Source organism: Heptranchias perlo, chromosome 9 (assembly GCF_035084215.1).
Source record: "Heptranchias perlo isolate sHepPer1 chromosome 9, sHepPer1.hap1, whole genome shotgun sequence".
Lineage (NCBI taxonomy): Eukaryota > Metazoa > Chordata > Chondrichthyes > Hexanchiformes > Hexanchidae > Heptranchias > Heptranchias perlo.
The window spans coordinates 22099701-22171789 of NC_090333.1; the positions used below are offsets into that span (position 1 = coordinate 22099701).

Here is a 72089-nt window from a genome sequence, read left to right on the forward strand (position 1 = left end):
CATCTCATTCTGAAGATCGCACCTCTGACAATGCAGAACTCCCTGAGCACCATACTTAAATGTCAGTATTGATTACGCGCTAAAGTCTCTGGAATGAGGCACGCATTCCACCAACAGCAAAGCTGGCAATATGCAAATCACATGGAAATTAGGTTGGAGGAACTTGATTTTCTTGTTTCTTTTTTTAAACACAAAAGTCTTGAAATTATATACTGGGATATTAGTATACAGGGGTCAGTATTAGGACCACTGCTCTTTTTGATATATATTAATGACCTGGACTTGGGTATGGAGGGTATAATTTCAAAGTTTGCAGATGACTCGAAACTCGGAAATGTAATAAACAATGTGAAGGATAGTAACAGACTTCAGGAGGACATAGACAGACTGGTGAAATGGGCAGACACATGGCAGATGAAATTTAACTCAGAGAAGTGTGAAGTGGTACATTTTGGTAGGAAGAATGAGGAGAGGCAATATTAACTAAATGGTACAATTTTAAAGGGGGGTGCAGGAATAGAGAGACCTGGGGGTGTACATGCACAAATCTTAGAAGGTGACAGGACAAGTTGAGAAAACTATTAAAAAAGCATATGGGATTCTGATATTAAGAGAGGCATAGAGTACAAAAGCAAGGAAGTAATGCTAAACCTTTATGAAAAACTGGTTAGGCCTCAGCTGGAGTATTGTGTTCACCCTGAGCCCACACTTTAGGAAGGATGTCAAGGTCATACAAAGGGTGCGGAAGAGATTTACTAGAATGGTTCCAGGGATGAAGGACTTCAGTTATGTGGAGAGACTGGAGAAGCTGGGGTTGTTTTTCTTTTTTTATTCGTTCATGGGATGTGGGCGTCGCTGACGAGGCCAGCATTTATTGCCCATCCCTAATTGCCCTTGAGAAGGTGGTGGTGAGCCGCCTTCTTGAACCGCTGCAGTCCGTGTGGTGACGGTTCTCCCACAGTGCTGTTAGGAAGGGAGTTCCAGGAGTTTGACCCAGTGACGATGAAGGAACGGTGATATATTTCCAAGTCGGGATGGTGTGTGACTTGGAGGGGAACGTGCAGGTGGTGTTGTTCCCATGCGCCTGCTGCTCTTGTCCTTCTAGGTGGTAGAGGTCGCGGGTTTGGGAGGTGCTGTCGAAGAAGCCTTGGCGAGTTGCTGCAGTGCATCCTGTGGATGGTGCACACTGCAGCCACAGTGCGCCGGTGGTGAAGGGAGTGAATGTTTAGGGTGGTGGATGGGGTGCCAATCAAGCGGGCTGCTTTATCTTGGATGGTGTCGAGCTTCTTGAGTGTTGTTGGAGCTGCACTCATCCAGGCAAGTGGAGAGTATTCCATCACACTCCTGACTTGTGCCTTGTAGATGGTGGAAAGGCTTTGGGGAGTCAGGAGGTGAGTCACTCGCCGCAGAATACCCAGCCTCTGACCTGCTCTCGTAGCCACAGTATTTATATGGCTGGTCCAGTTCAGTTTCTGGTCAATGGTGACCCCCAGGATGTTGATGGTGGGGGATTCGGCGATGGTAATGCCGTTGAATGTCAAGGGGAGGTGGTTAGACTCTCTCTTGTTGGAGATGGTCATTGCCTGGCACTTATCTGGCGCGAATGTTACTTGCCACTTATGAGCCCAAGCCTGGATGTTGTCCAGGTCTTGCTGCATGCGGGCTCGGACTGCTTCATTATCTGAGGGGTTGCGAATGGAACTGAACACTGTGCAGTCATCAGCGAACATCCCCATTTCTGACCTTATGATGGAGGGAAGGTCATTGATGAAGCAGCTGAAGATGGTTGGGCCTAGGACACTGCCCTGAGGAACTCCTGCAGCAATGCCCTGGGGCTGAGATGATTGGCCTCCAACAACCACTACCATCTTCCTTTGTGCTAGGTATGACTCCAGCCACTGGAGAGTTTTCCCCCTGATTCCCATGGACTTCAATTTTACTAGGGCTCCTTGGTGCCACACTCGGTCAAATGCTGCCTTGATGTCAAGGGCAGTCACTCTCACCTCACCTCTGGAATTCAGCTCTTTTGTCCATGTTTGGACCAAGGCTGTAATGAGGTCTGGAGCCGAGTGGTCCTGGCGGAACCCAAACTGAGCAGGTTATTGGTGAGTAAGTGCCGCTTGATAGCACTGTCGACAACACCTTCCATCACTTTGCTGATGATTGAGAGTAGACTGATGGGGCGGTAATTGGCCGGATTGGATTTGTCCTGCTTTTTGTGGACAGGACATACCTGGGCAATTTTCTACATTGTCGGGTAGATGCCAGTGTTGTAGCTGTACTGAAACAGCTTGGCTAGAGGCGCAGCTCGTTCTGGAGCACAAGTCTTCAGCACTACAGCTGGGATGTTGTCGGTGCCCATAGCCTTTGCTGTATCCAGTTGTCCTTAGAACAGAGAAGATTAAGGGGAGAATTGATAGAGGTGTTCAAGATCATGAATGCTTTTGACAGAGTAAATAAGGAGAAACTGTTTCCAGTGGCAGAAGGGTTGGTAACCAGAGGACACAGATTTAAGGTGATCAGGATAAGAGCCAGAGGTGACTGAAGAAACATTTTTTTTACTCAGCAAGTTGTTATGATCTGGAATGCACTGCCTGAAAGGGTGGTGGAAGCAGATTCAATGGTAACTTTCAAAAGGGAATTGGATAAATACTAGAAGGGAAAAAATTTACAGGTCTATGGGGAAAGAGCAGGGAAATGGGACTAATTGGAAAAGCTCTTTCAAAGAGCCGACACAGGCATGATGGGCTGAATGTCCTCCTCCTGTGTTGTACCTACTATGATACTATAAATGTACAAATCCTTATTGTATTATTCTGAAATTCCTACTACTATTGTTTTATTTTAAATGGGTTTATGCCTCTGCTAAAAGAGCAAGGAGAAGAATTTCAGATGATGAAGATAAGCATTTGTATGCTAATATTCCATGGTGTAATTTCAGAACCAATGAAAGCTAAGAGGAAAGCTTTTGAATTTTCTGAGTGGTACAATGAAGAAACTCTGCTGAGTTATTGCTTTATCATGATGACATGACACCAGCTGCTAGGTAATTAGGATGTCAATTCTATTTACCACACCCTTGGGTGCACCCAATTTGAGTAGGATTATTTTCTCCCTCCTCAATCCAGTATAATTAGCTAAAAATTGGATCATATTAACTTTAAATAAAGGAATGCTGATGTGTTAATTAGGTACAATTTTTATTATTACTGTTTTTCACAGTTTTACATTGATTTGATCAAGGCTTTCAATTAAATAACTAATTCCCAATTACACAGCCAATGTTAAAAATCGGCAGAAAAAATATATTCCATTTTCTATCAATAGGCAGAAAGCACAGCAAATGAAATAACACTCTATAAGCAAGCAAAACATTCCAACCATCCACAGAAAAAGAGCAAAAATCGTTACCTAAATTAGATGTAAAAACACCTCACTTTGAATCAAGCGCCGGTAGTTAATGTGAATTAATGCATTTTATCCTATTGAGCTAATTTAAAATACAGAGCTCTCATGTCATTTGCTCTGTCCTCTATTCTAACACAAAATCTATTGGATCATTCACCATAAACTCAGAAATGTAAGCGAAAAGTTCAAATAACATTATACACCATAGGACACTGTCATTAATTTTCACACCATACTGGGTAGTTTTTTTTTAAATTTGGGGAATTATCACTGACTCACGTAAACTTGTCCAATTCCTTGTGCGGGGAAGTTATGTCAATGGGTGCAGATTACAAACATTGTGACGAATAATTGAGTCTGTCGATCGTCAGATTACTGTTTTAATTCCTAGTACTAAAAAGTAGGAAATTGCGGCAAGAATGTTTTTGCTCATTTATCATAACAGGTCTTCGTCATCGATATAATGGGCGGAGCTTTCTGCTGGAGTATCATGACTCTGACACACCTTATAGTCTCTCATTAGTGCTGCTGCTGTTCCATGGTAAGGTAAGTTGCGTACTTTTAAATCAAATGAACTTCTAATATGAGAGGGAAGGAAACTTTTAATGCAGTGAACCATATGCAGTTCTTCATCCCTGCAGTAAATCTGGTTGTAGGTTGAGTGCAAGCCGTACCCCAGATCCACACTATTTCCAATGTCAGTAGTAATTGTGTATTAATGATGTAGCAATGTTTAATGTGGAGTGACTTTTATGTTCCTGATCCAGGGATCTTATTCAATTTCCCACCTGGAGGTTTTATTCGTATTGTTTACTCCAGATAGTCTATTGGAACACTTATGTTCTAGGTAACAGTTATGAATGAAAGATAAAAGCTGGAGATGTTTGAGAGATTCCCTGCAATATCTGGAATCATTCTCCAGTACAGACGTGTCTGGAGAGTCCTGAATCCTCATTCTCGCCCACGTCTGGCGGAGAGCACTGGCCGTGTCATTGATGTCCCTTTAGAAACAAAATTGACCAATTGCTCAATTAACACACGGGTTGCCAAAGCTCCGGGAATGGAGCGTGGATCTCCTGAGCGCTGCTGATTAAATTTCCCGCTGCAGAGGGAGCCCCCGAGACCCGGGACCCGGGACCCGGGACTGGCTGGTACACCGGGAACAATCGGGTCAGGGTGAGGGAGGGAGGGAGGGAGGGAGGGGGGGACTCGGGAATCGGGAATGGAGGTCGAGCTATTTGGGCATCTAGTGGAGGGGGACGAGTGGAAGACTGCGGAATTCGGTGGGGCCCAGCCTTTCCTGCAGAGCTAGGAGTAGAAGCAGCAGTAATGTTGGTGAGTGAGAGGGGCGCCGAGAGGGGATCAGCCAGTGAAGGGGTGAGTGAAACCTGGGGACTTTACTGTGGTCAAAGAGTGAAAGGTTATTTTCACTCGTGGCCAAGGGACAGAGACTGAGGATTCTCACTGGAAGAACCATGATTTTGGGGGGAGAGAAGGAAGGAAGGTCCGTTCTTCAACTGAGGGCTATTAGACCATGGGATGCTTCACCACAAGTGGCTGTTGAAGCAGACATTAGAACTTCGTTTAAAAGGAAATGGGATAAATATTTGAATAGGAGGAATATAAAAGGACCTGGGGAAAGAGTGCTGGTACTGGGACTGAATCCTCCTCCTGTGCTGTGATTTCTATCATTCTATGAAATTCCTTTATTGAATCATCGACAGCTACAGGTGAGGTGCCTGAAGATTGGAGGGTAGCAAATGTTGTGCCTTTGTTTAAGAAGGGCGGCAGGGAAAAGCCTGGGAACTACAGACCGGTGAGCCTGACATCTGTAGTGGGTAAGTTGTTAGAGGGTATTCTGAGAGACAGGATCTACAGGCATTTAGAGAGGCAGGGACTGATTAGGAACAGTCAGCATGGTTTTGTGAGAGGAAAATCATGTCTCACGAATTTGATTGAGTTTTTTGAAGGGGTAACCAAGAAGATAGATGAGGGCTGTGCATGGTCTACATGGACTTTAGCAAAGCCTTTGACAAGGTACCGCATGGTAGGTTGTTACATAAGGTTAGATCTCACGGGATCCAAGGTGAGGTAGCAAATTGGATTGACGACAGAAGACAGAGGGTGGTTGTAGAGAGTTGTTTTTCAAACTGGAGGCCTGTGCCCAGCGGTGTGCCTCAGGGATCGGTGCTGGGTCCGCTGTTATGTTATTTATATTAATGATTTGGATGAGAATTTAGGAGGCATGGTTAGTAAGTTTGCAGATGACACCAAGATTGGTGGCATTGTGGACAGTGAAGAAGGTTACCTAGGATTGCAATGGGATCTTGATAGATTGGGCCAGTGGGCCGATGAATGGCAGATGGAGTTTAATTTAGATAAATGTGAGGTGATGCATTTTGGTAGATCGAATCGGGCCAGGACCTACTCCGTTAATGGTAGGGCCTTGGGGAGAGTTATAGAACAAAGAGATCTAGGAGTACAGGTTCATAGCTCCTTGAAAGTGGAGTCACAGGTGGATAGGGTGGTGAAGAAGGCATTCAGCATGCTTGGTTTCATTGGTTAGAACATTGAATACAGGAGTTGGGATGTCTTGAAGTTGTACAAGACATTAGTAAGGCCACACTTGGAATACTGTGTACAGTTCTGGTCACCCTATTATAGAAAGGATATTATTAAACTAGAAAGAGTGCAGAAAAGATTTACTAGGATGCTACTGGGACTTGATGGTTTGACTTATAGGGAGAGGTTGGATAGACTGAGACTTTTTTCCCTGGAGAGTAGGAGGTTTAGGGGTGATCTTATAGAAGTCTATAAAATAATGAGGGGCGTAGATAGTCAAAATCTTTTCCAAAAGGTAGGGGAGTCTATAACGAGGGGACATAGATTTAAGGTGAGAGGGGAGAGATACAAAAGGGTCCAGAGGGGCAATTTTTTCACTCAAAGGGTGGTGAGTGTGTGGAACGAGCTGCCAGAGGCAGTAGTAGAGTCGGGTACAATTTTGTCTTTTAAAAAGCATTTGGACAGTTACATGGGTAAGATGGGTATAGAGGGATATGGGCCAAGTGCAGGCAACTGGGACTAGCTTAGTGGTATAAACTGGGCGACATGGACATGTTGGGCCGAAGGGCCTGTTTCCATGTTGTAAACTTCTGAGTTGGAACCCAGGGAGTTGTTTAGAAATGTTGGTGCTGAGCTGAGTTTAGGATGATGTGCCCTGTGAGAAGTGTCCCAAACCTGCTGCCTCTCTGCATAATCTCTCGGTTTGGTTCAGGTTGGACAAACAGTTTTAACGTATCAAGTACAGATTGGCTCTGACTGAGGCTCCTGGTTTAAAATTGTCATCCTCACACCTAATTATCGTTGGTTATGAGGGGCATCTATTAGTTTTTGGTGCAATTTCAGTGAGTTACTATTAAGCTACTGTGGAATCATATTTTCTCCCACCTCTAGTTTTCACCCTGCAACTCCTTCCTCCACCTTCAGTTTCACTTTGCCTGCTGGCAGGTGGCCTTCTAGTTCTTGGAACTTCTCACACAACAACTGCTGGCACAAAACCACAAGTAAAGATACTCTTTTTTTAATAAGGTAAATGCAACATTTGCAGTATTTGGTCCATTGTGTCTGTCAAGACTTTGCTATAGCAAACTCCAAAGTTAATCCCTCTTTCCTGATCCTGTTACCTCCCTCTGCTTCAAAGAGCTTCCAGAGTTAGCACCCAAGCCAATAATCTACTGGCAAAGCAGAAAATCTATTGGCAAATATCTGCCAGCATAACTTTGCAGTTTTTCAAAGGTTCTATCGTCAACAAGCTACAAACAACTTTTAGAAATAATCAGATTTTGAACAAAATCTGAAATTTGTCAATTGTAAATTAATAGCCTTTTTTTAATCAACAACAAAAGTATTTTGTGCAAATAGGTGTGGCTTGTTTAATGAAAAACATGGTAGCTTGTGAAATACCCAACTGTTAAACAAACCACTACAGACAGGATCATTCTGTCAGTGTCTTGTATGTTGTGCTCTTTCTCTTAATGCTGGAGGCTCTTTTAAATGATAATTAATGTACTCCTGTCCAGGGTGTCCATATCATTTTCTGTAACATTGGCCCACAATTTCCTGCAGACTTTTGCCATTAGAATGGCGCATCAAGGGCATTGGGTTTGTTTTACACTGTAAAAGTCCCTGAAAATTAAGTGCAAGTGAGTTCTGCTATTATAGAGTCATAGAGTCATACAGCACGGATAGAGGCCCTTCGGCCCATCGTGTCCGCGCCGGCCATCAGCCCTGTCTACTCTAATCCCATATTCCAGCATTTGGTCCGTAGCCTTGTATGCTATGGCATTTCAAGTGCTCATCCAAATGCTTCTTGAATGTTGTGAGGGTTCCTGCCTCCACAACCCTTTCAGGCAGTGAGTTCCAGACTCCAACCACCCTCTGGGTGAAAAAGTTCTTTCTCAAATCCCCTCTAAACCTCCCGCCTTTTACCTTGAATCTATGTCCCCTTGTTATAGAACCCTCAACGAAGGGAAAAAGCTCCTTAGTATCCATCCTATCTGTGCCCCTCATAATTTTGTACACCTCAATCATGTCCCCCCTCAGCCTCCTCTGCTCCAAGGAAAACAAACCCAATCTTCTCAGTCTCTCTTCATAGCTGAAGCGCTCCAGCCCTGGTAACATCCTGGTGAATCTCCTCTGCACCCTCTCCAAAGCGATCACATCCTTCCTGTAGTGTGGCGACCAGAACTGCACACAGTACTCCAGCTGTGGCCTAACCAGTGTTTTATACAGCTCCATCATAACCTCCTTGCTCTTATAGTCTATGCCTCGGCTAATAAAGGCAAGTATCCCATATGCCTTCTTTACCACCTTATCTACCTGTTCCGCCGCCTTCAGGGATCTGTGAACTTGCACACCAAGATCCCTCTGACCCTCTGTCTTGCCTAGGGTCCTCCCATTCATTGTGTATTCCCTTGCCTTGTTAGTCCCTCCAAAGTGCATCACCTCGCACTTTTCCGGGTTAAATTCCATTTGCCACTGTTCCGCCCATCTGACCAACCCATCTATATCGTCCTGCAGACTGAGGCTATCCTCCTCGCTATTTACCACCCTACCAATTTTTGTATCATCAGCGAACTTACTGATCATACAAATCATATTATTTATGTTGTGCCATAAATTCCTTGGATTGTTGCTCCACTCTTGTTGAAACTGTGCACAATTGATTATCATAGCTCTGTACCCCAGCTTACCTCCCTCGTGTGCTAGTCTGTCACTTTAGCTGTTGTGGAAAACATATATCGTGAGAGTTTGGTGAAGAGTTCTTCCTTTATGCCTTTGTTGCTGTGTAGATCTGTATTCTTCAAAACCTCACTAGAAAATGGCAGTATCAGATCAGTTGAATTTCCTGGATTATTCATTTCCTTTATTTTGTTTATCGACTGACATTTTCTTTAAATGACGACTTTCTGACATATGTTCCACAAATTCAGTCACGTAATCTATTTGCCAGAGGCGGTAAATGCTAAAACATTGCTGCTGCTGAGATCTGTTGAGATATGGAAAATGTCACTGACTTAGGTGTTCTCTGATTTAGTGATGAGATACTGATGTCACATGAACCCAACCAGCATTTAATTGTGTGGAACCATAGACATTTTACAACAGAGAAGGCAGTATTTGGTCCATTGTATCTGTCAAGGCTTTGCTAGAGCAAACTCCAAAGTTAATCCCTCTTTCCTGATCCTGTTACCTCCCTCTGCTTCAAATATTTACCCACTCTTCCCTTAGAGGTGCAGTGGTCTCTTCCTCAACTATTCCCTATGGCAAAAGCATTCTATGCTCCCAACAGTTCTCAGGGTAAAGAAATTACGTGTGTTAGTGGATTAGTTAATGGTTGAAGTATATGAAAGTATTAATGACTTATCTGAAATCACTGTACAGCGTTCCATGCCAGCTTATTATGATGTAAAATACAACAGCAAAAACATTTACGATGATCTGTAAACAAGCTGTGTTGTATCAGCCAGATTCCCATCCCAGCCATTAAGTGGTGACTTTTTTTAAAAGAGACATTAGTCCTGAAAAAGCCCCCATCGAAACATGAACTACTGAAAATAGCCATTTCTGTGGGTGGTTCTGCCAGAATTTATAGCGGGAGACCAACAGAATTGCAACGGAATTTCAGGACCATTGCCACCTTACAAAATGTAGGCAGTCTAGTTACTACTTGCACTGCTGGGAATACTCAGACATGCTCCATATTTTATATCTTCAGTGAACTGTTACTGGGCAATTAAACTGCTTTAATGACTGGAGAGCTTGCAGTTAGACTTTGATATATTACTTGTATTAATTTAGCACCTTTTTTAAAACACTTTTATATTAAAAAAAAAAATTACTTTTAAAGCGCAGTGACTGGTTTTATGTAGGCAAATGGAGCAAACATTCTGCCCCAGAAACTGCCATTAGATGAATGACTAATCAATCTGTTTTTAAGTGGCATTGATTGCAAGAAGGAACATTGACCAATATGCAATTCTGACTCCCTGTTCCACTTCAAATAGTGCCGTAGGATCCTTAACATCCACTGGAACAGGCAAGTAGATCTCAGCTTAAGTCTTATTGAAAGGATGGCACCTTCAACAGTGTAGCGCTCTCTCTTTGCTGCACTGGAGTGTCGGCCTAGATTATGCGCTCAAGCCCTTTTTATACTAGGCAACCGTCTTAATTTCTTTATGCTCTCCCAGTTGGACTTCCAGGCTGCATGCTACATATAAACTCCAACTCATTCAAATTGCTGCCACTCATATACAAAGTCCTGCACACCTATACCCCTTATCCTTGTCGACTTCCACGCTGTTCCATGGTGCGTAGCAGGGAGAGCTCTCAGTATCCTGGCCAACAATCCTCTCAACTGACACCACCAAAAATAGATTAACTGGTAATTCATCCAGTTGCTGCTTGTGGGACCTTGCTGTGTAAATTGGCTGCCACTTTAGCCTACTTAACACTCACTCCACTTCTGAAAGCCTTCCACTCCAGACTGGTCAAAGAGTTTTATAGTTTATTCTATTGTGTAATTTTTTTTATTGGGCTTTCTTTAATTGGGTGGAGGAGAGACTTCCATTGGCCAGATTGCCTTACCATAAGTACATTTTCTGTCACATGGTCCCAGAGTGGCTGAGGTCACAGAAACCCATGGGCTGGTACGCTCTGCATTTCAAAGATGCATGGAGAATTTGAACTTCAGAGAACTAATAGGAGAAAATATAATCACTGTAGCAAATGAAAGATGGGTTATTTGATGGGTATTTTATCTTTTCAGATGAGGAGACATACTTGTTTTGTGCTGGTCTTTATTACTGCCACCTTCCCGGTGTATGTTTTGGGATATCCTAATGGACAAGTTAGTTCTGCCTGTGCTGATATGATGCCCAGGCATGGGGCCAATGCACAAACATCAGCTGCACCATATACTATCACTGCAAGTAACAGTACCTTTAACCCAGGGGACACAATCTCAGGTACTATATTAGTGAATCTATTAAAACTGCTGCTGGAACTCCTTTTGCAACCAAAGTCTGTCCATAGCATGTCTAATAAGAATACAGATACCGTAAAGCACCATTTTTATTATGTAAATGATACAAAACCTTTTGCTTTTTTTCCTTTTTTGGAACACAATTTAACCTGAATGCTTTTCTGTGATTGGACAAAATGACCATTCCGGATGTGGTGCTTCATTTGATAGGAGCACGGATTGGAGGAATGTATGGCAATTAGCTTTGTCACCTCGGCTATAGCCACAGATGTTAGCCCTTCAGCCAACCACTTGTCACAAAGAGGTTAAAAACTTAAAAGGGACTGACCAAACTGCAGCACACGGCCCAGAGGAATCCTCTACACCTCTGATGCTGCCTTTTTTTATAAAAAGGGACAAGCAGATCTTAACCCAAAGTTGCATCAATTCAGGTTTTACATGAATGAGCTTGAACCAGATTTGTGGTTGTGTTTCATTCCAACCTGCGATGCTCAGTATCTGTCAATGGTGCTGTCTGCTGTCTCCCTACTTGAGACTGTATTTGTACATGACTTTTTCAGATGAAAACTAGTAACTATCCTAAATGTTGCAGGCATGTTATTAAAAAATAAAAACACTTTTTCTTGAATCTGCATATTTTGTTTTAAGTGACACTGAAAAGCCAGTCAGGAGTCAACTTCAAAGGATTTTTGCTGGAAACTCGAGCTGCTGGATCCTCACCCGCCGTGCCACTTGGCACCTTCAATACAATAAATTCACAAGCTCAGCTCCTCAACTGCAATATTGATGGGAGTGCCCATGTGGTAAGCTGTTAGAGATCACCTGTTGGGATGGTGGCAAAATTCTGAATTGTGTTCTCCAGTCGTGAATAACAGCCAGATTTATTTCTAACAGTGTTGTGCACACTAATGTGTATTGCTCAGGTAAAGCATAATTCAACACAGTTGAGTTATAAGGTGATAATAGCCGACATGTTTAACAAGTGCCTGTGATATACCTCTTATTGCCTCTGTTAAAATAGTGGGTAGAGGAATATTAAATGAACATTTAATACATCTGCTATTATCGCAAACCGTAATTTCTGGGCTAAAGGTTGTGTTTGGTAGTTCAGTAGTGCAGCACTTTGCTGTACCGATGTATTGTTGCTCAGATGGTTAGGACATGGACTCTTCCTCCATGATTCCCTGCTCCAGCAGTTTCTGATCTTGGCCCAGACCATCACCAGGCAGTTCTGAACAGTAATTGAGTGCTGCCCATTACGAGGAAGAGAAAATCCAAAGTCAAGTACTCCGATTATGCTCTTGTCCCCTCTCGGTGGCTAGCTCAAGAAAAGCACCCTCTCAATCAAAAAATGGGCCAGTCACATTTGTAGGATGGATCTCTGTCTGCTGTTTTAGCGCCTACATTAAAATAGCAGACAGAGGAATTTAATACGAATTAAATAAGCGTTCATTCACTAATATTACAAACAGTAATTTCTAGGCTTGTGTGTGAAGTTGACATGTCTTCATCTTGGATGCCACTACTTTAGCTCAGGTGATACTGCTCACTCTTGGGTCAAGCTGTCCTGTCTCGCTATAGTACAAGAAATGTGAAAATGACTCTTTCTATTTTGAAGAGTTTTGTTGCATCACAGTTGTAGATATTTATTGAGTCCAGGTGCTAAATGTCAGTTGAATCTACGCAGAGATTTGAAATGATGCAATTCAATACAGTCTTGTAATCTATGATCTCACGATTGACTATTTACAGGTCTGCCTTAAAAGGCAGTTTTCACCTTTTGCTAAATGTTTTCAATTTGGCATAATTACTGAAATGGATTCTTGTATTTTTGTTATTGAGATTAATTTTAAAAATGTAAATCTTGAAGCTGTAGCAATTATAAGGTTATTTCAAGGCATAAGTGACAATACCGAAGAACTTGGTTTACATCATTTATCTCTTGGTTGGCATTAATGGGTTCATGTACAAACCTTTCTCCACAGAACTCTGCTGTAAGTCATAACTCAGCAACTGAGAAAACAGAGATTACAGTCACTTGGATTGCACCGGACACAGACAACATTGAATTCAGGTAGATTTTTAAATATTTTATTGTTTTCTTTTATGTTTCCTATCTCTTTCTCTGCCCCCCCCCCCCCCCAAAACCATTGTGACTTATTTTTGCCCCTCACTGACCCAGACAGTTGCCTGAGAGGCATTTGGTTCCCAGCTTATGACGATGTCACTCATGAACTGGAGGTAAACACGAGCACAGCAGGTTCTCCCACCCCTGAATTTTTCCTGTCCTTTCTTGAATGAGTGTCCCATTGGTGTCTATCTTCAAATGACAGACTCATCATTTGAGGTCAGAGCCTGGATTACAAGCACCACTTTGATGTAACATTCAGCCAGTGTGTTCTTGTGTACAGGTCTGAAGGCTGATCTCTCTACTGTGTAGTGTATTAGGCTGGGTAATCCATTCTCTGAACTTAAAAATGGCAGCTCCAGTTGGGAGCCCAGCTGCAGCCCTTTTTTAAAAAAAATCAAAACTTAACCCTTTTTAAAAAGGGAACACCAAGGATAAGTCCATTTATGAAGTCTTATTCTGGAGTACTCCTTTTAACTGGCAGCTTAGAACTTTATAACACAAACAAAATTATATCACAATAACAATACCCTTCTAATTATACATAGCATTTTTTTTTTAGAGCCACTGTTGTGCAAAATTTCGGAACGTTTTGGACTGAGGTCAAATCGCGGACCATCCAAAGAAATGTCACTAGTGTGTCTCCTACCACAGCCACAACCTTGAGTACTGCCACTCAACAGGGGATCAGCTCAACCTCAAGCTCCGATACAGTAAGTTGAGATTTCGTATACTTGAACTGTAGTCTTCTCCATAATCACCACTGAAATGACTTAACAATTCTAATAAATGTGCAGCAATGAGAGGAACAAGGCTATTGAACTATAAGATCTGATTCATAAAAGAAAGCCATTTGGTCCATGTCTCTGCTGGTGTTGGCTCCTTAACTGTAATCCTATTTCCCTGCCCTTTCCACATATGCTTTTACATACTTGCTTTTCAAATCCAAATCCCTTTTTAAATGATAGTCTCTGTCTCAATAGCCATATGTTCTAATGGCGCTTTGTGTGAAAAAATGTCTCCTAACTTCCCCTTTTGTTCTGGTGATAATCCTGAGTCTGTAACATCCCCCTCCCCTTGCTCCGTATTGATTTTTGCCAACCAATGGAAACAATCTTTCATTATGTACCCTCACAACCACCAATGATTTTGAAAACCTGTATTAGATCCCCAACCTTTGTTCTAGTTGTGGGGGCAGGGGAGCAAAGAAACAATTTTTTTGAGCCTTTTCTCATAACTATAATCGCTCATTCCAATCCTGGAGTCTTCACTTTTCATAGATCTTATAACATTCCTACAAGAGGGTGTCCAAAATTGCACATGATATTCCAAACATGATCTAAACAAAGTCTCGTACAAATTCAATATCACTTCCTGTCATTTTGTATTCAGTGGCCCTGTATATAAACACAATCTCATTTGCCTTTTATGTAGCCTTTTCTACCTACAATCCAACATTTTTAAAGTTTTATGTTTTTATAGGCCTAGATTTCTCTGTGCTTCCACTCCTGTATTATGAATATTGTCATTTAGCGCATGTACTACTTACGTTTTTTTACATTGGAACTGCATCTGCTACCTATCCGCCCACTCTGCGAATCTGTCTTTGTCCTCCTGCAGAATTAACATGCATGCTAATTTTGATGTCATTACAAACTTCAGTATTACTTGTTCCTATGACACACAAAAATAAGAGGTCAGAGTAGATCACACACACACACACACACACACACACACACACACACACACACACACACGCAGCTTCACTGCAAACAACTATTTTAAAACCAGAGAATGAAGCTAATTTTAAGCACCATGACATTTACCACCATCTTCTGTTCAGACCCAGTTCTCTAGTGATGGATGTGGGATCAGAAAGTTTTGCTTCAGTAACCCCGCAGAGTGCAATCCAGCCAGGGATCCGAACTGTTTCTTTATGTCTTCCGTCTCAGTGGGTAACCAAGGCCTGCGATTTGAAATGAGTGGAAAGGCAAATGGCTACATCTCGCTTGGCTTTTCAGATGACAAAATAATGGTAAGGAATCTTGGAAGATGATATGTATAAGATGTAAGTTTAGGAAGTAGTCTAAATGTTGGTCAAAATGAATGCCGTTCCTGGTTGGTAGAGCTGGATCTCCTCTATATACATTGTAGTTAGTCGGACTGAAGTACTTGGTATGGATGGCTCGCAATTGACATTCCAAATGGCAAAGAATGTTGATCTGTGATTTGCAGTGAAGACACTTTTTTATTCATTCATGGGATGTGGGCATCGCTGGCGAGGCCAGCATTTATTGCCCATTCCTAATTGCCCTTGAGAAGGTGGTGATGAGCCACCGCCTTGAAACACTGCAGTCCGTGTGGTGAAGGTTCTCCCACAGTGCTAATGGCACCATAGCAGAAGGCCACTCAGCTGACCATCAGGTAAGAGTCAAACGCCAAAATAGGTCTTCCTGAAGAGGCGAAATACCAGTGAAAGTACATATAGTCTCCAACAAAGTTAATTTTTTTTTCTTTTCAGCTCACTTAGATTGGGAGAGGGGAACAAAGTTTCTTAACATTAAAAGTAATCCTGCAACTAATGCTTAATGTCCACAGAATACTACACTGGTTTCAGCAAGAATGAGTTATGGGCTATTCACTTAACTCTGGATTGCTTGGCTATTATAAACTAATGTTTGAAATTCTCAATGGTACAAATACATCCAACAGCAAGAAAATGTGTGAATGGCTTAAATTGCCCTACCTGACACATTTCTTTTTTTTGAGGCATCCTGTCATTGACTGGTTCCATTTTATATCTAGGGCAATGATGATATCTACATTTGTGTTTTGGACTCCGCTGGAAAAATACAAGTTCAACGTGCCTATTCCACAGGAAGATCACGTCCTCTCACTGAGCCGCTGGTAAAATCTTCAACTTGTACACAAATAGACTGTATAAAAAGCATCACCGTGCCCTATATTTCATTAAAAAAATACAATCGAGCCTGATGAAAAGGTTCAACTGATATACTCAAACCTCCAGGTTAGAAGTCTGTGGGTTCGAGCCCCATTTCGAGGGACTGGGCTCATATTCTAAACTTGGACTCTAGTGCACAACCGAAGCCTGGATTAATGCATAGCATGCAGTGCAAATGCTAATAAGATAGCCCATAGAATACAGAAGCACACTATGAATTTGTGTCCTCGATTGCAGTCTGCGGTCCTTATTAATTCCTAGTAGAAGCTTCAAAAGCTTCCCTGAAACATGATGTAAAAGGCATAACAATGATTATTCATACACAGGGTGAAGTAGACAGTATAACTGTTGCAAATAAAAATGGGGTTATTCAATGCTCATTCGTCACAAGAAACAACATTTCAACAGCACAAAGAGCGGCCAACAACATGTACTACTTATTCTTCGCGTATGGGCCTGCTTTTAATGGTAAGTGATACTGTGAGATTAAGAACATAAGAACATAAGAAATAGGAGCAGGAATAGGCTAATCGGCCCCTCGAGCCTGCTCCGCCATTCAATAAGATCATGGCTGATCTGATCCCAACCACAAATCTAAAGAACACAAGAAGTAGGAGCAGGACCCGGCCACTCAGCCCCTGGGCCCTCTCCGCCACCCACAGGGCATTGACCGATCCGAACTCAGCTTCATGTCCAATTTCCTGCCCGCTCCCCATAACCCCTAATTCCCTTTACTTCTAGAAAACTGTCTATTTCTGTTTTAAATTTATCTAGTGATGTAGCTTCCTGGGGCAGCAAATTCCACAGACCTACTACCCTCTGAGTGAAGAAGTTTCTCCTCATCTCAGTTTTGAAAGAGCAGCCCCTTATTCTAAGATTATGCCCCCTACTTCTAGTTTCACCCATCCTTGAACATCCTTACCGCATCCACCCGATCAAGCCCCTTCACAATCTTATATGTTTCAATAAGATCGCCTCTCATTCTTCTGAACTCCAATGAGTAGAGTCCCAATCTACTCAACCTCTCCTCATATGTCCACCCCCTTATCCCTGCGATTAACCGAGTGAACCTTCTTTGTACTGCATTGAGAGCCAGTATGTCTTTTCTTAAGTGTGGACACCAAAACTGTATGCAATATTCCAGGTGCGGTCTCACCAATACCTTATATAACTGTAGCAATACCTCCCTGTTTTTATATTCTATCCCCCTAGCAATAAAAGCCAACATTCCGTTGGCTTTCTTGATCACCTGCTGCACCTGCAAACCAACTTTTTGATTTTCTTGCACTAGGACCCCCAGATCCCTTTGTATTGCAGTACTTTCCAGTCTCTCGCCATTAAGAAAATAACTTGCTCTCTGATTTTTCCTGCCAAAGTGCATAACCTCACATTTTCCAATATTATATTGCATCTGCCAAATCTCCGCCCACTCACCCAGCCTGTCTATATCCCCTTGCAGGTTTTTATGTCCTCCTCACTCTCTACTTTCCCTCCCATCTTTGTATCATCTGCAAATTTTGATATGTTGCACTCTGTCCCCTCCTCCAAATCGTTAATATAGATTGTAAAGAGTTGGGGACCCAGCACCGACCCCTGTGGAACACCGCTGGTTACTGGTTGCCAGTCTGAGAATGAACCATTTATCCCAACTCTCTGCCTCCTGTTCGATAACCAATCCTCCACCCATGCCAGAATATTACCCCCAATCCAGTGATTTTTTATCTTAAGTAATAATCTTTTATGTGGCACCTTGTCGAATGCCTTCTGGAAGTCTAAATACACTACGTCCACTGGTTCCCCTTTATCCACCCTGTACGTTATATCCTCAAAGAACTCAAGCAAATTTGTCAGACATGACTTCCCCTTCATAAAGCCATGCTGACTTTGTCCTATTAAATTATGCTTATCTAAATGTTCCGTTACTGTCTCCTTAATAATAGACTCCAAAATTTTACCCACCACAGATGTTAGGCTAACTGGCCTATAATTTCCAGCCTTCTGCCTACTACCCTTTTTAAATAACGGTGTTACATTAGCAGTTTTCCAATCTGCCGGGTCCTCTCCTGAGTCCAGGGAATTTTCGGACAAACTATTGTGTTCATGTCTTCTGAGTTCAATGCAGCATCCAAATACATTGTGTTTCTTATCTAATCTTTATACAATTAATATAGAAGACTGCTCCACACGCCTCTTAAAGCACTCCTCGTCATCTTGTCATGCACAACTTTAGTTATGTAGTTTTGAGCTTTTCCTCAGTGATAGAATGAAGCTATTAATGTTTCAGTGCTCAATCAATACTCTACCTACTATACATTTGTAAGTGTGGAAAAACCATTTAAAATACTTTAAACGTTATTTGGTATTTATAGTATATTAATGTGCAAGGTTCTAGAGTGTTGCAGAGTTGTCTGGTTTCTGCTTTTGTGATGTTTTTTGCTGAAGGATACTTAGCTTGGTAAGGGGGGCAGGACATGATGAACACAGTGTGGGCTAGTGAAGATTTTCACCTCAATTTACAACTCAGTTGATAAAAATATCATTGCTACAAGATGAAACGTCACTGGTTAATGTTTCCCAGCCAGTAACTGCAAATGTGGTGTATATATAACCTATAACATGCATTTATATGGTGTCTTAAACACAATAAACATCCCAAGGTGCTCCATAGTTAGAAATGAATGCTGAACAGTAGTAGAGGAATTAGGAAACATTGTAAAAGGTTGTGTTAAGGAACCTTTCATGCTTGAAAGTGTAGGTTTTGAACAGTCTTTAAAGGCAGAGAAAGTAATAACAAGACAAAGGGACAGGTAACCCAGATGGGGAGAGGTGCACAGGAAGTTAAGGTCAAAGAGTACAACGTGGGATATAAAATTGGAGGTGGCTTCTGAGGTTAGGAGTAGCAAGGCTGTGGAAGGATTTGTAAATGCATACAATGATTTTGAATTCAATGTGTTGGGGGTGGGGCGGGGGGACTGGGACATAATGGATGTCAGAAGATCAGGGTGATGGGCAGGCAGAAACATAGTGTAGAACTAGATCGGAGCAGCAGAGCTTTGGACCAGTTGGAGTTGGTGTAGAATGGAACAGGGGAAGCCAGTGAAGAGGGTGTTGGAGAAGGTAAAGTCTGGAGACAAAGATAAGGTTCCATATCTGGAGTATAAGATAAAGGCTGGCAATATTACACGGGTGGAAGTAGAGTCTTGGTGATGGATAGAATATAGTTGAAGCTCAGCTCAAGATCAAATGAGACACTGAAGTTGTGTGCTGCCTGAGCAAGCACCTGGGGAGAAGCATGGAGTCAGGAACAAGGCTATGGAATTTTTTGGTGGGACCTGATCTGGAAGAATTCAGTCTTGCCGATGCACAATTGGAGAAAATTGTGGCTCATCCATAGTTTTATTTTGTACAATCTACTTGACAACACCTATGATGGCAGTGGTGGAGAAGTAGAGTTCAATGTTATCAGCATTCGTGTGGAAACTTACCCCTTCCAAAAAATAATATAAATGGTGCCAAGGATGGAAATTTGGAGTACTTTTGAGGTGACTGTGAAGGAGCAAGAGGTCGAAGCCATTGTTGGAAATGTGTTGGTTATGGTGGAACAAAGTAAGGGTAGTCCCAAGGAGGTGGACTATGGAAGAGAGGTGGTGGGGGAAGGTGGAATGGTTGACCATGTCAAATGACTAGGAGAAATAATGTGCCATGGTTGCAGTTGCAAAAGATGTTGGTAAATAGTTTTTTAATGGTCTATTGCTACCATACATTTAACCATGTTCTATATATATATATATGTATATCAGGAGAAATAAGGAAGCATCAAGTGACCCCATTCATCTCGACAGAGAAATTGGATGTTTCAGTTATACAGTCAGCAGGAGGGAGCAACAACAAACCCATTATCATCAAGACTCATGGTAAGGGATGTGAAAGCAGTTCCTAACTGATAGTACTGTTCTACAACTAAGTAAATGCAATTATCAATGTTGAATCAAAAATTAGCTTCTATTTATTGCAAATCATAAAGCTATCCACTGTGTACTTTATATACGAATTTTTTTTCAACATGACACATTTTACAATTTAGCTCTCCAGCACAGAGTTTCATGCAATGGGAACCTCAAATTGGGAATTCAGGCACAGAGGTGTAATGCTCTTGCTTTGCAGTCTATGCAGTTTTCCGTCCATTGGTTTTAAAGAATGGAAAATCATGTGGGCTACAGATCTGGCACCCTGACCTTTGCACTTGAATTTCTAATGTGCTCTTATGTGAAGTCCTGAATTGTATAACTTACCAGATACCACAAATAATTAGTGCCACCTGGTTAAAATTTTTATCTGCTTCTCCTTATTGAGCTGTCAAGTGTCACTTTTTCTGAAAGGCAAGTGTGGCACTGTAGATCTTCCCAAGTTTGGCATATGGCCTGAAATGAACGACCCCACTTTGCCCAGGCAACAAGCAATAATGATTCTCTTTTGGAGATTGTTTATTGGTAGTTCTGTATAAGGGGTGGCATTTTTTATTGAGAAACCAAGGTCAAGGCCCATCATACAGGATACCATCACAGTTGTAAAGAGTAAAAGATGAGGTAAATCATGAAGCACGGAATAGGTGATGCCACGCTTGGGTTTCAAAAGCCTGGAAAGTAGCAGATGAAGGGAAAACTGAGATTTGCGGGGGGGGGGGGAAGATTGTTGCGTGTCCTTCCCACAACCCACTTTTAGGTTGTGACCTTAGATTGAGGATTGCTGCCAAACACATTTAGCCTTCATTTACAGTACATTCGCCAGGGATCCAGGATTTTGCATGTTCTAATGAGGTTTGTGGTACATGGAATGCCTCACATTGGAGTATAAAATAGGAAATAGCCAAGATTCATTTGTGATGGTCATCCAAGCAGACTATAAAAGAAGTGGCTTTTAATAGGAGCAAGTGTATTAGTAACTTCACTACCCAGCACAATGCATGTTCTTCACTAAAGCAGATTTATGTTATTGCTCTGTATCTACTGGAAGCTGAATTTCCCAATGGGGAAATGGCAAAAGTGTTTCTCTGGGTAAACAAGACTTCAGTGACTTGCTTGGTAAAGTGATAGATTAAAGTTTGACTAATGTGGGCAATGTCACCAGAAATGGCTTGAAAGGACCTGATGGTGTAAAAGTGCAACACTGTGGGGACTCGGTCCTACAGTTTTCTGTGTTCATTTGTTTTTTGGTGACCCTGACAGGTGTTATACTCCCACCAGTATAGCTCTCAGGATCATGGGGGTAAACAAGCCTTCTCACCATGTCAAGGTACAATTCCTAGGGAAGGACCTTTAGCATAGAAAATGTCCCAAGGTGTTTTACAGAAAAGATTAAAATGAACAAGATAGTGAACCAGGATGGGAAAATTAAGAGCTGGCCAAAAAGATGGGTTTTGAGACTGTTTTTAAAGATGGTAAAAATGGAGGGAGTTCAAGGGTAGCACCAAGGCTTTGCCACCAATGGTATGGTAAAGGGAGGAGGGCATGCACAAAAGGCTAGTCAGAGGACTGTGCAGGAGGGGACATAAGACTGGAGTTGGTTGCAAAGATAGAATGGAGTAAGGCTATGGAATGATTTGAAGGCGGTGTACTGAGGAATGCGGTGTCTGTGAGGATGTGACTTTTATGGGCATGTGGGCAGCTAACTTTTAAACAGATTGAAGTTCATGGAGGATATTGTAGAAATCGATTCTAGAAGTAAGAGGGAGGTAATGTTGCAGAGGTTTTGGTAGTGGATAGGATGGGAATACAAAAAAATATATAAAGCCCTACCACTTTTTCTATTTTAAAGGTGCACTGATGTTAATAGCCTGGATGACAACTGGAAGCATTGGCATGATAATTGCTAAATTTTTTAAGAGCATTGGAGGCACAAAGAAGATCTTGGGCAAAAATATTTGGTTTCAGGTAAGCTGTAGAAAGTTGATTTACTTGTTTTCAGGATTGCCAACTAAACCAGGTCATTATTGAGCCCTGACCATGTTCCAGTTCATTCCCATTCCCTTATCCTCTGAAAGAACTTCTGCTGAGCCCTGTATTTGGTCAAATAATGAAGTAGTTGTGTGGCTGCTATTTTACTCCCATTATCTTGGCACTTGGAGCCCCTTTAACAACTTGCATATAGTAGTTTCAACTGTATATCTTTAGGGAATTGTTTGTTCCACAGTTGGACTTTTGATGGTTGTGGGAGGGGAAAGGTTAGTTAATCATTTTTCATGAAGTTTATACATGTTAGTTCACAGTAAATAGAACCCAGGAATGAAAACAGTATGTATTAAATAATGTATCTTTGTTTGTTAGCTTCATTGGTCCCTGATGGTGCTAACTGTTGCAGTAACAATCACAGGCTTTGTGCTGGCATTCGTGCAGGTGAAAGGATGGAGTTATGTAAGTTATTACTTTTTTAATGCACTTTTTTCTTTTAAAAGAGGGCAATCTGATGAGAACCTAGGAACAGGAGTAGGCCATTCAGCCCCTCGTTCCTGCTCCGCCATTGGATAATATCATGGCTGATCTGTGATCTAACTCCATATACCTGCCTTTGGCCCATATCCCTTAGCTTTTTGGCAACCAAAAGGTATTATCTATCTCAGATTTAAATTTAGCAAAAATATTTGGTTTCAGGTAAGCTGTAGAAAGTTGATTTACTTGTTTTCAGGATTGCCAACTAAACGGGATCATTATTGAGCCCTGACCATGTTCGTTCATTAGAGTGGTTTTAGTCAGTTTTTTTTAATATTGATGTTTGTATCATTACCCTTTTGGGTAGTAATTCAGCACCAAAATCAAAGATGTAATAAATCACTATTTTAACGTTCTTCAGAATATAATTTCTTCACATTAAATTTCTTGCCACATGTGCACTTACTTTATCACTTTTTGTCTCCCATTGTGACCGCGCTTCCTTCTGCTACTTTTAATGAGCAGGCTGTCAAGTCTGTTTAAAATTACCATTATCCTTATGTTGTAGCATTTTAGTCCTCCCACCAATGGTGGCACTGTCTCACCTCTAAAACTTCATCTCCCAGCTTTGCAAAAGAATCCAGCTTCTGGGGAGCTGCTATGGCAACTGCTATTGCTGACTTTCACTCCCTCCCAATGCTTACCTCTTCAGTTCTGCCTGCTCTCACTCCCAGCTGCTTCTTTTTAATATCACTCGGCCCCAGTCGGGGAATTTGCTGTGCTGGTCAACTCATTTCCGAATGCAAATGAGAACATAACATAAGAAATAGGCGTGGGCGATATGGCCCCTTGAGCCTGCTCTTCCATTTGATAAGATCATGGCTGATCATCTTCTACCTCCACTCCACTTTCCCGCCCTATCCCCAAATCCCTTGATTCCCTTAGTGTCCAAAAATCTATCGATCTGTCTTGAATATACTCAACAAATGAGTAGCCACAGTTCTCCAGGGAAGAGAATTCCAAAGATTCACAACCCTCTGAGTAAAGAAAATTTTCCTCATCAGTCCTAAATAGCCGACCCCTTATCCTATGACCCCTAGTTCTAGACTCTCCAGCCAGGGGCAACAGCCTCTCGGCATCTACCCTGTCAAGCACTCTAAGAATGTTATGTTTTAATGAGATCACCTCTCATTCTTCTAAACTCCAGAGAACAAAGGCCCATTTTTCTCACTCTCTCCTCATAGGACAAACCTCTCATTACAGGAATCAATCTAGTGAACCTTCGTTGCACCCCGTCTAGGGCAAGTACATCCTTCCTTAGGTAAGGAGACCAAAACTATACACTGTACTCCAGGCGTGGTCTCACCAGAGCCCAATATAATTGCAGCGCGACCTCCTTACACTCATACATCCCCATTCTCAATGATGGCGGAGTCCAGCACGTGAGTGCAAAAGACAAGGCTGAAGCGTTTGCAACCATCTTCAGCCAGAAGTGCCGAGTGGATAATCCATCTCAGCCTCCTCCCGATATCCCCACCATCACGGAAGCCAGTCTTCGGCCAATTCGATTCACTCCACGTGATATCAAGAAACGGCTGAGTGCACTGGATACAGCAAAGGCTATGGGCCCCGACAACATCCCAGCTGTAGTGCTGAAGACTTGTGCTCCAGAACTAGCTGCGCCTCTAGCCAAGCTGTTCCAGTACAGCTACAACACTGGCATCCACCCGACAATGTGGAAAATTGCCCAGGTATGTCCTGTCCACAAAAAGCAGGACAAATCCAATCCGGCCAATTACCGCCCCATCAGTCTACTCTCAATCATCAGCAAAGTGATGGAAGGTGTCGTCGACAGTGCTATCAAGCGGCACTTACTCACCAATAACCTGCTCACCGATGCTCAGTTTGGGTTCCGCCAGGACCACTCGGCTCCAGATCTCATTACAGCCTTGGTCCAAACATGGACAAAAGAGCTGAATTCCAGAGGTGAGGTGAGTGACTGCTCTTGACATCAAGGCAGCATTTGACCGAGTGTGGCACCAAGGAGCCCTAGTAAAATTGAAGTCAATGGGAATCAGGGGGAAAACTCTCCAGTGGCTGGAGTCATACCTAGCACAAAGGAAGATGGTAGTGGTTGTTGGAGGCCAATCATCTCAGCCCCAGGACATTGCTGCAGGAGTTCCTCAGGGCAGTGTCCTAGGCCCAACCATCTTCAGCTGCTTCATCAATGACCTTCCCTCCATCATAAGGTCAGAAATGGGGATGTTCGCTGATGACTGCACAGTGTTCAGTTCCATTCGCAACCCCTCAGATAATGAAGCAGTCCGAGCCTGCATGCAGCAAGACCTGGACAACATCCAGGCTTGGGCTCATAAGTGGCAAGTAACATTCGCGCCAGATAAGTGCCAGGCAATGACCATCTCCAACAAGAGAGAGTCTAACCACCTCCCCTTGACATTCAACGGCATTACCATCGCCGAATCCCCCACCATCAACATCCTGGGGGTCACCATTGACCAGAAACTTAACTGGACCAGCCATATAAATACTGTGGCTACGAGAGCAGGTCAGAGGCTGGGTATTCTGCGGCGAGTGACTCACCTCCTGACTCCCCAAAGCCTTTCCACCATCTACAAGGCACAAGTCAGGAGTGTGATGGAATACTCTCCACTTGCCTGGATGAGTGCAGCTCCAACAACACTCAAGAAGCTCGACACCATCCAGGACAAAGCAGCCCGCTTGATTGGCACCCCATCCACCACCCTAAACATTCACTCCCTTCACCACCGGCGCACTGTGGCTGCAGTGTGCACCATCCACAGGATGCACTGCAGCAACTCGCCAAGGCTTCTTCGACAGCACCTCCCAAACCCGCGACCTCTACCACCTAGAAGGACAAGAGCAGCAGGCGCATGGGAACAACACCACCTGCACGTTCCCCTCCAAGTCACACACCATCCCGACTTGGAAATATATCGCCGTTCCTTCATTGTCGCTGGGTCAAAATCCTGGAACTCCCTTCCTAACAGCACAGTGGGAGAACCGTCACCACACGGACTGCAGTGGTTCAAGAAGGCGGCTCACCACCTCGAGGGCAATTAGGGATGGGCAATAAATGCCGGCCTTGCCAGCGACGCCCACATCCCGTGAACGAATAAAAAAAAATACTTCAACCCCCCCATGCAATAAAGGCTAATGTACCATTTACCTTCCTAATTGCCTGCTGTACCTCAAATGTTGATGTTTTGCGCTTGATGCCCTAGCTTCATTCTTTCAAGCCCTACTGCGTTATTTCTGGGCCCCTCTGGGATATACCCCCCCATCACCTGATATGCTGACAATGGAATAAGGGCTTGTGATTAAATCCAGTGTGAATTTGTTTGTGTAAACAGGATATAAATGCTTGTCACTGCCCTTACACCTTTGCTTCAAATGACACCAGTGATGCTTACTATTTACTGACCGGAACAGAAATGCTGAATATCATTTACTTATTTTCACCAAAATAATTCTCCATCTTGATCCATACACTGAATTATTAAATAAGGAACTAATAAGTGGAGGACGACTCCTTTTTTAAAAATTCATTTTCCTTTTTTCACACCAAACACCTTAATTCTTCTCTATGAAAATACCACTTTTTGCTAAATTATAGTAAAACTTTGCTTTCTCCTATTTTTTTTCTCTTGCAGAATGCAGGAGCTCACCCTGTGTTGGGGTGTATTGTAATGGGGCTCGCACTGATTCAACCTACTGTAGCCATCTGCCGACCGTCACCAGATCACAACAGGTCAGTTCAATAACAATTCAGCATCTCTTATTGTAGCCTGATGTATTTTGAATCATAAGAACATAAGAAATAGGAGCAGGAGTAGGCCAATCGGCCCCTCGAGCCTGCTCCGCCATTCAATAAGATCATGGCTTTTTTTTATTCGTTCACGGGATGTGGGCGTTGCTGGCAAGGCCGGCATTTATTGCCCATCCCTAATGGCTGATCTGATCCTAACCTCAAATCTAAATTCATGTCCAATTTCCTGCCCGCTCCCCATAACCCCTAATTCCCTTTACTTCTAGAAAACTGTCTATTTCTGTTTTAAATTTATTTAATGATGTAGCTTCCACAGCTTCCTGGGGCAGCAAATTCCACAGACCTACTACCCTCTGAGTGAAGAAGTTTCTCCTCATCTCAGTTTTGAAAGAGCAGCCCCTTATTCTAAGATTATGCTCCCTACTTCTAGTTTCACCCATCCTTGGGAACATCCTCACCGCATCCACCCGATCAAGCCCCTTCACAATCTTATATGTTTCAATAAGATCGCCTCTCATTCTTCTGAACTCCAATGAGTAGAGTCCCAATCTACTCAACCTCTCCTCATATGTCCGCCCCCTCATCCCTGGGATTAACCGAGTGAACCTTTGTACTGCCTCGAGAGCAAGTATGTCTTTTCTTAAGTATGGAGACCAAAACTGTATGCAGTATTCCAGGTGCGGTCTCACCAATACCTTATATAACTGCAGCAATACCTCCCTGTTTTTATATTCTATCCCCCTAGCAATAAAAGCCAACATTCCATTGGCTTTCTTGATCACCTGCTGCACCTGCATACTAACTTTTTGATTTTCTTGCACTAGGACCCCCTGATCCCTTTGTACTGCATTACTTTCCAGTTTCTCGCCATTAAGATAATAACTTGCTCTCTGATTTTCCCTGCCAAAGTGCATAACCTCACATTTTCCAATATTATATTGCATCTGCCAAATCTCCGCCCACTCATCCAGCCTGTCTATATCCCCCTGTAGTTTTTTTATGTCCTCCTCGCTCTCCATTTTCCCTCCCATCTTTGTATCATCTGCAAACTTTGATATGTTACACTCGGTCCCCTCCTCCAAATCGTTAATATAGATTGTAAATAGTTGGGGACCCAGCACCGACCCCTGGCTACTGGTTGCCAGTCCAAGAATGAACCATTTATCCCAACTCTCTGCTTCCTGTTGGATAACCAATCCTCTACCCATGCCAGAATATTACCCCCAATCCAGTGATTCTTTATCTTGAGCAATAATCTTTTATGTGGCACCTTGTCGAATGCCTTCTGGAAGTCTAAATACACTACGTCCACTGGTTCCCCTTTATCCACCCTGTACGCTATGTCTTCAAAGAACTCAAGCAAATTTGTTAGACATGACTTCCCCTTCGTAAAGCCATGCTGACTTTGTCCTATTAAATTATGTTTATCCAAATGTTCTGCTGCTGTCTCCTTAATAATAGACTCCAAAATTTTACCCACCACAGATGTTAGGCTAACTGGTCTATAATTTCCAGCCTTCTGCCTACTACCCTTTTTAAATAAGGGTGTTACATTAGCAGTTTTCCAATCTGCCGGGACCTTTGCTGAGTCCAGAGAATTTTGGAAAATTATTACCGAAGCATCCACAATCCCTACTGCCACTTCCCTCAAGACCCTCGGATGTAAGCAATCAGGTCCAGGGGATTTATCCGCCTTGAGTCCCATTAATTTACTGAGTACCAATTCCTTAGTGATTTTAATCGTATTTAGCTCCTTCCCCACCCCCCCCCCCCCCCCAGAGCCCCCTGTTTGTCCACTGTTGGGATATTCTTCGTGTCCTCTACCGTAAAGACTGAAACAAAATATTTGTTCAGCATTTTTGCCATCTCCATGTTTCCCACCATTAATTTCCCGGTCTCATCCTCTAAGGGACCTACGTTTGCCTTAGCCACCCTTTTTCTTTTTATATAACTATAGAAACTCTTGCTATCTGTTTTTATATTTTTTGCTAATTTATTTTCATAATCTATCTTCCCTTTCTTAATCAATCCTTTAGTTACTTTTTGCTGTCTTTTGAAGACTTCCCAATCTTCTATCCTCCCACTAAGTCTGGCTACCTTATATGTCCTTGTTTTTAGTCGGATACTATCCTTAATTTCTTTACTTCGCCACGGATGGCTTTCATTTCTTTTACACCCTTTTTTCCTCAGTGCATATATATTTTTTGAAAGTTGTAAAATAACTCCTTGAATGAACACCACTGCTCATGTACCGCCTTACCCTTTAATCTATTTTCCCAGTCCACTTTAATCAATTCCGCTCTCATACCATCATAGTCTCCTTTATTCAAGCTCAGTACGCTTGTTTGAGAACCAACCTTCTCGCCCTCTAATTGGATATGGAATGTAACCATGTTATGGTCACTCATTCCAAGGGGATCCTTAACTAGGATATTATTAATTAATCCTGGCTCATTACGCAGGACCAGGTCCAAGGTTGCTTTCCCCCTTGTAGGATCAGTTACATACTGCTCAAGAAATCCATCCCTAATACACTCAATAAACTCTTCCTCAAGGCTGCCCTGCCCAATTTGATTTGTCCAGTTAATATGATAGTTAAAATCCCCCATAATTATAGCTGTTCCCTTATTACATGCCCTGACTATTTCCTGATTAATATCCTGAGCTTGTACTGACTCAATTCATTCTCTGGCTATCAGTTAACTATTTAAACAAAGACAGGTAATTAGATTTTGGTAATATGAGGAAGGCAAACTCAGCTGCAACAAAAGAGGAATGTGCTTCTACCATGTTGAAAGGTAGAGCTGCACTCTGAATGTGGAATCCATTGTTATTACTGCAAGTCTGTGCTGTATAGTGATGTTAGTAACCATGATAAGAGGAGGAGAGAGAGCAGAGCATGGGATCAGTGATAAAAGGAGGAGAGAGAGGTGAAAAAACACCTAAAGTGATGTTAGCACAAGGGAAGGAGCTGATTGAGTTTATAAGTCTCTTTTTTTTGTAAAGTTTATTTAATATAATAAATCAAGGCATGGCAGGGAACCTCAGACCTGTTGAATGCATATCTTGTGCCATGTGGGAACTCCAGGACACTTCCTGTGTCCTGGGACAGAATTAGCAGTCACTTGGACAAGTGGATTTATTAGAGTTTATTAAAGGCAAATCGTGTTTAACTGACTTGATGGAGTTTTTTGATGAGGTAACAGAGAGGGTCGACGAGGACAATGCAGTTGATGTGGTGTATATGGATTTTCAAAAGGCATTTGAGAAGTGCCACATAATAGGTTTGTCATTAAGATTGGAAGCCCATGGAATAAAAGTGTGTGTGAATATAAACTAAAGGGCATAATGCTAAAAGGGGTAAATTCTCAGATATCTGGGGGCATATGTACACAAATCGTTGAAGGTGGCACGGCAGGTTGAGAACTCGGTTAAGGCATACGGGATCCTGGGCTTTATAAATGGGCATAGAGTACAAAAGCAAGTAAGTTAAGATGAACCTTTATAAAACACTGGTTTGGCCACAACTGGAGTATTGTGTACAGTTCGTGGTACTGCACTTTAGAGAGAGCGAGAGAATATGATTCCAGAGATGAGGGCCTTTAGTTACATGGATAGACTGGAGAAGCTGGGGTTGCTCCCCTTGGAGCAGAGAAGGTTGAGAGGAGATTTGATCGAGGTATTCAAAATCGTGAAGGGTCTAGACAGAGTAGATGGAGAGGAACTGTTCCCTTTGGCAATAGGGTCAAGAACCAGAGGACGTAGATTTAAGGTGATTGGCAGAAGAACCAAAGGTGATATGAGGAAAAACTTGTTTAAACTGTGGGTGGCTAGGATCTGGAATGCACTGAGGGGGGTGGTGGAGGCAGATTCAATCATGGCCTTCAAAAGGGAACTGGATAAGTACTTGAAAGGAAAACATTTTCAGTGATAGGGCAGGGGAGTGGGATTAGCTAGATTGCTGCTGCATTTAGCTGGCTTGAACACTCGATGGGCCGAATGGCCTTTCGTGCTGTAACCTTTCTATGATTCATTGCTGGAAAGAAAGCTGCGACAACTGCTTTTTGACCTTGCTGAATTTCCACGGCACTTTTGTCATCATAAAGAGACTGTACTGATATTTTCCAGCAGTTTTTTGATTGCATCTTTCCTCTTATATTTCCTACCCCTTGACCCATATTGCCATGCAAATGTGGTTGCCTTTATGACTTTTTGATTCTTCTGTGACATTCTCTGGCTGAGATGTCTGTCAGGCAGGCAGACTGCTGACAGACCTGGGCCTGTACTTTTTTTTTTGAGCTGGTTGCTAGGGATGTGGCACAAATGACTCCACCTGCTGATTTTCTATTCCCATGAGGAAAAGTATTAGTGCTGTTGCTGCTTCCCTCTGCCAAAATGGTAAAGATCAAAAGCTTGCATTCTACCATTCTGAAACCAGCATGCTGGCACACTGAATTATATTGTGCCACTGCAGTCCCTTTTAAGAAACATAAAAGTCGAGGGCTACAAAAGCCCACTTGGTCCCCCTAATTCTATCTTTAGTATTGTAACTGTCCCATCCTCGCAGCCAACTGTGTTCTGAATCTATCTTTCTCTTCCCCCTCCCCCCACCCCATATTCAGTGACTACTTTGCCTTGTTCACTCTGCAGAAAGAAAGAAGCTCCTTCTGGTATCTGATTTTAAATTTACCTTTTTAACTAGTTTATATCTAGGAACTATGATGCAATTATCCTGCTTTATTTTTAAAATATTCAGGATTTGCCTTTTGCCTTAACTGAACAGTTTCATATTTATATAACTTGGGGATGCTCCTTAACTGTCTTCTCTCTAAGCTTTAGTGGATTGCTTTTTTAAACCATTTCTCAGAACTCATCTCCCTCACTCTGAATCATTCTTATTGCCATCCTCTGCCCTTCCTCCAATGCTGTACATTTGTAGCAACCTGAACACAGCCATCCAAGTGCAGTGTGACCATGGCACTCTACAACCTCAGCATTACCACAGTGAAATTGTTTTCTCCTGTTCTGACTATATATCCTGGCACTTTATTAGCTTTTTTAAAAAAAATTGCTTCATCAGATTCTCTTGACTGAGGTAGTGCTCCTATTCCTTTTCTGAATCCTCCTGTTTGAAATCTATCCCACTTATTTTGTACTAGTGTCAAAATTTTGTAAAATGTGTAACATTTGGTATTTCATCTGCTATCTGTCTACTTATTGATCATTCTGCAAATCTTTAACTGCTCCCACTTTGTCTAAATTTGATAATTTTGTAGTTGGTTTTAGAAAACTTGATTCTAACGGATATTATAACTGATTCCACACTGGTACCATGATGTAGCCCTAAGGAGATCACATCTTGCCACATTGTACAAGATCTTTTTAATAACTGAGGCCTCTGATGTTTAGCCAAGTCACTTCAAAATGGAACAGTTTAGTGAATTCAACCATCTTGATTTTCTTTCCTGAGCATCTATTCATAACTAATCAGACTAAGTAAAGAAGGATTTTGATGCCCAAGAGAAAATAAAGGCCCTTATAAGCTTCTAAACAATGGAACAGCAGAACTGCTTCATTATAACGAAGAAAGTGTTAGCACTGAGTGGGAACGTGTTTTTAGTTGAAGGCTTAATGGCTCATGTCTATATGCTTGAGATATACAGAAGTGTTCTTTATGACTCTTGTGAAAACATTAATATACCCAGGAGCTCTTCGGAACACTCATCAGTTCTTCAGGTGATAGTATTGGCTTTATTTAGTGAAATGCACGTTCAAACTCTCATGCAACGTGCAGGCACGTTCCCAACCTAAACCAATTTTTGCAAATCCCAAATTACTCCTGATTGCTATACTAATAATTTACTGTATATTTCCTTAACTAAAAGTATAAATGCCCACGTTTGCTCAGTGAGTTTACACTGAGTAACTGAGCCATGCAGACCAAAAAGATCGCTGGTTCAATCCCCAATCCCTAATCTGTGCTCATTAAATTGGGTTAATGATTGGGGGGGTGATGGTGGTGCAGAGGAACTGTTTCTCCTCATTGTAATCCGGGGCGCCCTGCTGGCACTTTGCTTGTGTAGCTTGGTTATAATGCTCACTCATCATCCTGACAATGTCAGGACATGGTTAAGGGGATCCCAGCCCACGGTGCCCAATTTCTTTGATTCTTGATTGGACATCTGAAGGGGTGGGGCTGAGGGAAGAGAGTTCCCATGCTGGGACTTTCCTATACCTCAGGCTGTTTACCTCGTAGTGATCATGATGCTGGTGTACAGATTGTTGGAGCAGCAGATATTGGGCCTACCTGAATCCTGGCTTGGCATCCCATTAGAAAGCTGACCTGACTGTCGACATATTGTTTCCCTTATAATAAGGGCCAACTGGGCAGCAACGATGGGCTTGCTAGCACGCAGTTGACCAATGCCACTTTTCACGCTCCCTCTCCTCTTGGATGCCCAAGATGTGCCCACATTGGCATGGGTTCCTTCTGCTGTCATGTAAACGAAGTGACTTCCCCTGGACACCAGATACTCCAGTGGGGTCAAGAGCAGAGGTCGCATGCGCCCACACTGCCGTTCTTCCACCAGCAGAGTGGGGCCCAAGGATTTTAACCCCTTTTATTTCCCAGGTCCCTTTTGAATGTTCTACAATGTGACCTTTTTTATGTAATGACTTCATTAATTTATATGAATCTTTAAAATCCACTGACATTCCCAGATTTTTTTTTTTGGGTGGTGGCTCAGTTTAAAGGGAGAAAAATCCCTGAAATTTTCTATCTATTTCTTACAAAAAAATCAGGTCCGGAGATGTGCGAGCATTGCACATTGAAGAGTCTTTATCATGACTCTGGCTATGATATCAAAATGGATATTTTGCACATACTGCAAAATTTTAGGATCGGCTATTTCAATCAGATTTTAAAAATATTTGTGCTACTTAATTTTAGCTATCAACATTTTGCAGCACCCAGTCATTTACAAATCATAGATGTACTTTAATGCTAAATTACTGTGACATTATTTTATGATCATGGAAACTTATCTTGCATTACATTTGGAACTGCCATTGAGCCCATAAAAATGGTGTAAGTAATTGTTGTCATTTAGGATAACCATGCATTATTAATCATTTGCTTGTGTTCTTGAGATATAATCAAAATAAAGCTGATTTTTCTCTGAATTTACCGGTTTTGATGCTTAAAAAATAAAAACTGAAACACACAACAAATAAAAATAAATAGTTTTTTTTTAAAAGGTCCTTAATAATTCAACATGTCCTAGAGGGGGATCAGCTCATGGCAAAGGAGTGGCATTTATTGCAGGAGCTGAGAATGATGGGCTCGGTTTCCCTGATGCTCATTTGGAGAATAATTTTGACTTACGATTGATATCAGATAGGCAGTCTGATGAGCACATGGATAGTTGTAGGGTTGAGGGAAGTGACGGAGAAATAGAACTGATGCTGTGCCAGTGGATGATACAATTGAGGGAGCCAAAGTTAGATCCGTGGCAGATTCTGGCTGTGTCTTTCATGAGAAAGCATGATGTGCACGTGGAAGTCAATTGAAATAATGACTTGGGGAAAAGTAACTTTTTGTTGCAATTTATTTCATTTTGTCATTAAATACCATTTTTAATGAAGGATATTTATCAAATGATGAAAGTAAGATCAATGGCTATTTTGCATCAATATCTTTTTTTTTAAAACAGACGACACCTTTTTAACTGGTTTCATACCTTCATGGCTTTAGTGATCAAGTGTCTTGCAGGTATGTGATTGTTTAACATGTAAAATATGGGAAGTGGTAAATAAATTTTAATAAAATGTGTAATATGATCAGTCTCTGTCTGTGTGCTGCCTCATACTGTTGACTTTGTTTATCAAATCTTAGTATTTATTCATAACCTAGACATTGAAGTTATGTTGTGTGAATATTTATTTTAAATGGATTAATGCCTTCATTAATAAAACAGACATAGGAGATACTTGGTGATACATTATGCGTTTGCACGCTAATATTCACAATGTAATTTCAAGGCTCTGGTGATTTGGTGTAAGAATGGGAAAGTTTTGTTCCTAATCAGCTGCAATAACTTCAGTGGGCGATGGAGAACAGACCTGGATGGCCACTTGAACTGGGTTTCTGCTGGAGTTACGGCAGCTGATTGGGAGAACGCTGAAAGAAATTCCCGATATTAATTTTAAAATGTATTTTTTTCGGTTCAAAATTAATTCGCAAGTTAAAACACAAGCAGAATTTACCAAAATTCGAGCAATATCTTACTGAAAAATACCAACCACCTTGAAACGTCCTCACATTATCACTTTCTCCCTTCTAGTGGCAACCCTATTTCTAGGGTTTCAACTAATAAACGTTGCACCAAATCGATGGCCTGTGAAGGTAATGGGAGGATTTGTTGCATGGGAAGCCCTTGCCAACATCATGCTTTTTGTGTATTGGTATTCTAAAGAAATGGGTAAGGAACAGTTTGGCATTGATTTTTCAAACTGACTAAAGAAATTTCACATCATACATAAAGTATACGGTGTACATGATGGAAACTAACCATGCCCTTGACATTTCTTTTCAGCTTTGTACAGCACCCTGAAAAAAAAGGTATTGTATTTTATTTGACTAATTATTTCCTGCCTATAAACGGTATATGTTATTGGTGGTGGTTAAAATGCAAAGAAACCTGATAATCCCAGGATAACAATCAGCTTAAGAGTGTGCAAGCTATTAGGTTTTAGGAGACAGTAACTTACTTGTTCAAATGAAACCTCTCTGGTGAAGGTCCTAAAGCAAATTGAGGGCTGGGTTATATCCAAGCAACTCTCATTCTCCATTTGTGCCTCTTATGCCCTGCTATTCACTTGCACTCCCAGCTTAACTTAGTAGGTGAACTCTTGTTTATCAGAACAGCCAGTCTTGCAACATATATATCTGTCTTTGCCATAAACCCATCTGGTTCACTAATCTCCTTTAGGGAAGGAAACCTGCTGTCCTTGCCCGGTCTGGCCTATGTGACTCCAGACCCACAGCAATGTGAGTGATTCTTAGTTGCCCTCTGAATTGGCCTAGCAAGCCACTCAGTTATACAATCTTGCTTTTTAAAAAAAGTCATAAGAATAAAACCGGACGGACCACCCGGCATCGGACCATTATGCACGGGACATGACAAAGGCAAACCAAGCCCAGTCGACCCTGCAAAGTCCTCCTCACTAACATCTGGGGACTTATGCCAAAATTGGGAGAGCTGTCCCACAGGCTAGTCAAGCAACAGCCTGACATAGCCATACTCACAGAATCATATCTTTCAGCCAACGTCTCAGACTCTTCCATCACCATCCCTGGGTATGTCCTGTCCCACCGGCAGGACAGACCGACCAGAGGTGGCGGTACAGTGATATACAGTCAGGAGGGAGTGGCCCTGGGAGTCCTCAACATTGACTCTGGACCCCATGAAATCTCATGGTATCAGGTCAAACATGGGCAAGGCAACCTCCTGCTGATTACCACCTACCGTCCTCCCTCAGCTGATGAATCAGTCCTCCTCCATGTTGAGCACCACTTGGAGGAAGCACTGAGGGTAGCAAGGGCACAGAATGTACTCTGGGTGGGGGACTTCAATGTCCATCACCAGGAGTGGCTCGGTAGCACCACTACTGACCAAGCTGGCCGAGCCCTGAAGGACATAGCTGCCAGACTGGGCCTGCGGCAGGTGGTGAGCGAACCAACACGAGGGGAAAAACCTACTTTACCTCATCCTCACCAATCTACCTGTCGCAAATGCATCTGTCCATGACAGTATTGGTAGGAGTGACCACCACACAGTCCTCGTGGAGACCAAGTCCCGTCTTTGCACTGAGGACACCATCCAACGTGTTGTGTGGCACTACCACCTTACTAAATGGGATAGATTCAGAACAGATCTAGCAGCTCAAAACTGGGCATCCATGAGGCACTGTGGGCCATCAGCAGCAGCAGAATTGTATTCCAGCACAATCTGTAACCTCATGGCCTGGCATATTCCTCACTCTACCATTACCAACAAGCCAGGGGATCAACCCTGGTTCAATGAAGAGTGTAGAAGAGTATGCCGGGAGCAGCACCAGGCGTACCTAAAAATGAGGTGCCAACCTGGTGAAGCTACAACTCAGGAGTACATGCATGCTAAACAGCAGAAGCAACATGCTATAGACAGAGCTAAGCGATTCTACAACCAACAGATCAGATCAAAGCTCTGCAGTCCTGCCACATCCAGTCGTGAATGGTGGTGGACAATTAAACAACTAATGGGACGAGGAGGCTCTGTAAACATCCCAATCCTCAATGATGGCGGAGTCCAGCACGTGAGTGCAAAAGACAAGGCTGAAGCGTTTGCAACATCTTCAGCCAGAAGTGCCGAGTGGATGATCCATCTCGGCCTCCTCCCGTTATCCCCACCATCACCAAAGCCAGTCTTCAGCCAATTCGATTCACTCCACGTGACATCAAGAAATGACTGAGTGCACTGGATACAGCAAAGGCTATGGGCTGCGACAACATCCCGGCTGTCGTACTTAAGACTTGTGCCCCAGAACTAGCCGCGCCTCTAGCCAAGCTGTTCCAGTACAGCTACAACACTGGCATCCACCCGACAATGTCGAAAATTGCCCAGGTATGTCCTGTCCACAAAAAGCAGGACAAGTCCAATCCGGCCAAGTACCGCCCCATCAGTCTACTCTCAATCATCAGCAAAGTGATGGAAGGGGTCGTCGACAGTGCTATCAAGCGGCACTTACTCACTGATAACCTGCTCATCAATGCTCAGTTTGGGTTCCACCAGGACCACTCGGCTCCAGACCTCATTACAGCCTTGGTCCAAACATGGACAAAAGAGCTGAATTCCAGAGGTGAGAGTGACTGCCCTTGACATCAAGGCAGCATTTGACCGAGTGTGGCACCAAGGAGCCCTAGTAAAATTGAAGTCAATGGGAATCGGGGGGGAAACTCTCCAGTGGCTGGAGTCATACCTAGCACAAAGGAAGATGGTAGTTGTTGTTGGAGGCGAATCATCTCAGCCCCAGGACATTACAGGAGTTCCTCAGGGCAGTGTCCTAGGCCCAACCATCTTCAGCTGCTTCAACAATGACCTTCCCTCCATCATAAGGTCAGAAATGGGGATGTTCGCTGATGATTACACAGTGTTCAGTTCCATTCGCAACCCCTCAAATAATGAAGCAGTCCGAGCCCGCATGCAGCAAGACCTGGACAACATCCAGGCTTGGGCTGGTAAGTGGCAAGTAACATTCGTGCCAGGCAATGACCGTTTCCAACAAGAGAGAGTCTAACCACCTCCCCTTGATATTCAACCATCGCCGAATCAGCCACCATCAATATCCTGGGGTTCACCATTGACCAGAAACTTAACTGGACCAGCCATATAAATACTGTGGCTACAAGAGCAGGTCAGAGGCTGGGTGTTCTGTGGCAAGTGACTCACCTCCTGACTCCCCAAGCCTTTCCACCATCTACAAGGCACAAGTCAGGAGTGTGATGGAATACTCTCCACTTGCCTGGATGAGTGTAGCTCCAACAATACTCAAGAAGCTTGACACCATCCAAGACAAAGCAGCCCGCTTGATTGGTACCCCATCCACCACCCTAAACATTCACTCCCTTCACCACCAGCGCACAGTGGCTGCAGCTTGTACCATCCATAGGATGCACTGCAGCAACTCGCCAAGGCTTCTTCGACAGCATCTCCCAAACCTGTGACCTCTGCCAACTAGAAGGACAAGAGCAGCAGGCACATGGGAACACCACCTGCACGTTCCCCTCCAAGTCTCACACCATCCTAACTTGGAAATATATCGCCGTTCCTTCATTGTCACTGGGTCAAAATCCTGGAACTCCCTACCTAACAGCCTTCACATGGACTGCAGCGGTTCAAGAAGGCAGCTCACCACCACTTTCTCAAGGGCAATTAGGGATGGGCAATAAATGCCGGCCTCGCCAGCGAAACCCACATCCCATGAACGAATTTTTTTTTTAAAAAGGAATCTGGTAGTATCAGTTATAAATTCAGATCTGCCATAGATACCTTCTCTGGTCAGTGACATCAGTCACTCCCTTAAGCAGTTTGAGCATGTTTCTTTTATGGTAGTTGATTCGCACTGAAACTAAGATCCCGTCTGCCCTGACATCTCATCCGAATGACAGCACCTCCGACATTGCAGCATTCCCTCAGTACTGCACTGGAGTGTTGACCTGGATTTTGTGCTAAAGTCTCTGGAGTGGGACCTGAACCCACAACCTTCTAACTCAGAGGCGAGCGTGCTACCAACTGAGCCATGGCTGACCGTGCATTAAACTTCAGGCTTCTTGTGATCCAAACTGCAGTTATCCAAAATATTCATCATTTGTATAGTGGAGGCTTGTGCCAAAAAAATAGGGGATTTCCTTATTTTCTTGTAATGAATTTGCAGGCTATTGTGGATATGTATTATTCTTGCTAAATTTGATTGCATGTTTCACTGGCATAGTTTACACCCTCCCCCAATTCATGCTGACGTAGGGATTAAAAAGAGATGGGACATCTATGACCATATGGAAATAGCAGGCAGGGATAGATCAGCTGGTTAATCAAGCCTGTCCCATTTAGTCATGTTGTACTGAGCCTCATGATCCACAATGCTCCCCATCCACCACCAGCCATGTAATCTCCTGGGAGAGGCAAAACCCTAGATAATAAAAGCCATAGGCCAATTTAAGAACCTAAGAAATGGGATCAGGAGTAGGCCATCAGGCCCCTTGAGCCTGATCAATTCAATAAGATCATGGCTGATCATCTACCTCAACTCCTTGATTCCCTTAGCATCAAAATCTATCGATCTCAGTCTTGAATATACTCAACGACTGAGCATCCACAGCTCTCTGGGGTAGAGAATTCCAAAGATTGATAACCCTCCGAGTGAAGAAATTTTTCCTCATCTCGGTCCTAAATGGCTGACCCCTTATCTTGAGAATATGACCCCTAGTTCTAGACCCTTCAGCCAGGAGAAGCAGTCTCTCAGGATCTGTCCTGTCAAGCCCTCCAAGAATTTTATTTGTTTCAATGAGATCACATCTCATTCTTCTAAACTCCAGGCCCGTTCTACTCAATCTCTCCTCAAAGGACAACCCTCTCATCCCAGGAATCAATTTAGTGTACTGCTTCTAAGGCAAATATATCCATCCTTAGCTAAGGAGATCAAAACTGTACACAGTATTCTGTGTAGTCTCACCAGAGCCCTATATAGTTGTAGTAAGACCTCCTTACTCATACACTCCAACAACCTCCAACCATTTAGGCAAAAATCAATTCTGGGAAATTGCTCTCCAACCCCTGAAGATGATAACTAGTTTCAGGAGACCATAGTGTCATGTGGACAACAAATGTTATCTTGTACATTGGACAGCAATATTTCTTTGGGTACAAAGTCTTCATATGCTGATCAGTAATGATTGAAAGCAACACCATAGTATAGGAAATTCTCATCTGTATTGAAATAAAACTTATCCTAAGGTATTTGAGCATTCCAAGATATTGATTTTGTTGTAGGAGCAAAGAGCAAATCAAATCTAACATTTCAAGGTTCCTTATTCCAACATCAGCCAAGTTGGAAGGAGTATTGGCACCATTAGCAGATGGATGCTGTTTTTTTTTTTCCCTTTTCAGTTTTCTCTCATTGCTGCCCCTCCTTCTGAAGGTGTTGCTGGAGTATACTCCCACGGGTGCCTGGAACAGGAGTAGGCCATTCAGCCCCTCGTCCTGCTCTGTCATTTGATAAGATCATGGCTGATCTGTGATCTAACTCCATATACCTGCCTTTGGCCCATATCCCTTAATACCTTTGGTTGCCAAAAAGCTATATCTCCCATTTAAATTTAGCAATTGAGCTAGTATCAATTGCCGTTTGCAGAAGAGAGTTCCAAACTTCTACCACCCTTTGTGTGTAGAAATGTTTTCTAATCTCACTGCTGAAAGGTCTGGCTCTAATTTTTAGACTGTGCCCCCTACTCCTAGAATCCCCAACCAGCGGAAATAGTTTCTCTCTCTCCATCCTCTGGTACCATGCCCAAGTCACCATTCTTTGTGTATTTTTGTGTTTACTAAGCTGAGGGACATTAGAAAGAAAAGAAAAATGAAGAACTAACATCGTGCTTCTCACCTCCCCAGGATTTCACAGGCAATGAATTACTTTTGAAATGCAGTCAATTTCATTACCCTGGAAAATGCGACAGGCAATTTGTGCACAAGAAGGTCCCACAAACAGCAATGCGATAATGACTACTTGTTTTGATAGTATTGGTTGAGGGATAAAAAGGGAGAAAATAGAATATGAAAGTAAACTAGCAAGAAATATAAAAACAGATTGCAAGAGCTTCTACAAGTATGTAAAAAGGAAGAGTAGCAAAAGTAAATATTGGTCCCCTAGAGGCTGAGACAGGAGAAATGGGGAATCAGGAAATGGCAGATGAGTTAAACAAATATTTTGTATCTGTCTTCACAGTAGAAGGCACAAAAAACATACCAAAAATAGTGGGGAACCAAGGGGCTAATGAGTGAAGAACTTGAAGTAATTATCAGTGGAGAAAAAGTGCTGGAGAAACTAATGGGACTAAAAGCCAATAAATCCCCTGGACCTGATTGCCTACATCTGAAGGTTCTAAAAGAGGTGGTTGCAGAGATAGTGGATGCATTGGTTTTGATCTTCCAAAATTCCCTAGATTCTAGAACGGTCCCAGCAGATTGGAAAGTAGCAAATGTAACCCTGCTATTGAAGAAAAGAGGGAGAGAAAACAGGGAACTAAGGTCAGTTAGCCTGACATCAGTTGTCTGGAAAATGCTGGAACCCATTATTAAGGAAGTGGTAACAGGGCACTTAGAACATCATATGATTGGGCAGAGTCAACATGGTTTTATGAAAGGGAGCTAGTGTTTGACAAATTTATTAGCTTTTTTGAGATATAACTAGCAGAGTAGATAAAGGAGAACCTTTGGATGTTGTATATTTGGATTTTCAAAAGGCATTCGATAAAGTGCCACATAAAAGGTTGTTATGCAAGATAAGGGCTCATGGGGTTGGGGTAATATATTAGCATGGATAGAAGATTGGTTAAAGGACAAAAAAGAGTAGGGATAAACAGGTCATTTTCAGGTTGGCAGGCTGTAACTAGTGGGGGGGAATCAGTGCTTGGGCCTCAGCTATTTTCAATCTATATTAATGACTTGGATGAGGGGACTGAGTGTAATGTATCCAAGTTTGCTGACAATGCAAAGCTAGGTGGGAAAGTAAACTGAGGAGGACAGAGTCTGCAAAGGGATATAGACAGGTTAAGTGAGTGGGCAAGAAGGTGGTAGATGGTGTATAATGTGGGGAAATGTGAAGTTATTCACTTTGGTAGGAAGAATAGAAAAACAGAATATTTTTTAAATGATGTGAAACTATTAAATGTTGGTGTCCAGAGAGACTTAGGTTTCCTGGTACAAGAAACATACAAAGTTAGCATGCAAGTACAGCAAGCAATTAGGAAAGCAAATGGCATATTGGCCAGGTACTCACCTGGAGTACGACATAGTTTTGGTCTCCTTATCTAAAGAAGGATATACTTGCCTTAGAGGCGGTGTAATGAAGGTTCACTAGATTGATTCCTGGGAAAAAGAGGGTTATCCCTTGAGAAGTTGTGTAGAATGGGCCTATGCACTTTGGTGTCTAGAAGAATGAGAGGTGATCTCATTGAAACATAAGATTCTGAGGGGGCTTGACAGGGTAGATGCTGAGATTGTTTCCCCTGGCCAGAGAATCTAGAACTAGAGGGCATAGTCACAGGATAAGGGGTCAGCCATTTAAGACTGAGATGAGGAGGAATTTCTTCAAGCAGAGGGTTGTGAATCTTTGGAATTCTCCACCCCAGAGGGCTGTGGATGCTCAGTCGTTGAATATATTCAAGGCTGAGATAGATAGATAGATTATTGGACTCTAGGGGAAATCAATGGATATGGGGATTGGGCAGGAAAGTGGAGATGAAGTAGAAGATTAGCCATGATCTGATTTGAATGGTTGAGCCGGCTCGAGGGCCGGTGACACCTGATTGGTGTCCAGGAGAACTTTTGACCATGAGCCAGCATCATGGAGGAACCTGTTCTCGCACATTGTCTGAGAGGAGTTGTTGGGTAGTGGTCAGGAGTGGGAACCTTGTCAGTTTTCTTTTCTCTAACCCAGAGGTGGTGAGGCTACTCTAGTGACACCTACCACTAGCTCAGCTGAGATCAACAAACTCCACGTTGACTGAGGTTTGAACCTGGGACTTTCCTGGCTGTTTGGCTTCAATTATTAACCACCTTAACCAGCTGAGCAATTGGAGGAGCTGATGAGATGTAACATTAATGTGAGTTATTAAGCCATGGCTTTATCTGGGAATAGAGATTCTTAATGCACTAATTAATTGCTAATATATTAATGGGTGAACCAGCTACAGGTTTGATTTAGTGATGATTTTGCCTTTCTTTTACAGGTGGAGCCTGAAATGCTCATACTGATTGTGTACCTGTGTGGCAACTTGGCATTTCTGATAGCACTCCTCGTGGGGATTGGACAGACTTAAAATGTTACTTGCAATAGAGGCCGTCATGGATATACATCAACCATCAGCTCAACATTGCAACAGAATAAGGCCCCAACTGCACATCTCCCATCGCACAGACCTGAGCTGTATATGGAAGCAGATTCTTATTTGCACAATGAATACTATTTATGGTTCCAGAAAGATAATTATCCTGCCAAAATCATTCTAGTTTGCAGAGGAATTATGTGCAATGGTGTCTTTTTTTAAAATGGAGGAAACATTTTTAAATCACTAAGTGTGGCCACAAGTACATAAATCCCCCATATGCTATTATTTTTCACTCACATTAAGGTGAATTACAAAGAATTATAAGTAACTTTAATTTTTAAATTTTCTCTATCTGATTCAATCATTTCCTACAGATAGTGTGGTGTTGACATCAGGGGAATTGGTGGAAGAGTTACTGAGATGGACACTGCAGGCAAGTTTAAATTGCATAAACAGAGATTGCCTGTTGGGAGAAAAAGCCTGTGTATCTCTTGTAGTTGATATTGTCCCTTCACACCAACTCCTGCAGGTCACTGTCCTTGGTGATTTTAACACGCTCCATGTTTACAGTAGATAAAAGAATGTTAAAGTAAATTATGACTGTTAAACATTTTGAATTTAAAAAAATGACACTAAAGGTGTGATTTCATTTTTTCCTTCTTTATATCACCAATTTTCCTTCCCCCTCTCCTGAATCAATTGCTGGGATATCATTCCATGGGGCAGTTACCCTCCTGAGTCGAGCCCAACTGGCCATTATAGATGTGTGAGCCTTGACCATGATTATTGTAAGGTTCTTTGACTACAGGAGGCATCACAGCTAAGCCCCCCTCTTGTCCCACCTGATGTCCGCACACACTTTCAGTAGTGGCGACCTTCCACCTTTTGAGGAACGTGCTTCTTTGACCTGATTATGACTTAGCATAAACAGAAGGTACACTGTGACTCACATTCAACACTTTAATGACCATACAATAAAAATGAAGAGTGCCAAAGCTTGAGACCATCAGCAGTACTTGAATAGCATCATACATATTGTTCAAAAAGCAAATACCAATGACATTGAGGAACTGTTGAGTTGCATTGCTTGTTTTCCACTTTTTTAAAAAAAAATTGTTGGTGGTAAACTTCTAGATCTTAACTGATCAGCAGAATACTTTGTCATTCTTCCTTTCTTTGTGTATATCATGTATATTAAATCTAAACTTTGATAAAGCAGATTATTCTCTCAAGCAGCATGACTCGTGATTTTCATTTTTAATAAATTTAAAGTGCTTTTAAAAAATATTCTCCTGAAATAACACATTTCTACAGCTGTCCTCATGTACACAGGATGTCTTGAAACATTTTACAAGGTGGAGGAAAGATGATGGATGCCAAGTAGAAGGGTAAAAGGGAAAGTAAGAGGAGGATGGGAGCAGAGGGTATAATACAAGAGAAGGGTTTTGAGTAGATTTTTGAAAATGGAATGAGATGGCAAGGTGGAGAGATCGAGTGGTGGCTGTTCCAGGGGGCAAGTTGAAAGAGTAGTCACCAATGGTGGTGCTGAGGGAGCGTGGCACAAGGAGTTTGAAAGAAATGTGCTTGAGAAATTCTGGTTAGATTTTAAGATGTATTAACTGAACATGATGAACTTAACCATGTTTATTTGCAAAACTAAGCTGCACAATTGATTTAATGATTGGATGATCTCTCATACACAGGTAATTGTGAATTCCTGAATCACAAGCTAGCAATAAATAAAAACTATAACTTTTTCACCATGATCTTTTTACTTTTTCCCTTGATCTCCTTGTGCCATGCACTGTCCTCGGAAGAAAGCACTGTGAGAAGACCTCTCCTAGGACTTTGCACGACTGGCTGTTTATGACCCCCATCCACCCTCTCCCTTAGTGTCCATAAGTTGTACTTTGACGGTATGGGTCAAGCTTGAAATGCTAGCTGATCTTTTTCTGTCCATCGTTGTCATATGTTTGACCTGCTCCCAAACTACCCATGCTGCTCTGAATCAGGACGGACAGGCCATATAGCAAACTGGTAGATTTCCTGCGTGCATCGGTGAATGGTTCCATAGCACTATATTATCAGTAGTGCCCCCTTTTCCATGAAATTCCTGAAGAAGAATCCCACGCCCTTTCAGGGGAGTGAGTGCTCTGCTCTGAAATGTTATTAGGTGGTTCACAAGAAGCTCCAGTAAATCTTCCTTCCCAACATTTGCTTGCCTTCAATTTGGCCCTTCCTATGATGCCATAGACGCTTTGATCCAGGAGGCAACCACACCCCTTAGATTAGGTAGTAGTTTAGTGGTCAGAGACAGGAGGGCATAACTCTGAATCAGGCAGCTATGGAGACCCAGGATGCAGTGATACAGGAGCCTCAGCCCTTGATCTTCTCCAACAGGTACAAGGTACTTGCTGCCTGTATGGATGAGACAGCAACCTGGCTTTATTTCCGGGTTTAACGCTAGCGTGTAAAAGTACAGGCTTCCCACTGGGAATGCAAAGTCCAAAAATTTTGCGGTTGCATCCCAAAAAAACAACTATTTTCAACTCCCTCCCACCCCAACCCACCGGTTCTTGGGGTTTAAAATCACGCCCAAAGAGTCCACAAGGGGATTTGATAGGTTGTGAGTGGGCAAGAAGGTGGCAGATGGAGTATAATATAGGGAAATGTGAAGTTATTCACTTTGGTAGGAAGAATAGAAAAGCAGAATATTTTTTTAAATGATGAGAAATTATTAAATGTTAGTGTTCAGAGGGATTTGGGTGCCCTGGTACAAGGAACACAAAAAGTTAGCATGCAGGTACAGCAAGTAATTAGGAAGGCAAATGGTATGTTGACCTTTATTGCAAGGGGTTTGGAGTACAAGAGTAAAGAAGTCTTACTACAATTGTACAGGGCTTTGGTGAGATCTCACCTGGAGTACGGTGTACAGTTTTGATCTCCTTATCTAACGAAGGATATACTTTGGGGTGTACTCTGGGTGGGGGATTTCAATGTCCATTACCAAGAGCGGCTCGGTAGCACCACTACTGACCCAGCTGGCCGAGTCCTGAAGGACATAGCTGCCAGACTGGGCCTGCGGCAGGTGGTGAGCGAACCAACATGAGGGACAAACCTACTTGACCTTGTCCTCACCGATCTACCTGTCGCAGATGCACCTGTCCGTGACAGTATTGGTAGGAGTGACCACTACACAGTCCTCGTGGAGACGAAATGCCATCTTTGCACTGAGGACACCATCCAACGTGTTGTGTGGCACTATTGCTGTGCTAAATGGGATAGATTCAGAACAGATCTAGCAGCTCAAAACTGGCCATCCATGAGGCACTGTGGGCCATCAGCAGCAGCAGAATTGTATTCCAGCACAATCTGTAACCTCATGGCCTGGCATATTCCTCACTCTACCATTACCAACAAGCCAGGGGATCAACCCTGGTTCAATGAGGAGTATAGAAGGGCATGCCAGGAGCAGCACCAGGCGTACCTAAAAATGAGGTGCCAACCTGGTGAAGCTGCAACACAGCACTACATGCAAGCTAAACAGTGGAAGTAACATGCTATGGACAGAGCTTAGCGATTCCACAACCAACGGATCAGATCAAAGCTCTGCAGTCCTGTCACATCCATTCGTGAATGGTGGTGGATAATTAAACAACTAACTGGAGGAGGCTCTGTAAACATCCCCATCCTCAATGATGGCGGAGTCCAGCACGTGAGTGCAAAAGACAAGGCTGAAGTGTTTGCAACCAGAAGCACCGAGTGGATGATCCATCTCGGCCTCCTCCCGATATCCCCACTATCACAGAAGCCAGTCTTCAGTCAATTCGATTCACTCCACGTGATATGAAGAAAAGGCTGAGAACACTGGATACAGCAAAGGCTATGGGCCCCGACAATATCCCGGCTGTAGTGCTGAAGACCTGTGCTCCAGAACTAGCCGTGCCTCTAGCCAAGCTGTTCCAGTACAGCGACAACACTGGCATCTACCCGACAATGTGGAAAATGCTGAGCCATTGAGTATATTTAAGGCTGAGATCGATAGATTTTTGGACTCTAGGGGAATCAAGGGATGTGGGGATTGGGCAGGAAAGTGGAGTTAAGGTAGAAGATCAACCATGATCTTATTGAATGGTGGAGCAGGCTCGAGGGCGGTATGGCCTACTCCTGCTCCTATTTCTTATAGCTTCAGCCCTATCAACAACAATTTGCATTAATATAGCGCTTTTAAAGTCGTAAAATGTCCCAAGGTGCTTCATAGGAGTGTTATCAGACAAAATTCTCAATATTCAAAAAAGGAGATCCACAAGATTAACAACAATATTGTGAAAACTGCTGGAATCCATGATCAGGGGAAAAGTAAGTAAACACTTGGAAAATTATAAACTGATTAATTAGAATAAGCATATTTTTGTGGAAGATAGGTGACTAACTGAGTTCTTTGATAGTTTTTGGGTTTTTTGAATGACTATGAAAACATCCACCTTAGGAAGGACATTGTGGCTTTGGAGAAAGTTGAGTGATTATTAGCCAGGATGACACCTGGGATAAAGTGATTTAGCCATGACAGTTAAATTTGATTATATTCCCTGGAGCTGAGATGATTAAGGAATGGTCCAATTGAAGTGTTTAAAGTAATGAGGGAAATTGATAGAAGATCAGGAAAGACTTCCCTCAACTCGAGGAATCTAGAACGGGGACGCAGAGAGTTGGTGGAACTCAAAAGTGGAAAAGACTTTGGGTGCTGATGGTATTCGTCCTAAAATGAAAAGAAGTCGGAGAGGAAATAGCAAAGACTCTGAACACGATCTGCCAAATATCTTTGGATATGGAAGTTGTGCCAGAGGTTTGTAGGTTTGCCAAAGCAACACTTGTGTTCAAGCAGTCAAAGGGATTGTCATGGTTCAGAACCCTGCCATTTTTTCATGGAAAGGACTTGGACATGATTTGTGTTAAGATATGTTTTTTAGCAAAAGCTGACCTGAAAGGGTTTAGCTTCTCAAGGTGACCCCACACTGGCTTGTGAATCGGTAGACTGATGAACAGTAATTACAATATGAGATGGGAAGTTGTTTCTCTCAGACCCAAACAATGGACATTTCGTTATCCATGTATGATTATTCAGAAAGACACTTTGTACCTTAGGGTTAGAAATCTTGATTACTGATTTTGAGAGACTGCTAAAAACCAGTGCACAGACACGAGGGTTCAAGCAGCAAAGGGCTGTGAAGGGAGCAAACTGCTGTTCTGGATAATAGAACAAAGTACAGAGAGATTGTGCTTTTAAGCTGAGTTGGCTGTCACACTGGAGTGGCTGATACCTTTATTTTTGTAACTGTATATGAACAGAAGTTCTACAGATTGTAGCCAGTGACTCTCATCAATCTCATTCTGTATGTTTTACCCACTGTAGAATAAAGTAGCTTATGATTCAAACTAAACTTTGCCTCATCAAGTGTCAACTCGGTCCACATTCCGAGAGGTTGGAGTAGATGACGTGCAAGACATGAAAATACAGTCCAGATCCCAAGGCAGTCTCACTGTTCGAGCCGCGGTTCCTGCTACGAAACAAGTAGATAAAGAACAGTGGGAGTCAACCAGGGCTGGAGTTTGCCTTGCGGGGGCCCTGTGCAAAGGTTCGGATTGGGGATCAGACATTTTACTGGACAATTTAGTGTCAAATCAGCACACATATGATCGTGAGAAGGTGTGTTTGTAATACGTAATATAAAAACAGTTGACAAAAAGGTAAGCGATAGATAACGCAAAAGTAAATCACATTGAACAGTTATAAAGATCTTGAAACACCGATGTTATTTCAGCATATGAGCCAGATGACAACTCAAACTAGCTTTTCGTGCTTTTGCTGCAGTGAAGTGTTCAATAATATCTGAGTAGTCGAGTACTTCCTACAGTTCGTAAGAACTGAATTTCATCATCTCTTTCTCTCTCCTCACCCATGGGAGGGTTGAGTGGGGAAGGTGAGAAGACGAACGCTGGAGTAAGTGAGAAGACGAACACTGGAGTAGATGAGAAGATGAACCCTGGAGTAGGTGAGAAGACTAACTCTAGGGTAGGTGAGAAGACGAACTCTAGGGTAGGTGAGAAGACGAACACTAGGGTAGGTGAGAAGACGAATCCTGGAGTAGGTGAGAAGAGGAACACTAGGGTAGGTGAGAAGACAAACACTAAGGTAGGTGAGAAAATTAACCATGGAGTAGGTGAGAAGATGAAATCTAGGGTAGGTGAGAAGACGAACGCTGGAGTAGGTGAGAAGACGACCGCTGGAGTAGGTGAGAAGACGACCGCTGGAGTAGGTGAGAAGACGACCGCTGGAGTAGGTGAGAAGATGAACACTGGGGTAGGTGAGAAGACGAACTCTAGGGTAGGTGAGAAGACGAAATCTAAGGTAGGTGAGAAGACAAACTCTAGGGTAGGCCAGGAGATGAACACTGGAGTCGGTGAGAAGACGAACACTAGGGTAGGTGAGAAGACGAATGCTGGGGTAGGTGAGAAGCCGAACGCTGGTGTAGGTGAGAAGATGAACACTGGGGTAGGTGGGAAGACGAAGTCTAGGGTAGGTGAGAAGACGAAGTCTAGGGTAGGTGAGAAGACGAAGTCTAGGGTAGGTGAGAAGACGAACTCTAGTGCAGGTGAGAAGATGAACGCTGGAGTAGGTGAGAAGACGGACACTGGTGTAGGTGAGAAGACGAACTCTAGGGTAGCTGAGAAGAAGAACACTGGAGTAGGTGAGAAGACGAACGCAAGGATAGGTGAGAAAATGATCGCTGGGGTAGGTGAGAAGACGAACTCTAGTGTAGGTGAAAAGAGGAACACTGATGTAGGTGAGATGACGAACACTGGAGTAGCTGAGAAGAAAAACTCTGTGGTAGGCGAAAAGATGAACGCTGGGGTAGGCCAGAAGACGAATACTGGAGTAGGTGAGAAGACGAACTCTAGGGTAGCTGAGAAGACGAACACTGGAGTAGGTGAGAAGACGAAGACTGGAGCAGGTGAGAAGACGAACTCTCGGGCAGGTGAGGAGACAAACTCAAGGGTAGGTGAGAAAATGAACCCTGGAGTAGGTGAGAAGACGATCTCAAGGTTAGGTGAGAAGACGAACTCTCGTGTAGGTGAGAAGACGATCACTGGAGTAGGTGAGAAGACGAATGCTGGGGTAGGTGAGAAGACGAATGCTGGCGTAGGTGAGAAGACGAACACTGGGGTAGGTGAGAAGATGAACACTGGTTTAGGTGAGAAGACGAACGCTGGAGTTGGTGAGAGAACAAATGCTGGAGTAGGTGAGAAGACGAACTCTATGGTAGGTGAGAAGACGAACGCTGGTGTTGGTGAGAAGACGAACTCTGGTTTAGGTGAGAAAACGAACTCTGGTTTAGGTGAGAAGACGAACGCTGGAGTTGGTGAGAGAACAAATGCTGGAGTAGGTGAGAAGACGAACTCTAGGGGAGGCGAGAAGACAAGCGCTGGAGTAGGTGAGAAGACGAACCCTGGCGTAGGTGAGAAAACGAACTCTAGTGTAGGTGAGAAGACGAACCCTGGCGTAGGTGAGAAGACGAACTCTAGTGTAGGTGAGAAAACGAACTCTAGTGTAGGTGAGAAGACGAACGCTGGCGTAGGTGAGAAAACAAACTCTAGTGTAGGTGAGAAGACGAACGCTGGGGTAGGTGAGAAGACGAACTCTAGTGTAGGTGAGAAGACGAACACTGGTTTCGGTGAGAAGACGGACACTGGAGTTGGTGAGAGAACAAATGCTGGAGTAGGTGAGAAGACGAACTCTAGGTTAAGTGAGAAGACGAACTCTATTGAAGTTGAGAAGATAAACGCTTGTGTAGGTGAGAAGACGAACTCTAGTGTAGGTGAGAAGACGAACGCTGGAGTTGGTGAGATGATGAACACTGGAGTAGGTGAGAAGACAAACTCTGGTATAGTTTAGAAGACGAACGCTGGGGTAGGTGAGAAGACGAACCCTCGGGTCGGTGGGAAAACGAACTCTAGTGTAGGTGAGAAGAGGAATGCTAGGGTAGTTAAGAAGACGCACTCTAGGGTAGGTGAGATAATGAACCCTGGAGTAGGTAAGAAGACAAACTCTAGGGTAGGCAAGAAGACGAACGCTGGGGTCAGTGAGATGACAAACACTGGAGTAGGTGAGAAGACAAACTCTCGGGTAGGTGAGAAGACGAACGTTGGGGTAGGTGAGAGAACATACGTTGGGGTAGGTGAGAAGACGAAAGCTGGAGTAGGTGACAAGTCGAACTCTCGGGTAAGTGAGAAGACGAACTCTAGTGTAGGTGAGAATACGAACGCTGGAGTTTGTGAGAAGACGAACGCTGGAGTAGCTGAGAAGACGAAGTCTAGGGTAGGTGAGAAGATGAACTCTCGGGTAGGTAAGAAGACAAACTGTAGTGTAGGTGAGAAGAGGAACTCTATGGTAGGTGAGAAGACGAACGCTGGTGTTGGTGAGAAGACGAACTCTGGTTTAGGTGAGAAAACGAACTCTGGTTTAGGTGAGAAGACGAACACTCAGGTAGGTGAGAAGACAAACTCCATGGTAGGTGAGAAGACGAACGCTGGAGTAGCTGAGAAGGCGAACGCTGGGGTAGGTGAGCAGATGAACTCTAGGGTAGGTGAGAAGACGAACACTGGAGTAGGTGAGAAGACGAACACTGGAGTAGGTGAGAAGACGAACTCTAGGGTAGGTGAGAAGAGGAACGCTGGTGTCGGTAAGATGACGAACAATGGAGAAGGTGAGAAGACGAACTCCAAGGTAGGTCAGAAGATGAACACTGGAGTAGGTGAGAAGACGAACTCTCGGGTAGGTGAGAAGACGCACACTGGTGTAGTTGAGAAGACGAACGCTGGAGTAGGTGAGAAGATGAACTCTCGGGTAGGTGAGAAGACGAACTCTAGGGTAGGTGAGAAGACGAACTCTAGTGTAGATGAGATGACGAACACTGGAGTCAGTGAGAAGATGAACGCTGGGGTAGGTGAGAAGACGAACTCTAGGGTAGGTGAGAAGACGAACTCTAGGGTAGGGGAGAAGACAAACACTCAGGTAGTTGAGAAGATGAACTCTAGGTTAGGTGAGTAGACGAACTCTGGGGTAGGTGAGAAGACGAACGCTAGGGTAGGTGAGAAGACGAACGCTGGTGTACGTGAGAAGAGGAATGCTGGGGTAGGTGAGATGAGGAATGCTGGGGTAGGTGAGAAGACAAACGCTCAGGTAGTTGAGAAGATGAACTCCAGGTTGGGTGAGAAGACGAAATCTTGGGTCGGTGAGAAGACGAACACTGGGGTAGGTGAGAGAACAAACGGTGGGGTTGGTGAGAAGACGACAGCTGGAGTAGGTGAGAAGACGAACTCTAGTGTAGGTAAGAAGACGAACACTGGAGTTTGTGAGAAGACGAACGCTGGAGTAGCTGAGAAGACGAACTCTCGGGTCGGTGAGAAGACGAACTCTAGGGTAGGTGAGAAGACGAACTCTCGGGTAGGTGAGAAGACGAACTCTAGGGTAGGTGAGAAGACGAACTCTCGGGTAGGTGAGAAGACGAACTCTAGGGTAGGTGAGAAGACGAACTCTCGGGTAGGTGAGAAGACGAACGTTGGAGTAGGTGAGAAGACGAACTCTAGGGTAGGTGAGAAGACGAACTCTAGGTTAGGTGAGATGATGAAAACTGGAGTAGGTGAGAAGACGAACGTTGGAGTAGGTGAGAAGACGAACTCTAGGGTAGGTGAGAAGACGAACTCTAGGTTAGGTGAGATGATGAAAACTGGAGTAGGTGAGAAGACGAACGTTGGAGTAGGTGAGAAGACGAACTCTAGGGTAGGTGAGAAGACGAACTCTAGGTTAGGTGAGATGATGAAAACTGGAGTAGGTGAGAAGACGAACGCTGGAGTAGCTGAGAAGACGAACGCTTGGGTAGGTGAGAAGACGAACACTGGAGTAGGTGAGAAGACGAACTCTAGGGTAGGTGAGAAGACGAACACTGGAGTGGCTGAGATGAGGAATGCTGGGGTAGTTGAAAAGACAAACACTCAGGTAGTTGAGAAGATGAACTCCAGGTTGGGTGAGAAGACGAAATCTTGGGTCGGTGAGAAGACGAACACTGGGGTAGGTGAGAGAACAAACGGTGGGGTTGGTGAGAAGACGACAGCTGGAGTAGGTGAGAAGACGAACTCTAGTGTAGGTGAGAAGACGAACACTGGAGTTTGTGAGAAGACGAACGCTGGAGTAGCTGAGAAGACGAACTCTCGGGTCGGTGAGAAGACGAACACTGGGGTAGGTGAGAAGACGAACACTGGGGTAGGTGAGAAGACGAACTCTAGGGTAGGTGAGAAGACGAACTCTGGTTAAGTTGAGAAGATGAACTCTAGGGTAGGTGAGAAGACGAATTCTGGTATCATTGAGAAGACAAACGCTGGGGTAGGTGAGAAGACGAACGCTGGAGTAGCTGAGAAGACGAACACTGGGGTAGGTGAGAAGACGAACTCTAGGGTAAGTGAGAAGACGAACTGGGGTGTAGGTGAGAAGACGAACACTGGGGTAGGTGACGAAACAAACTCTATGGTAGGTCAGAAGACGAACACTGGAGTAGGTGAGAAGACGAACTCTAGGGTAGGTGAGAAGACGAATTCTGGTATCATTGAGAAGACAAACGCTGGGGTAGGTGAGAAGACGAACGCTGGAGTAGCTGAGAAGACGAACGCTGGAGTAGGTGAGAAGACGAACACTGGGGTAGGTGAGAAGACGAACTCTAGGGTAAGTGAGAAGACGAACTGGGGTGTAGGTGAGAAGACGAACTCTAGTGTAGGTGAGAAGACGAACACTGGGGTAGGTCAGAAGACGAACACTGGAGTAGGTGAGAAGACGAACTCTAGGGTAGGTGAGAAGACGAACTCTGATTAAGGTGAGAAGATGAACTCTAGGGTAGGTGAGAAGACGAACTCTAGGGTAGGTGAGATGATGAAAACTGGAGTAGGTGAGAAGACGAACGCTGGAGTAGGCGAGAAGACGACCACTGGGGTAGGTGAGAAGACGAACTCTAGGGTAGATGAGAAGAGGAACTCTAGTGTAGATGAGAAGAGGAACGCTTGTGCAGGTAATATGACGAAAACTGGAGTAGCTGAGAAGACGAACTCTCGGGTAGGTGAGAAGACGAACACTGGGGTAGGTGAGAAGACGAACACTGGTGTGGTTGAGAAGACGAAAGCTGGGGTAGGTGAGAAGATGAACTCCAGGTTGGGTGAGAAGACGAAATCTCGGGTCGGTGAGAAGACGAACACTGGGGTAGGTGAGAGAACAAACGGTGAGGTTGGTGAGAAGACGACAGCTGGAGTAGGTGAGAAGACGAACTCTTGGGTAAGTGAGAAGACGAACACTGGAGTTTGTGAGAAGACGAACTCTCGGGTCGGTGAGAAGACGAACTCTAGGGTAGGTGAGAAGACGAACTCTAGGTTAGGTGAGAAGACGAACGCTGGAGTAGGTGAGAAGACGAACTCTAGGGTAGGTGAGAAGACGAACACTGGAGTAGGTGAGATGAGGAATGCTGGGGTAGTTGAAAAGACAAACACTCAGGTAGTTGAGAAGATGAACTCCAGGTTGGGTGAGAAGACGAAATCTTGGGTCGGTGAGAAGACGAACACTGGGGTAGGTGAGAGAACAAACGGTGGGGTTGGTGAGAAGACGACAGCTGGAGTAGGTGAGAAGACGAACTCTAGTGTAGGTAAGAAGACGAACACTGGAGTTTGTGAGAAGACGAACGCTGGAGTAGCTGAGAAGACGAACTCTCGGGTCGGTGAGAAGACGAACTCTAGGGTAGGTGAGAAGACGAACTCTAGGGTAGGTGAGAAGACGAACTCTAGGGTAGGTGAGAAGACGAACTCTAGGGTAGGTGAGAAGACGAACGCTGGGGTAGGTGAGAAGACGAACTCTAGGGTAGGTGAGAAGACGAACTCTAGGGTAGGTGAGAAGACGAACGCTGGGGTAGGTGAGAAGACGAACTCTAGGGTAGGTGAGAAGACGAACTCTAGGGTAGGTGAGAAGACGAACTCTCGGGTAGGTGAGAAGACGAACACTGGTTAAGGTGAGAAGATGAACTCTAGGGTAGGTGAGAAGACGAACGCTGGAGTCGGTGAGAAGATGAACTCTAGCGTCGGTGAGATGATGAACACTGGGGTAGCTGAGAAGACGAACGCTGGAGTAGGTGAGAAGATGAACGCTGGAGTAGGTGAGAAGACGAACTCTAGCGTAGGTGAGAAGATGAACTCTAGGGTAGGTGAGAAGACGAACTCTAGGTTAGGTGAGATGATGAAAACTGGAGTAGGTGAGAAGACTAACGCTGGAGTAGGCGAGAAGACGAAGTCTAGGGTAGGTGAGAAGACGAACACTGGGGTAGGTGAGAAGACGAAAACTGGAGTAGGTGAGAAGATGAATGCTGGGGTCGGTGAGAAGACGAACACTGGAGTAGGTGAGAAGATGAATGCTGGGGTCGGTGAGAAGACGAACTCTGGAGTAGGTGAGAAGACGAAGTCTCGGGTAGGTGAGAAGACGAACACTGGAGTAGGTGAGATGAGGAATGCTGGGGTAGGTGAGAAGACGAACGCTGGAGTAGGTGAGAAGACGAACTCTAGGGTAGGTGAGAAGACGAACACTGGAGTAGGTGAGATGAGGAATGCTGGGGTAGGTGAGAAGACGAACGCTGGAGTAGGTGAGAAGACGAACTCTAGGGTAGGTGAGAAGACGAACACTGGAGTAGGTGAGATGAGGAATGCTGGGGTAGTTGAAAAGACAAACACTCAGGTAGTTGAGAAGATGAACTCCAGGTTGGGTGAGAAGACGAAATCTTGGGTCGGTGAGAAGACGAACACTGGGGTAGGTGAGAGAACAAACGGTGGGGTTGGTGAGAAGACGACAGCTGGAGTAGGTGAGAAGACGAACTCTAGTGTAGGTGAGAAGACGAACACTGGAGTTTGTGAGAAGACGAACGCTGGAGTAGCTGAGAAGACGAACTCTCGGGTCGGTGAGAAGACGAACACTGGGGTAGGTGAGAAGACGAACACTGGGGTAGGTGAGAAGACGAACTCTGGTTAAGGTGAGAAGATGAACTCTAGGGTAGGTGAGAAGACGAACTCTGGTATCATTGAGAAGACAAACGCTGGGGTAGGTGAGAAGACGAACGCTGGAGTAGCTGAGAAGACGAACACTGGGGTAGGTGAGAAGACGAACTCTAGTGTAAGTGAGAAGACGAACTGGGGTGTAGGTGAGAAGACGAACACTGGGGTAGGTGACGAAACAAACTCTATGGTAGGTCAGAAGACGAACACTGGAGTAGGTGAGAAGACGAACTCTAGGGTAGGTGAGAAGACGAACTCTGGTTAAGGTGAGAAGATGAACTCTAGGGTAGGTGAGAAGACGAACTCTGGTATCATTGAGAAGACAAACGCTGGGGTAGGTGAGAAGACGAACGCTGGAGTAGCTGAGAAGACGAACGCTGGAGTAGGTGAGAAGACGAACACTGGGGTAGGTGAGAAGACGAACTCTAGGGTAAGTGAGAAGACGAACACTGGTGTGGTTGAGAAGACGAAAGCTGGGGTAGGTGAGAAGATGAACTCCAGGTTGGGTGAGAAGACGAAATCTTGGGTCGGTGAGAAGACGAACACTGGGGTAGGTGAGAGAACAAACGGTGAGGTTGGTGAGAAGACGACAGCTGGAGTAGGTGAGAAGACGAACTCTTGGGTAAGTGAGAAGACGAACACTGGAGTTTGTGAGAAGACGAACTCTCGGGTCGGTGAGAAGACGAACTCTAGGGTAGGTGAGAAGACGAACGCTGGAGTAGGTGAGAAGACGAACGCTGGAGTAGGTGAGAAGACGAACGCTGGAGTAGGTGAGAAGATGAATGCTGGGGTCGGTGAGAAGACGAACGCTGGAGTAGGTGAGAAGACGAACTCTAGGGTAGGTGAGAAGACGAACACTGGAGTAGGTGAGATGAGGAATGCTGGGGTAGTTGAAAAGACAAACACTCAGGTAGTTGAGAAGATGAACTCCAGGTTGGGTGAGAAGACGAAATCTTGGGTCGGTGAGAAGACGAACACTGGGGTAGGTGAGAGAACAAACGGTGGGGTTGGTGAGAAGACGACAGCTGGAGTAGGTGAGAAGACGAACTCTAGTGTAGGTAAGAAGACGAACACTGGAGTTTGTGAGAAGACGAACGCTGGAGTAGCTGAGAAGACGAACTCTCGGGTCGGTGAGAAGACGAACTCTAGGGTAGGTGAGAAGACGAACTCTAGGGTAGGTGAGAAGACGAACTCTGGTTAAGGTGAGAAGACGAACTCTAGGGTAGGTGAGAAGACGAACTCTAGGGTAGGTGAGAAGACGAACTCTAGGGTAGGTGAGAAGACGAACTCTCGGGTAGGTGAGAAGACGAACTCTAGGGTAGGTGAGAAGACGAACGCTGGGGTAGGTGAGAAGACGAACTCTAGGGTAGGTGAGAAGACGAACTCTAGGGTAGGTGAGAAGACGAACGCTGGGGTAGGTGAGAAGACGAACTCTAGGGTAGGTGAGAAGACGAACTCTAGGGTAGGTGAGAAGACGAACTCTCGGGTAGGTGAGAAGACGAACTCTAGGGTAGGTGAGAAGACGAACTCTCGGGTAGGTGAGAAGACGAACACTGGTTAAGGTGAGAAGATGAACTCTAGGGTAGGTGAGAAGACGAACGCTGGAGTCGGTGAGAAGATGAACTCTAGCGTCGGTGAGATGATGAACACTGGGGTAGCTGAGAAGACGAACGCTGGAGTAGGTGAGAAGATGAACGCTGGAGTAGGTGAGAAGACGAACTCTAGCGTAGGTGAGAAGATGAACTCTAGGGTAGGTGAGAAGACGAACTCTAGGTTAGGTGAGATGATGAAAACTGGAGTAGGTGAGAAGACTAACGCTGGAGTAGGCGAGAAGACGAAGTCTAGGGTAGGTGAGAAGACGAACACTGGGGTAGGTGAGAAGACGAACACTGGAGTAGGTGAGAAGATGAATGCTGGGGTCGGTGAGAAGACGAACTCTGGAGTAGGTGAGAAGATGAATGCTGGGGTCGGTGAGAAGACGAACTCTGGAGTAGGTGAGAAGACGAAGTCTCGGGTAGGTGAGAAGACGAACTCTAGGGTAGGTGAGAAGACGAACACTGGAGTAGGTGAGATGAGGAATGCTGGGGTCGGTGAGAAGACGAACGCTGGAGTAGGTGAGAAGACGAACTCTAGGGTAGGTGAGAAGACGAACACTGGAGTGGGTGAGATGAGGAATGCTGGGGTAGTTGAAAAGACAAACACTCAGGTAGTTGAGAAGATGAACTCCAGGTTGGGTGAGAAGACGAAATCTCGGGTCGGTGAGAAGACGAACACTGGGGTAGGTGAGAGAACAAACGGTGGGGTTGGTGAGAAGACGACAGCTGGAGTAGGTGAGAAGACGAACTCTAGTGTAGGTGAGAAGACGAACACTGGAGTTTGTGAGAAGACGAACGCTGGAGTAGCTGAGAAGACGAACTCTCGGGTCGGTGAGAAGACGAACACTGGGGTAGGTGAGAAGACGAACACTGGGGTAGGTGAGAAGACGAACTCTGGTTAAGGTGAGAAGATGAACTCTAGGGTAGGTGAGAAGACGAACTCTGGTATCATTGAGAAGACAAACGCTGGGGTAGGTGAGAAGACGAACGCTGGAGTAGCTGAGAAGACGAACACTGGGGTAGGTGAGAAGACGAACTCTAGTGTAAGTGAGAAGACGAACTGGGGTGTAGGTGAGAAGACGAACACTGGGGTAGGTGACGAAACAAACTCTATGGTAGGTCAGAAGACGAACACTGGAGTAGGTGAGAAGACGAACTCTAGGGTAGGTGAGAAGACGAACTCTGGTTAAGGTGAGAAGATGAACTCTAGGGTAGGTGAGAAGACGAACTCTGGTATCATTGAGAAGACAAACGCTGGGGTAGGTGAGAAGACGAACGCTGGAGTAGCTGAGAAGACGAACGCTGGAGTAGGTGAGAAGACGAACACTGGGGTAGGTGAGAAGACGAACTCTAGGGTAAGTGAGAAGACGAACTGGGGTGTAGGTGAGAAGACGAACTCTAGTGTAGGTGAGAAGACGAACACTGGGGTAGGTGAGAAGACGAACACTGGGGTAGGTCAGAAGACGAACACTGGAGTAGGTGAGAAGACGAACTCTAGGGTAGGTGAGAAGACGAACTCTGATTAAGGTGAGAAGATGAACTCTAGGGTAGGTGAGAAGACGAACTCTAGGGTAGGTGAGATGATGAAAACTGGAGTAGGTGAGAAGACGAACGCTGGAGTAGGCGAGAAGACGAACGCTGGAGTAGGTGAGAAGACGACCACTGGGGTAGGTGAGAAGACGAACTCTAGGGTAGATGAGAAGAGGAACTCTAGTGTAGATGAGAAGAGGAACGCTTGTGCAGGTAATATGACGAAAACTGGAGTAGCTGAGAAGACGAACTCTCGGGTAGGTGAGAAGACGAACACTGGGGTAGGTGAGAAGACGAACACTGGTGTGGTTGAGAAGACGAACTCTCGGGTAGGTGAGAAGACGAACACTGGTGTGGTTGAGAAGACGAAAGCTGGGGTAGGTGAGAAGATGAACTCCAGGTTCGGTGAGAAGACGAAATCTCGGGTCGGTGAGAAGACGAACACTGGGGTAGGTGAGAGAACAAACGGTGAGGTTGGTGAGAAGACGACAGCTGGAGTAGGTGAGAAGACGAACTCTTGGGTAAGTGAGAAGACGAACACTGGAGTTTGTGAGAAGACGAACTCTCGGGTCGGTGAGAAGACGAACACTGGGGTAGGTGAGAAGACGAACTCTGTGGTAGGTGAGAAGGCGAACTCTAGTGTTGGTGAGAAGTGGAATGCTGGGGTACGTGAGAAGACGAACGCTAGGGTAGGTGAAAAGACGAACACTGGTTAAGGTGAGAAAACGAACACTGGTGGAGTTGAGAAGATGAACTCTAGGGTAGGTGAGAAGACGAACACTGGAGTAGGTGAGAAGAGGAATGCTGGGGTAGTTGAAAAGACAAACACTCAGGTAGTTGAGAAGATGAACTCCAGGTTGGGTGAGAAGACGAAATCTCGGGTCGGTGAGAAGACGAACACTGGGGTAGGTGAGAGAACAAACGTTGGGGTTGGTGAGAAGACGACAGCTGGAGTAGGTGAGAAGACGAACTCTCGGGTAAGTGAGAAGACGAACTGGGGTGTAGGTGAGAAGATGAATGCTGGTGTAGCTGAGAAGACAAACTCTGTGGTAGGTGAGAAAACTAACGCTGGCGTAGGTGAGAAGACGAAAACTAAGGTAGGTGAGAAGACGAATGCTGGAGTAGCTGAGAAGATGAACACTAGTGTAGGTGAGAAGACGAACGCTGGAGTCGGTGAGAAGCCGAACTCTAGGGTCGGTGAGAAGACGAACACTGGAATAGGTGAGAAATCGAACACTGGAGTAGGTGAGAAGACGAACTCTCGGGTAGGTGAGACGACGAATGCTGTAGTAAGTGAGAAGATGAACTCTGTGGTAGGCGAGAAGACGAACTCTAGTGTTGGTGAGATGACGAATGCTGGTGTAGGTGAGATGACGAACTCTAGGGTAGGTGAGAAGACAAACACTCAGGTAGTTGAGAAGATGAACTCCTAGGTGAGAAGACGAACTCGAGGGTAGGTGAGAAGATGAACATTGGAGTAGGTGAGAAGACGAATGCTGGGGTAGGTGAGAAGACGAACTCTAGGGTAGGTGAGAAGATGAACGCTGAGGTCGAAGCTTTCTGCAGGTCATCGCATGTGCCCTGAATTACAAATCTTATCACTCACTCACCGACTCTCACTCATTCTTCAGTCCTCACTCACTGACACTGGGCTTCTGTTTCTGTCAGGACCATTCTGCCTCCCACACTTCCATAGTTCAGTTTGTCTCGCTCTGTCTCTCCCAATCTCACAGGCCACCGGTTTAAATGATCCACTCGCCTTTGAATAGTCTGCTTGCTTTTATAAACTACAGCTTTATATAATGATACCTCAACAAACGTTCTATCTTTATACCACATACAGTACTTCCTACGTTACAACAGTGACTACACTTCAGAAGTACTTCATTCGTTCTAAAGTGCTTTGGGACGACCTGACGTTGTGAAAGGTGCTATATAAATACAAGTCTTTTTTTTCTTTTGATTTTACTGAATAAAGCTTCGTCACTGAGCCACAGCTAACATAGCTAAAAGCAGGTTACCACATGCATTGTGAAAATAGTCATGAAGAAAATATTTTGTATTTGCAATTACAGTTGCATGTGGGTACTTTTAATCCCTAGTATAATTGGACAGCTAATAAAAGGATTTTTGCAACCTACTCTCACCAAATAACAATAAAAGGAGGAAACTTTTCAATGGAGCCACCAAACATGCCACCACTAAAAGGTAAATCCAATGATCCTGTGCTTCCAGCGGTGAGCTGCGCGCAAAGGAAACGTGTGTCAAGGATAGGGCTGGAACACTAGCATGGATTATCCAACTCAAGCTCCCTTTGAGCACAGTGAAGTGCAAGTTCAGTGAATTTATCCTTAAGAGTCATGTTGTACTAGCACATCTTTTAATTTCTTGTTTAGGGTAATGATGTTTATATTTGCATCCTGGGATCCAGTGGAATAGTAGAACTCAAAAATGCATATGCAATTGGAAAAATCCCTGCCACAATTCTACCCTTGGTAATAATGTACAGCGTGAACAACCTTATAATAAATGGCAAGCTGCATGGTCCCAGAGCAGGCTGAGCTGGAGGGAGGGCAATGTTCAAGCTGATGAAATAATTTGTAAATGTTGTTACAAAATAGAAAGGAAAGAAAGAACTTGGGATTTATATAGCGCCTTTCATGACCTCAGGACATCCCAAAGCACTTCGCAGCCAATGAAGTACTGTTGAAGTGTAATCATTGTTGTACTGTGAGAAACACAACAGCCAATTTTGTGCACAGATAATGACCAGAAAATCTGTTTTTTAGCGATTGGATAAATATTGCCCAGGACACTGGGAAGAACTCCCCTGCTCATCTTCAAAATAATGCCATGTGGTCTTTTATGTCCACCTGAGAGGGCAGATGGGGCCTCTGGTTTAATTCTCCTCTGACAGACACACCTCTGACAGTGGAGTACTCCCTTGGTATGGAGTGTGGTTAGCCTAGATTTAATGCTCAAATCTCTGGAGTGAGACTTGAAACCACAACCTTCTGACTCAGTGGCAAGAGTGTTACCACTGAGCCACAGCCAACATAGCTAAAAGCAGGTTACCACATGCATTGTGAAAATAGTCATGAAGAAAATTATGATCTGTTTATTAAAGACTTTACGCTGTTTTTGTTACGTTTACATTTTATACAGCTTGAGAGTCGCTCAGCTTGAATCCTATTCAGTGAATAATAACTTGTCAATAATAGTGACTTCACATGATAAGCTGTTCTCCCTCAGGCAACCCTCTTCCTATGTGCAATCTGAATTCCCAGCACTTTACATAATGTACTTACTGTCACGCAAGTAGCATGCAGCCTTGTGTAACTACCACTTGTTAAACTCTTTGCCTAAATTAATTTGGTGTCATCTAATTTTCTGGTAGAAACATGTGTAATATTTAGAAAAATATATTTTGTTTGAAAATAGGAAGCAGTTGAAAACGTCAGTGTAATTTGTGAGAGTGGAATCATTAAATGTACATTTACTTCAAGACACAACATTACAATATTACAAAGGTCTGTTAGTAATATATACTACTTGCAGTACGCATATGGGTCTGCCATTAATGATAAGTTATAAGGAAACTCAACACAAGTTCAAGTTTGACAGGCAACATCTGTAGAGAGAGAAACATAGAGTTAACATTTCAAGTCGGTGAACTTTGGTCAGAACTGGAGTGTTGCCAGAATTTTCTGTATTTATTTCAGATTTCCAGCATCTGCAATATTTTGCTTTTTACGAGTCTAATGCCTAGGCTCTACTTAATTTTATTTTTTGTCATAAATATGTGTTTGGCTTAGAGCAGTGGTGCACAAATAAATTTAAGAAAGGAGATCCCAGCCAATCAGGAAGGGCTCCCATGCATTCTTTCTTTTCTCCCAATATTTAAACTAAAAGCATTGTTTGTCATAATGATACCCATTCAAAAAAATTATTCAAGGCAGGTTGAATTTGGCACCCAAGATCTGAATCCACTCAAGAACACATCATATGACAGATGGCAATGCCTTTTCTTTTGATAAGTTTAATGCAAATATCAACACTGTTGTCAGTTTTGATTCAAATGCGAGGTCAGAATACCATGTATGTTTGACCCCCAGCATACTGATTTAAGATGTTGCAGCCAAGCCTGAGCAAGTATGCATCTTTGTTCAGACATTTACAAACCATTGTAAGTAATATTGGCCCACAGGTTGCTGTCAAAATAAGGGTGAGGCTAACAGCACAGCAACTTCAGATGAGGGGCAGATGCGCGGTTAAACGCAAAAAATCCGGAAGTTGCTTTCCGAGATGTGCTGCTCTGCTGTTAGCTTCAGGAAAACGGCATCTCCCTGTCAGATTCACCATTCAAATGTATTGAATGGCATGAAGTACCCCTTGTACTTGTGCGGTAGATACGAACTAAACTCGCCACAGAAAGTCTAAGTACCATTTTTAACGGTGTGATAAGTGTTAATTACTGCCTGGCAACCCCTCTGGCACTGAAAATTAACCATTACAAGTATGGAGTCTCATTCCTTCAGCTTTTAATTGTTGATGGAGATTTAAAAAAAATTTGAATTCAATTTTTGTTTTCTTTATCTTTCTGTCTCTTTTTTCTCTCTCTTAATCCAATCTTTCGTTCCCTCCCTTTATTTTTCTTTCTGTACCTGATTTGACATTGAATTCACTATTCTAACCTTCACTTCCTGGTTTAGACTGCGCTGCTCATTTAACAATCCTTCAATCTGATTGATTAAGGAGATACGCAGTTGCTTGCCCTGTTCGCTCAGATCCCAGATGCCCTGTAGAGGCATCTCACACTTCCAGCAACTTCCAGTGCAAGATCTCATGGAAATTAAAAGAGCAAGAGTAAGTCTAACTAATGGCGGGCGCTGTTCGTTGACCGGCTGCGGCAAATTGTGGGCCATTGATTAAAGCTCAGCAATTTTACGCAGGTTACATCCAGAAGCAACAACATACTCCATTTATCTCAGAAGACAAAGTGAATATTTCAGTACCAGCCCTAACTGTAACAAAGTAAAGTAATCCAAAGCTCATGGTACCGTTAGCTAGCTAGCTTTAGGTAGAGTTCACTCAATGGCGGTAAGGCAATGCACACACATGCAAAGTTTCACTTATTCAAAGTTTAATCTTTCAAATATGGTAAAACACATACAAAACCAAGCAAACTTGATTCTGGGAAACGAGATCTATCGAGTATAAAGTTGTTTGAGTTCAAACTTCCCAGTTCAAAGTCTTGATACAATTCATCACTTTTTATTCCTTTCTGAGCTACGAATCAAATATATATATAGAATCATAGAAAGGTTACAGCACGGAAGGAGGCCATTTGGCCCATCAAGTCCATGCCAGCTCTAAGCAAGAGCAATCCAGCTAGTCCCACTCCCCCGCCCTATCCCGTAGCCCTGAAAATTTTTTACTTTCTAGTACTTATCCAGTTCCCTTTTGAAGGCCATGATTGAATCTGCCTCCACCACCCCCTCGAACAGTGCATTCCAGATCCTCACCACTCACTGCGTAAAAAAGCTTTTCTTCATGTCAACTTTGGTTCTTTGCCAATCACCTTAAATCTATGTCCTCTGGTTCTTGACCCTTCCGGCAATGGGAACAGTTTCTCTCCATCTACTCTATCAAGACTCTTCAAGATTTTGAATATCTCTATCAAATCTCCTCGCAACCGTCTCTGTTCCAGCTTCTCCAGTCTATCCATGTAACTGAAGTCCCTCATCCCTGGAATCATTCTAGTAAATCTCTTCTGCACCATTTCTAAGGCCTTGACACCTTGACTAAAGTGCGGTGCCCAGAACTGGACACAATACTCCAGCTGTGGCCGAACCCATGTTTTATAAAGGTTCATCATGACTTCCATCCTTTTGTACTCAATGCCTCTATTTATAAAGGCCAGGATCCCATATGCTTTTTTAACTGCTTTCTCAACCTGCCTGCCACCTTCAACAATTTGTGCACATATACCCCCAGATCTCTCTGTTCCTGTACCCCTTTTAAAGTTGTGCCCTCTACTCATTCTTCCTACCGAAATATATCACTTCGCATTTTTCTGCGCTAAATTTCATTTGCCACATGTCCTCCCATGCCACCAGCCTGTCTGTATCCTCTTGAAGTCTATCACTATCCTCCTCACTGTTTACTACCCTTCCAAGTTTTGTGTCATCTGCAAATTTTGAAATCGTCCCCTGTACACACAAGTCCAAGTCATTAATATATAACAAGAAAAGCAATAGTCCCACGACCCCTGGGGAACACTACTGTACAACTCCCTCCAGTCCGAAAGGAACAGGAGTAGGTCATTCGGCCCTTCGAGCCTGCTTCGCCATTCAATATGATCATGGCTGATCCTCTATCTCAATACCATATTCCCGCTCTCTCCCCGTGCCCCTTGATGCCTTTTGTGTCTAGAAATCTACCTAACTCCTTCTATAAATATTCAGTGACTTGGCCTCCACAGCCTTTTGTGGTAGAAAATTCCAAAGGCTCACCACCCTCTGAGTGAAGACATTTCTCCTCATCTCAGTCCTAAATGTCCTACCCCGTATCCTGAGACTGTGACCCCTCGTTCTGGACCACCCCCCCGCCCCCAGCCAGGGGAAACATCCTCCCTGCATCCAGTCTGTCTCGCCCTGTCAGAATTTTATATGTTTCAATGAGATCCCCTCTCATTCTTCTAAACTCGAGTGAATACAGGCCGAGTTGACCCAATCTCTCCTCATATGACAGTTCTGCCATCCCAGGAATCAGTCTGGTGAACCTTCGCTGCACTCCCTCTATGGCAAGTATATCCTTTCTTAGGTAAGGAGGCCAAAACTGTACACAATACTCCAGGTGTGGTCTCACCAAGACCCTGTATAACTGCAGTAAGACATCCTTGCTCGTGTACTCAAATCCTCTTGCAATGAAGGCCAACATACCATTTGCCTTCCTAACTGCTTGCTGCATTGCTCTCCTGACCTTTCGATATATATATATATATAGCCTATGGGTAAAGTTATACTATTGATTGACATGGGTGAAGATTACTTCATTTTCTATTAACCTATTTCCCACGTTCTCGACCACCCTATCTATTTAGTGTCAGGCTGTGTTCTTTCTCATGGTAAACATGCAGGTGCTTATCTTACATAAGGCTCCAATGCTTTCCTTCTAATGAATGGAGTCAATGGAGTCTTCCTCTCTATCTCTAGTTTTGGTACAGAGGGAACTCTTCTGCCTGTCTATGTACTGAAGTTAGTAACCCTTTTTTACCCGTGTCTCTTAACACTCCCTCTCACCCCACCCACCTCCCCTGCTCTCCTCAGCCCAGTGTTGACTTGAAAGCATTTGAGGTCAACACAACATTAATTAATTGGCATCATGTACTAATCTCAGTCTATTCTGTAGCATAGATCTTTACTCGGTTATCTCACATAGCATTTCATCAGAAATATTGTGACTATCATTATACATTAAATAGCAAGTAGGACCCCAAAACCTATTTCTCCTCATGTATCCATTGATCAAAAAGTCATCACTTGGACTTAAGAGATCTCCAGTACTCTCTCATGGTTATCATCCACCGCTACAGGTGAGGTGCCTGAAGATTGGAGGGTAGCAAATGTTGTGCCTTTGTTTAAGAAGGGCGGCAGGGAAAAGCCTGGGAACTACAGACCGGTGAGCCTGACATCTGTAGTGGGTAAGTTGTTAGAGGGTATTCTGAGGGACAGGATCTACAGGCATTTGGAGAGGCAGGGACTGATTAGGAACAGTCAGCATGGTTTTGTGAGAGGAAAATCATGTCTCACGAATTTGATTGAGTTTTTTGAAGGGGTAACCAAGAAGATAGATGAGGGCTGTGCAGTGGACGTGGTCTACATGGACTTCAGCAAAGCCTTTGACAAGGTACCGCATGGTAGGTTGTTGCATAAGGTTAAATCTCATGGGATCCAAGGTGAGATAGCCAATTGGATACAAAATTGGCTTGACGACAGAAGACAGAGGGTGGTTGTAGAGGGTTGTTTTTCAAACTGGAGGCCTGTGTCCAGCAGTGTGCCTCAGGGATCGGTGCTGGGTCTGCTGTTATTTGTTGAATGCAGGAGTTGGGATGTCTTGTTGAAGTTGTACAGGGCATTGGTGAGGCCACACTTGGAGTACTGTGTACAGTTCTGGTCACCCTATTATGGAAAGGATATTATTAAACTAGAAAGAGTGCAGAAAAGATTTACTAGGATGCTACCGGGACTTGATGGTTTGACTTATAGGGAGAGGTTGGATAGACTGAGACTTTTTTCCCTGGAGAGTAGGAGGTTAAGGGGTGATCTTATAGAAGTCTATAAAATAATGAGGGGCATAGATAAGGTAGATAGTCAAAATCTTTTCCCAAAGGTAGGGGAGTCTATAACAAGGGGACATAGATTTAAGGTGAGAGGGGAGAGATACAAAAGGGTCCAGAGGGGCAATTTTTTCACTCAAAGGGTGGTGAGTGTCTGGAACGAGCTGCCAGAGGCAGTAGTAGAGGCGGGTACAATTTTGTCTTTTAAAAAGCATTTGGACAGTTACATGGGTAAGATGGGTATAGAGGGATATGGGCCAAGTGCAGGAAATTGGGACTAGCTTAGTGGTATAAACTGGGCGACATGGACATGTTGGGCCGAAGGGCCTGTTTCCATGTTGTAACTTCTATGATTCTATATGATTCTGTGATCCATAATGTCATAATGTGATAATTTTAATGTCAGTTTGGGAGAATCACTCTGGACTTGGACTTGCCAGTTCTATGTCCTTCTCTACTTTTAACTTCAATAACTCTGATAGGAACCAGTGTTTTTAATCCTACTCTGATTATTTTATTAATTTGTATGCATAAGGTTTGGTTTCTCTATGGGCCACATGTCAGAGCCTTGAGTAAAATTTTAAATTAGTAGTGATACTGTATATGTTCTCATTTTCCTGAGCCACATTAACCATTTCATGCAGTGATGTTGTCAGTGTTGTGACTGAACATGTCAGGGGCACGTTCTTCAGTGCATTTTCATTATGCATTTTCTATACTGTTTGCTTCACATGCAACACGTCACTTATGCACACACAGCGGTACCCCAAGATCATGCAGCACGAGACATCCGATACAGGCCATTCTTACCCTTCTGGGCTATTTATCAAAAGATCGTTAGATCTGGAGGTCTTTGATTTGAATCTCCTCCTGCATGGTCCAGATGTTTCAGATATAAATTCTTCACTATAGGCAAGTATATGCAAGGACACGACCATCTCCAAGAGAAAGCTATCAATTAACTATTCTTAACTACACTTTCCTAACCCTCACCAGATTGTGTATTGATTCTAGATTGATACATTTTTGGTGGGTCGTGCCCAGGTGATTTATGTTTCTCGTGGGTGCATTCACACGTCTTTCCCTGACCCCAGTTTGTGGTGCAATTTTCCTGCTTCCACCATATACATTCAGTAACTTCCTCATGTCCAATTAAGTTACATGTCTCCATCTAATCATTTCATCTCAGTCGTGAGCCCTGGGGGAACCGTACCATCCAATAAGCTGTACACTATATCCTCCATTAAAACACAGACCATTTCTTTACTTATTTTATTAAATCCTTCTTGGACAACTTAAATGGAGGGGCTCTTTTCTAAAGGGACGATGTTCAAGCTGAGTGGATTGACAGCAGAGATAGGACTGCTCGTTGTTTCCTTCGGATGTTAGCGCCTTGGTTTCGTCCCCTCGAACACTTTGCTTTGGAAGCTGAGACAGGATACCAAGCAACATTTAATGTACATGTTAAAACAGTGACTCGTCAGTATAATCGTAATCAACAATTTTACTATACTGTTATGATCCGCTGTCGAAAAAACCGTGAACTAAACACATGCTGTATTTGTAAATAGTTCAGCAGTGTACTTCTAGATATTCCCCCGTGCTTTCATTCACATTCCTCATGTATTTACTAACTTTAATCTAATGCTAATGCTCTTCATGATAGACGTACCAATGCTAATAGTTTGGATGACCACTGTATGTATTGGAGTGATGGTTGCTTGATATTTTAAGAGGGTTTGCAAGGGAAAGAGCTTTTTGGCAGACATTTGGGGATGCAATTTTAACCTAACTCGTTGGGCAGGATACCCACATAATTGGGTGAAATGCTGGATTTACACTCATCCAATATTACTTTCCATTGACTTCAATGGGGAGTAAAATCAGGCACGGTGTAAAACCAGTGTTGCACCCGATCCTGTTAGTTTCCCGACAGGTAGGTTAAGTTAAAATTGCTCCCATAGTTTCAGGTGAGCTGATCAAACTCTGGTACTGATTCATCCAACATGAATACAGCATATACAGATTGTACATATTGACCATCGCTCTGATGGATTAAGCACAGTATAAAATCTATATTAAAAAAAACAGCAGACCTTGTAAATCTTAAATCATAACTGAAAATGCTGAAAATACATAGCAGGTTTGTCAGCATCTGTAAAGAGAAAAGACAGTTTAACATCTTAGGTGTAAACCCTTCATCAGAACTGAAAGCTCAGTAAGCATTTTAATAAGGCTAGAAAAACGGTGAGAGGGGGAGGGCGGCATCAGATATGCCAGCAACAGGAAGGAAGTTAGTAGCTTGAAAGATCAGCAAAGTGCTTAATAGAAATGTAGGAATCTATTAGATTATATAAAAGAATATCTCAATGAGGAAATGAAAAAACCTGAAAAGAACAAAGAATGTGCAACCAGCTAACAGGCTGAAAAGGCATAAAAACCCCACACATGGAAAAGGCAACAAAATGGGGGGAAATGGAAAAAACCTGCAGTTGCAGGAAGTCTGAAAACAGCAAATGCTGGAAATGCGTAGCCCTCAAAACTAAAACACAGGCTAGCATCCTGGGTGAAATCACTTCTCCCTTTCCTACAACCTATTAACTTCCTCTCCGTGATTGGTAATCTTTTGTTTTTCCACCACTTCTGCTTTTAGTTTCCAACCCTACTAAAATGCTCACTTCTCTTTGAGTTTTTCAATTCTGATGAAAGGTTACACCCAATAAATGTAACCTGCCATCTCTCCTTCCCCTATCCATTGGCTTCACCACTTGCTGGGCAATCAACAGATGCCTGCTACCCTTCCTCGTCTAGCTTATCACTCACATGAATTTTGTGTAAATTTTTTCCTGGCATCACAACAAAGAAATCTGTTACTTTCAGGCACAGACAGGTTTATTTGATGACGACTGGAGAACTGTAATCACTTCTCTTCTGGAGATCCCATAGAAAGAAATGATGCTTTAAGGAATATGCTTTCATTGCAGGATTCTACAGCCACATAATTTTCTTCTTCCACAGTGAAAGAGTCTGTACAGTGCTTTTAGTTCACAGACTTCTACCCTCAAAGCCCCGACTGAACCCCCCACGCCTGACAAGAACGGGGAGAACGGGGAGTGCGGGGGTTAAAATATCGACAGCATGGCACTCACCGGATCCACGCTGTACACATACCCCAGGGAGGGCCTCATTGAGATTTAAAAGTCGGGGTCTGAAGACGTCAATCAGACCCAGATGCTACTTTTCCTTCACGTCATGAGGTCAGAGCCAGCCTTGCCAAAGAAACCCGGCAGCAAACGGGAGCAGGCCCAGAAGAGTTCATTCAAATTTTTTTAAAGGTTTCCTTACGGGCATTTGACACTGGGTTCAGGCCGGAGTCGCACCATACTTATTTAAATGAAGCCCGGGAGTTAAAATGGCCAGGTCATCATGTCAGTAAGCCAATGTTCATCCTGCCAGCCCTAGTCTTGTCCCTCAACCCACAGTTAAACCGAAGCTTATGTGTGTGCCTGCACCTTTAGGGTTAATATCGGTTCGTAATCTGTAAAGTTTAAAATATAAATGATGAGCAGCTTAGCCTCGCTTAGATTGAGGTCATTAAATTTCTTCCTATACTGGAGAGAGGTCTGAGCCTTAAACAGTTGCCATTCACTGCCTGTGTTTCCTCTTTCCACATCGTTCTGGCTGCTGCGTTGGCAGATTTATTCTTCACCCCCTCCCCCCCACTTCACGGTCACTATTGCATTCTTTCTGGGCATAATTTCAATAAGAAGAATAGTTATATCATTCTCTGAGAAGTTTTTCTGCTCTGCTTTTAGTTGTTCCAGTTGGAAACATTCTTTTTATCTTGCTGCCCACATGTTTTAAGTGCAGTCCACATTTAAATCCTGCAGCTATGCCCTTGGAATGATTTTCTCTGCCCTACTCCCCCACGGCCCTCACCTCCATGAATTTGCAGGGCCACCCAGGCGCAGTGCACAATTGTTGGTGGGACAGCAATATTAAAATGAGCTGACCCTGCGATTTCTGGCAGGGTCAGAATCGGGGCCATTGTGTGGGCCCGCTGCATTTCTACAGGACTTAAGTTCGAAACTAGAGTCCTAAACTTAGGATAAGGGCCAAAGGCGGGTATATGGAGTTAGATCACAGATCAGCCATGATCTTATCAAATGGCGGAGCAGGCACGAGGGGATGAATGGCCTGCTCCTGTTCCTATGTTCCTATGTTCCTATAAACTTAAACAAATCCAATCACATAGGTATGAGAGGCAAGTTGGCTAAGGTTGATTGAGAAATTAGATTAAAAGATATGACAGTAGATAAGCAATGGTGAACATTTAAAGAAATATTTCATAATTCTCAACGAATATACATTCCATTGAGGAATAAAAACCCCACGAGAAAAGTGATCCATCCATGGATAACTAAAGAAGTTAAGGGTAGTATTAGATTAAAAGAAGAGGCTTACAATGTTGCGAAGAAGAGTAGTAAGCCTAAGGATTGGGAGAGTTTTAGAAACCAGCAAAGGACGACCAAAAAATTGATAAAGAGGGAGAAAATTGAGAGGGACAAAGTAG

The 72089-nt window shown here is 43.7% G+C and overlaps 3 protein-coding genes across 3 annotated transcripts; all 3 read left to right on the forward strand.

The window, feature by feature from the left end:
- The first annotated feature begins 10735 nt into the window (after positions 1-10735).
- On the forward strand, positions 10736-44133 carry zgc:163022 (putative ferric-chelate reductase 1). The gene is made up of 15 exons (XM_067989668.1): positions 10736-10934; positions 11600-11754; positions 12937-13025; positions 13642-13792; positions 14923-15114; positions 15885-15986; positions 16368-16509; positions 19842-19955; positions 21856-21971; positions 22365-22451; positions 26159-26256; positions 33987-34045; positions 34617-34754; positions 34869-34894; positions 42821-44133. The coding sequence occupies exons 1-15, from the start codon at positions 10736-10738 to the stop codon at positions 42908-42910; spliced, it is 1758 nt and encodes a 585-aa protein (XP_067845769.1). The 3' UTR covers positions 42911-44133.
- A 9167-nt stretch (positions 44134-53300) lies between these two features.
- LOC137324886 (putative per-hexamer repeat protein 5) lies at positions 53301-53843 on the forward strand. Its single transcript, XM_067989578.1, has one exon. It carries the CDS (start codon positions 53301-53303, stop codon positions 53841-53843), a length of 543 nt encoding a protein of 180 aa, XP_067845679.1.
- A 54-nt stretch (positions 53844-53897) lies between these two features.
- LOC137324887 (putative per-hexamer repeat protein 5) lies at positions 53898-56027 on the forward strand. The gene is made up of 2 exons (XM_067989580.1): positions 53898-54752; positions 55737-56027. The coding sequence occupies exons 1-2, from the start codon at positions 53898-53900 to the stop codon at positions 56025-56027; spliced, it is 1146 nt and encodes a 381-aa protein (XP_067845681.1).
- Positions 56028-72089: the final 16062 nt, after the last annotated feature.

Bases quoted from the DNA above. Each gene is read 5' to 3' on its own strand.
- zgc:163022 (XM_067989668.1), top strand. From the start codon at position 10,736: ATGAGGAGACATACTTGTTTTGTGCTGGTCTTTATTACTGCCACCTTC. The intron at 10,935-11,599 runs GTACTATATTAG...TTTTGTTTTAAG, and splicing joins CCCAGGGGACACAATCTCAG to TGACACTGAAAAGCCAGTCA. The intron at 19,956-21,855 runs GTAAGGGATGTG...TCTATTTTAAAG, and splicing joins CATTATCATCAAGACTCATG to GTGCACTGATGTTAATAGCC.
- LOC137324886 (XM_067989578.1), top strand. From the start codon at position 53,301: ATGAACTCTAGGGTAGGTGAGAAGACGAATTCTGGTATCATTGAGAAG.
- LOC137324887 (XM_067989580.1), top strand. From the start codon at position 53,898: ATGATGAAAACTGGAGTAGGTGAGAAGACGAACGCTGGAGTAGGCGAG. The intron at 54,753-55,736 runs GTAGGTGAGAAG...ACAAACACTCAG, and splicing joins GTGAGAAGACGAACTCTAGG to GTAGTTGAGAAGATGAACTC.